At 38.4% G+C, this 72,089-nt stretch overlaps 5 protein-coding genes across 6 annotated transcripts in view; 1 reads left to right on the top strand and 4 right to left on the bottom strand.

Annotated features, from left to right (window-relative positions):
• Positions 1-1,470, bottom strand: part of LOC108703967 (serine protease 27) — a 10,237-nt gene extending 8,767 nt beyond the window's left edge. For both annotated transcript variants that reach the window (XM_041577123.1, XM_018240279.2), the window contains exon 1: positions 1,399-1,470. In XM_041577123.1, the coding sequence (XP_041433057.1) occupies positions 1,399-1,444 (46 nt within the window). In that variant the 5' untranslated portion in view covers positions 1,445-1,470. The remainder of the gene's footprint in view (positions 1-1,398) is intronic.
• A 23,284-nt stretch (positions 1,471-24,754) lies between these two features.
• Positions 24,755-30,053, top strand: LOC108703882 (serine protease 27). Its single transcript, XM_041576335.1, has 6 exons — positions 24,755-24,776; positions 26,230-26,395; positions 27,416-27,772; positions 27,880-27,885; positions 28,671-28,899; positions 29,756-30,053. The coding sequence occupies exons 1-6, from the start codon at positions 24,755-24,757 to the stop codon at positions 29,972-29,974; spliced, it is 999 nt and encodes a 332-aa protein (XP_041432269.1). The 3' UTR covers positions 29,975-30,053.
• An 840-nt stretch (positions 30,054-30,893) lies between these two features.
• On the bottom strand, positions 30,894-41,337 carry tmprss15.L (transmembrane serine protease 15 L homeolog). The gene is made up of 7 exons (NM_001096428.1): positions 41,142-41,337; positions 39,907-39,942; positions 38,649-38,820; positions 37,004-37,272; positions 35,421-35,578; positions 33,071-33,321; positions 30,894-31,094 (listed from the first exon to the last, which is right to left on the bottom strand). Exons 1-7 carry the CDS (start codon positions 41,185-41,187, stop codon positions 31,031-31,033), a joined length of 996 nt encoding a protein of 331 aa, NP_001089897.1. The 5' UTR covers positions 41,188-41,337; the 3' UTR covers positions 30,894-31,030.
• A 6,116-nt stretch (positions 41,338-47,453) lies between these two features.
• LOC108703883 (serine protease 33) lies at positions 47,454-57,389 on the bottom strand. Its single transcript, XM_018240187.2, has 7 exons — positions 57,309-57,389; positions 55,963-55,998; positions 52,517-52,682; positions 51,811-52,079; positions 49,948-50,117; positions 48,784-49,019; positions 47,454-47,873 (listed from the first exon to the last, which is right to left on the bottom strand). The coding sequence occupies exons 1-7, from the start codon at positions 57,352-57,354 to the stop codon at positions 47,810-47,812; spliced, it is 987 nt and encodes a 328-aa protein (XP_018095676.1). The 5' UTR covers positions 57,355-57,389; the 3' UTR covers positions 47,454-47,809.
• Positions 57,390-68,182: 10,793 nt separating this feature from the next.
• The window catches only part of LOC108703884 (chymotrypsin-like protease CTRL-1), a 13,828-nt gene continuing 9,921 nt past the window's right edge, over positions 68,183-72,089 (bottom strand). The window contains exons 6-7 of the mRNA XM_041577086.1: positions 70,954-71,189; positions 68,183-68,437 (exon numbers count right to left, since the gene is read on the bottom strand). Coding sequence (XP_041433020.1) covers positions 68,374-68,437; positions 70,954-71,189 — 300 coding nt within the window. The 3' untranslated portion in view covers positions 68,183-68,373. The remainder of the gene's footprint in view (positions 68,438-70,953; positions 71,190-72,089) is intronic.

Below are 72,089 nucleotides of genomic sequence, written 5' to 3'. Positions count from 1 at the left end.
AACCAGAATGCTCAGGACCTGGGGTTTACTAAAATGTATCTCATCTTTTTATTAAACCAAACTCCCATCAATGATTTTAACTTATTTATCAATACAATTTCGAGCAAAAACTCGAATTGTACATTTTTTTTTAATTTGACGCTCAAATTGCTAAATTTTTCAGGTTATCATCTGAAAACCCCAATATTTTTTGATTATCGGACCAAACCCAGTTCAGATCACAATATCTTCAAATTGTAAAAGTGACATCTACCATTGACTTCTACATGACCTTGACAGGTTTTCAGATGGTTGGATTTTCAGGTTCGGAATTTTAGCAGCAGTGGGGTATAATAAATCTTGAAACATTCGAGTGTTTGTTTCCACAAAAAAAATCGAGTTTTCCACCAAAAAACCTCAACCAGAAAATAACCCCCTAAATAAACCCAATTGGCTGGTTAGTTGGGATCAAGTACCAGTCACTTTTTTATCATTACAGAGAAAAAGGAAATTGTTGTTAAAAATTTGGATTGTTTCATTATAATACACAAAAGCCATGAATATATTGTAAATTATATCCTTATAAACGGTGAGTTCTGATGTCATCAGTTATAAATGGTGAGTTCTGACGTCATTTCAGTCACATGACTCACTGAAATTTGTGTATTATAATAAATAAAGTTCCCCCAGTTGCAAAATATGAGGATATTAGAAGTTACCTCGGAGTTCCATGACCTGTATAAAAACAATCGGCCTTCAGCCTTGTGGTTTTATATGGTCATGAAACTCCTCGGTAACTTATAATATCCTTATATTTTACAAGAGGGGGTACTTTATTCACTATATAATACACAAAAGCCATGAATATCTTGTAAATTATATCCTTATAAACGGTGAGTTCTGATGTCATTTCTGTCACGACTCCCTGAAACTTGTGTATTATAATAAAGTACCCCCAGTTGCAAAATATGAGGATGATAGAAGTTATCTCGGAGTTCCATGACCTGTATAAAAACTCTCGGCCTTCGGCCTTGTGTTTTTATATGGTCATGAAACTCCTCGGTAACTTATAATATCCTCATATTTTACAAGAGGGGGTACTTTATTCACTATATAATGGAGTCTATCGGAGATGGTCTTTCTGTAATTCAGAGCTTTCTGAATAACTGGTTTCCAGATAACAGATCCCATAACTGTAATATAGTATGTTTTAGTATAATAGATTTAATGACATAATTTATCTTTAGGACTTCTCCATGCCCTATTAATAAGATCTTTCTTTTGTACCCCTGTTTATGCAATGTACACATTCTTAAAATGAGAACTTAAGGGAAAGAAATCAAATTTTTTAAGCAAAGAGATACCTAAACCTCGTGCTTGTGTCCAGACCTAGGATTTATGGATTATAATAACACTTACCCAAGTTCAGAAGGAGCAGAGCTGTGAACAAATGGAACCAGTTCATGATTATTGTCTGTTCTATGGCCACTGAGTACAGAGACTGGCTATATATTTACTTTATATTGTGGGAGGGTCACCAGACCAGTTTCTTAATTTATACATGAAATCTTCATTAACTACATATAAAACACTCCCAGTCTCTCCTGGTATCAACAGCCCATTATTAAATTCCCCTCTTTTTATAGATGACATTTCTAATTACCAATCTGCCTCTATATTTTCTCTATTAATAACATTGGCATAATTTACCATCTTTATCGGTCTGACTGGTTACATACCGGTACCCATATCTATACTAACTATAGAGTTTAGTATCACAATAGCCTTTGATATTATGTCTGTCCAAAAAAATCATCCAAGCCATTCTTAAAGGCATTTTAACCTGTAGTACAAGTATGGGATCCGTTATCCAGACACCCATTATCCAGAATGCTCCTAATTACGAAAAGGCTGTCTCCATAGACTCCAATACCACATTTTTTTTAAAAATGATTACTTTTTCTCTGTAGTAATAAAACAGTAGCTTGTACTTGATCCCAACTAAAAAATAAGTCATCCTTATTGGAAGCAAAACCAGCCTATTGGGTTTATTAAATATTTACATGATTTTCTAGTAGACTAAGGGGGTTATTTATCAAGGTCCGAATTTATCTCACTATGGGCTGCTACAAACTCCGATCTAAGTCGCTCGGGTTTTTAATGCTTCATTATTATTACATTTTCCCGAAAATTTGCTTTGCGGTAAAAATTCTGATTTTCAAGAATTTTTGGAGGTTTCATACGTTTTTCACGTTTTTTTCTGAATTTTCACCCGAAACCTCAGATTTTTGCCCGAAATCTCCGAAAACTTTGGGGTTTGGCACGAGACCCAGCACAAATCAATAAAATCATTGGGAATTCTCCCATTGACTTATATGCAACCTTGACAGGTCTGAGTGCCGGGATTTCGGATTCGGAATTTTCCAGCCTCTGGGTTTTATAAATTCAGAAAAATACGTGATTTTTTAAAAGCCAGATTTTATAAAAATAATCAGGAATTTTTCATGATTTTTGCATTCAGGGCTTAGTAAAGTATTAAAATCCAAATAACGAAAAATCCTTTATCCGGAAACCCCCAGCTCTCGAGCATTCTGGATAACAGTTCCCATACATGTATATAACAATGTGAGGCTGGATAAAGCTGGGGATTGGTAGGGAGGTTCTGGAGGCTGCAACTCATAATAAAAGGGCAATCTAGGTTGAAAACCTGGGAACAGATGGGATGTATTTTGTTTTTGAATCAAAGAAGTTGATTGGGTAGAGATCAGTTTGTTTACAGATACCAAGAGCATGATATTATTGTGTAATGATGCATTTTAATCCATTGCTGTTATAATTACGGTAATGCTGCATGTTTCACCGGTAATTTTTAATAACATTAATTACCCTTCTCTCTTTTCTCTGTTTTTCTTGATTTTTCTTCAATCACCCAGAGCCGCCTCCTGCTTAATCTTGACTAAAGTTCCTATTCAGTTTTGAGGGAGTTTTCTCCATTGAGGGAGGTGTTGCATGAAGGCACCAGGTATACAGTCAGGAGATTTTAGTTATGGGATTTACAGGAAAAAAAATATCAGATGATTGTGCAGGGCATGTATCTTTCATCAGTCCAGAGATTTAGAAGGGTCTTTGTACAGGTTTTAGGTTCCTCTGTTTCAATCCATGTCTATGTTGCCTGATTTTTGGATTTTGTATGGTTCTGAAACAAAGGCTTACCCAGTTAATATCTACATAGTAACATAGTAAGTTAGGTTGAAAAAAGACACACGTCCATCAAGTTCAACCTTTTATCCTGCCTAACTGCCGGTTGATCCAGAGGAAGGCAAAAAAAACCAGATCGGAAGCCTCTCCAATTTGCCTCAGAGGGGGAAAAAATTCCTTCCTGACTCCAAAATGGCAATGGGACCAGTCCCTGGATCAACTTGTACTATGAGCTATCTCCCATATCCCTGTATTCCATCACTTGCTAAACACCATCCAACCCCTTCTTATACCTATCTAATGTATCAGCCTGTACAACTGATTCAGGGAGACAATTCCACATCTTCACAGCTCTCACTGTAACAAACCCCTTCCCAATATTTAGCTGGAACCTCTTTTCTTCTAATCGGAATGGGTGACCTTGTGTCAGCTGGAAAGACCTACTGGTAAATAAATCATTAGAGAGATTATTATATGATCCCCTTATATATTTATACATAGTTATCATATCTCCCCTTAAGCGCCTCTTCTCCAGCGTGAACATCCCCAATTTGGCCAATCTTTAAGGCTCACTCATTGGAAGAAAAAGATCCCATTGAGTGAGTGAGGACCTTGTGATCTTAATGTGAGCCTGGCAACTAAACAATTAGATCAGATTGAATTGACCTACCAATAATCAGGCAAGGTGACAAAACAAAGAATAATAGTTTGTGCTCTTAGTAGCCATAAGTATATGCGGATAACATGAAAGAAATACCAACCCAATGACCATAATTCAGTTCAGCAAACCCGAAAACTGCAACCTGACCCCAAGTACAATGTGTAATGTGCAACATGCATGTTGCAAAGTTTTTTTACTTAGTTCTTAGCCATAATTCAAGCACAATTGTAGTAACGGAGGGCAATGCACTTGCCTCCAACCTCTCTTGGGTATTCATTATTTTTCATTGCATTCCATTGCTGTTCAATCACCTTTATTTAGAGCTGCCATTAAAAGTTTACTATAATTATCCTTTAGCTTCCTTGTATATTTGCATATATTCTTTTTCTTCTAATGCAAAAATGATCAGTCTATAAGTAATTGTGCATATGCAGAACATTAAATATGTTTGATAATCCAGGTTGAAACACTTTGTTTTCTAATTTTGGATTATATATTGCTGCTTAATATTTATAAGCCCACAAATATGTGTGAAACCTCCAAATTGTAGCTTTAAAAATTATCTCCTCTTTATTCAGCCGCACAGGATGCTCCTTAATGCTTCAATATCTTTTCTTAAGGAATGAACTAGGAAAATCAAACTTATTGTGGGGTTTTATAGGAAAACCTGATGTCCCAGTTGCACTGTACTGATATTAGGGTGTTAAAGTTCTGCACAATTGCTATACATTTTGAGTTGTTATAGATACAGCATCATTTCTGGTTGGGTTGTCGACAATCTGTGCTAAGAAACAGTTATGAAGCAAATTTTAAACTGTTAATGTCATTTTACTGTCCTGGCATTGTTGTTCTTCCAGTCAACATGACAATTAAAGGGATACTGTAATGGGAAATTAAAAAAAAAACAAACAAAAAACACAGTTAATAGTGCTGCTCCAGCAGAATTCTGCACTGAAATCTGTTTCTTAAAAATATAAAAAACAGATGTTTTTAAATTTAATTTTGAAATCTGACATGGGGCTAGACATATTGTCAGTTTCCCAGCTGCCCCCAGTTATGTGACTTGTGCTCTGATAAACATCTGTCACTCTTTAGGGTCAGATTCGGGGAGATCAGTTGCCAAGCGACAAATCTCCTCTTCTTCTTCGCAGCGACTAATCTCCCTGATCTGCCTTCCGTCTGCTAAAATAAAAATGGCCTGGGGGCAGGCACTTGGAGTGCTTCGTTTTCCAATGTCGCCAGTAATGGCCTCACGAGGAAACTTCGGGCGACTTTGGAAAACAAAGCGCTCCGAGTGCCTGCCCCCAGGTGATTTTCATTTTGCTAGGACTGTTGAAACTGTAAACTAGAGAGCTGCTGAATAAAAAGCTAAATAACTCAAAACCCACAAATAATAAAATAATTGCCTTTACATACTTTTACATACCTTTAACAATTGCAAATTGTCTCAAAATATCCCTCTCTACATCATACTAAAAGTTAAAGGTGGCCGTACATAGAGATATCCGGTCATTTGGCAACATCCCCAAACGAGTGTATCTGTCTAATAGGCCCACCTGGAGGTGGACAATATCGGGCTGATCTGATCGTGGGCACTAGGGCCCAAGGATCTGATCATAATGAAAGGAATACTGGCAGTGGGATCGCGGGACAACATCAACAAACAGATGTGGTTTGTGATCCAACAGGATTTTTAGCCATGCCTGATCGACATCTGGCTCGACTTTTAGCCAGTTATTGATTAGGGAAGTCAGTTGGAGGGCCCCATACACGAGCCAATAAGCTGTCGACTCAGTCTATCAGAAGCTTTTATCAGCCTGTGTACTGTATGGCCAACTTTAAGGTGAACCACCCCTTTAAAGGAGAAGGAAATCTATCGAAGCAGTTTATTGCCAATAGATTAGCCACAATAGTACAAGCAATAACACTATTTATTCTGTAGAATGCTTTACCATACCTGAGAAAACAGCACTAGAACTTCTGCTTGTTTAGGATAGCAGCTGCCATATTAGCTTGATGTGACATCACTTCCTCTCTGAGTCTTTCCCTGCTCACTCATAGCTCTGGGCTCAGATTACAGCAGGGAGAGGAGGAAGGAGGGGGAAAAGTGAGGAGAGGAGCAAACTGAGCATGCTCAAGCCCTAGCCCTGGAGGTTCAAGCTGAAAACAGAAGCCCATGAGTACACAATAGAAGGAAAGAAATGTGCTGTTTCTTTTGACAGAGGACTCAGAGCAGCATTACTTTGAGGGGTTACTGGTGTATTTATATAGACCTTTCTGATAAAGCTTACTTAGTTTTAGCCTTTCCTTCTCCTTTAAGTTCATTGCGAGCAGGTGTAACCCTTGTTTGTTAAACAATTGTATGACCTCTGTTTGTCGACTATTAATGTAAAGAGTTGTGTAAGTTGCTATATAAATTGCTAATGATCAATAATGATCTTAAAGGAAAAGTTCACATTTCGATGACCTTTTAGACTGACCAAACTTTTGTGGTTTATTTTTTTTTTTTTTTTGCAATAACACTTTCTTTGTGCCACAATCATTTGCATAGATTTTTCTCTCACCAGTCCCTGTCCCAGTGACACTTATACTTTTAGGTCCCTTTCACATTTACACACAAACTAAAGTAAATTTTATTGGTAGGATATTAGCAACTTGCATTTTTTTAAAAACTGCATACTTGCATTTGTGGGGCACTAACACAATGTTGTTGTAAGTTGTGTAGTCACAGATCGTAAGTCGACCTCTCGGCAGTCTACAAAGTGTACCAAAAATGTAAAAGCTTTTAGAACAAGCAATGACAGATATTCTTGACACGGCTCATAATTGCATTGGTCCCACTAAGTCACAGATTTGTAGCACAGAATGGGAGTCTAGTATTTCACCAACTATTACAGACAGACTCTGGCTTTACAGTGATCAGCTCTAGAAAGTGACCAGCGTGGGGGTCATCATGCAATTCCACCCTAAAACCAATATATCATAGCTAAGGATTTGGCGGTGTCCTTCTAAGTATGGATATGGCTCAGCAGAGTGTGCACAATGGAAGCCAAACAGCTTAAGGTTTCATTAGTGACTTGCCAAGCTGTATTAATGCAAATGAGATATTAAATGCCATAAATAAATGCCAGCTGGCAGATCCACACCACTTCCTTGTTATATAACGTTCATGTATTATTATTATTAACATGTATTTATATAGCGCCAACATATTGCGTAGCACTGTAAAGTAAATGTGATTATACAACTAATTCTATACATAGAACATATGGAGTTACATACATCACAATCAATACCGGTACAAAAGGTGAGGAAGGCCCTATGCAAAAGAGCATACACTATAAAGGGAAGAGAGTAATACAAAAGGTGTGGGAGTGGGCAAGATTGAATTAAGTGGGTGAGAAATGTGCTGCTGTATGTGGTGTTGCATTTGGTAGTTAAGCAGAGTGAGGGTAGGCTTCTCGAAAGAATTGCTTTTTAAGAGATTTCTTGAAAGGAGAAAAGTCGGGAGAAAGTCGGACAGACCGTGGGAGAGAGTTCCAGAGGAGGGGTGCAGCCCTTGCAAGTCTTGAATGCGAGCATGTGAGGAGGTAATGAGAGAAGAGTTGAGTAGCAGGTCAGTAGAGGAGCGTAGTAAGCGGTTGGGTGAGTAATAGAGATGATTGGTGATGTAAGAAGAGAACCAGGACAGGGCTGTGTCACGAAGGCCAAGCGAATGGAGGGACTGGAGGAGGAGAGGGTGATCTACAGTGTCAAATGCGGCTGAGAGATCAAGCAGTATTAGTAATGAGAAATAATTGTTGGCTTTAGTGGTTAAAAGGTCATTAGTTAGTCGAGTCAGGGCAGTTTCCGTGGAGTGTTGTGGCTTAAAACCAGATTGCAGGGGGTCCTGCAGGTTATTGTCAGAGAGGAATGAGGTTAGTCGGTTGTAGACTAGGCGCTCAAGTAGTTTAGAGATGAAAGGTAGCAGAGAGATAGGTCGGAGGTTGTCAAGATTGGAGGGATCAAGAGAGGGTTTTTTGGGGTGACAAGAGCATGTTTTAGTTGAGAGGGAAACAATCCAGTTGAGAGCGAAAGATTAAATAGGTGAGTTAAGGCTTTGATTAGACAAGGATTGGTATTGTGGAGAAGTTTTGAGGGAATTGGATCAAGCGGCAGGTGGTAAGGTGAGAAGAGGCCAGAAGCTTTGAGACTTCCTCATCAGTGACAGAGGTGAAGGAGCAGAGGAGAGATTGGGGAGTGTGGAGGGAGGGTGGTGGAAGTCTAGGGGGGTTGAGTAGTGTAATGTCCCTTCTGATAGTGTCAAATTTGTTTTTGAAGTGCTCAGCAATATCTTGAGCAGAGACAGATGTGCATGGAGGGGGTGGAGAAGGGGAAAGGAGAGAGTTAAAGGTGGAGAAAAGTTGTGCTGGTTTTTTAGAAAGAGAGTTAATGAGTGAAGTAAAGTATGTTTGTTTGGCTTGGAAGAGGCTGGTGTTAAAGGACGCTCAAATGCACGTGAATGTCTTTGGAGCACTTTTGTATGAGCAGTATGCCAAGGTTGAAGTGGTTTGGGTCTAGCACGTTTCGTTTTTGTAGGAGCAGCTCATTAAGGGCAGTGGTGAGAGTACTATAGTAGACAGAGGTATGTCAATTGTTTCATCAAATACAAAAATGTAACTGTAGAACCCCAGAAGACTCTAAATATAGCTCCTGTAACTTCCTTGTGTGTTTATTGAGGGAATAAGAACATTCAGTATTTATTCTTGGATCAAAATTGCTGACAGCAGTAGCACAGGTTTCTAATTTACACGGAAATCCTCAAAACTAGCTTAAGACAAGCCTAATATAAACAGTTATTTTCTTAAAAGAATATCTACCTTCTTCACTATTGGGGTAACAGTCACCCTGCAATGGTTCCAGGGGTACCCAGGGCACAAATAATCACTCACCCCAAATCTCCTCCTAACTGACCTTCAGGCTGGGCCCCCTTAGCTCATAACAAGGTTACAGATATATAGAAACATTGGGGTAACAGTCACCCTGCTATAGTTCCAGGGGTACCCAGGGCACAAATAAGCCCTCACCCCAAATCTCCCCCTAACTGACCTTCAGGCTGGGCCCCCTTAGCTCATAACATGGCTACAGATATATAGAAATATTGGGGTAACAGTCACCCTGCTATAGTTCCAGGGGTACCCAGGGCACAAATAAACACTCACCCCAAATCTCCCCCTAACTGACCTTCAGACTGGGCCCCCATAGCTCATAACAAGGTTACAGATATATAGAAACATTGGGGTAACCTGCTATTACTGAATCAGATGTCTTCTAAAAACCTACCATATAAATCCCAGGAAACTAACTCAGAGGATATCACTCCAGTAGTAGTTGACAATATGCAAAGAACAATTACAGAGATATATATATTCTATGCAGAATATTGCTGGAGTTGTCTTTATGGTATAACCATTCTGGCTGAAATATTTCAGGTAATAGGTTACCAGTCTAGACACAGAAGCAGACTAATTGGATTAGTATCTGAGCTACAGGCACTGCCCAGGAATATAAAAGGAGATTGGGGAGACGCTTGTTGGGTTCAGCAAGGACTTTTATTCCACATTATTGGAGAACCAAAAAAACTCCTCAAATAACAGAATAGATAATTGAAATAAATAAGATAATGAGTTGGCAGAACTAATATCTCATTCTCATAATGACTGAGATACATTTGTATAAAACGTGGGACCTCTTGTGTATTATATAAAGGAGGGATGCACTGAATCCAGGATTTGGTTCGGGATTTAGAGTTTTTCAGCGGGATTCGGACAAATTCTTCTGCCCGGCTGAACCGAATCTGAATTAGCATATGCAAATTAGGGGCGGGAGGGAAATCGCGTGACTTTTTGTAAGTAGAAAATGTTTTCTCCTTCCCATCCCTTATTTGCTTATTCAAATTAGGATTCCGTTCGGTATTTGGCTGAATCTTTCACAAAGGGGCAAATTTACTAATCTCCGATAATTCACCCGCGACGGCTTCGCTCACATCGCAACACTTCGCCAGGTATAGATTCGCCAGGACAACGCTAATTCACTAAAATACAAAGTTGCGTCCAGGGCACTGAACATTGGCGAAGTTGCACTAGCGTTACTGCGCCAAGCAAAGCAAACCTGCGCTATTGTAGGCTAATTTGCATATGGCGGGAAGTTAAAGTACAATGGACGTATATGTTGCAGCAAATACATTACATTACACAAGTCCAGGGAAGCTTAATAAAATAAAATAAAGTTGTTATATTGCCCTACACATGAGCCCAGTGTATAGTTTATGTGCCATATGTTAGGAAATGTAGGAGGGAAGCAGGGTACCCTAAAAAAAGTTTAACAATCTTTTTCAGCCTATCACCCTGAAAAATGAAAAGTCGCCAGTGTTTTTTGGGACTTAGAAAAATGTTCAACTATCTTTTTAGGAACTTCTGTCTATTCTATTGCACTCCAGCTGGTCTGAGGTGTTGAAGGCAAGTCTGGCGCAAGAGGTAAAGTTCAGTAAAATCCGCATCTTAGTGAATTTGCCTAGTTACGTCCATAGGGAGCAAAGTACCTCTTGAGTCTATCTCCTTCACTAGCAAAGTAAATTGGTGAAATTCTGAAATGACGTCAATTTTCGCCCGCTTTAGTCACTTCGCTCTTTATTACATTTGTCCTTTATAATTGGAGTGTTTTAGAGACACAGTAAAAGTGTATAACTGCCCCTGGAGTTGAAATGAGGGAAATAAAAAGCTAAAATATTACTGAGGGATGCTGTGATTAATGTGTATCCCAATTAGAAAGCAAAACTCAAGCAACATAAATAACAGGGATCTCCCAAAGCAACTGAATGAGGTTCCCTTTATAATGTGCGACTCCATCTTGCCTTTACCCCCCACACCCATTATAAAGTGCAGGAGAAAGTTGAAGAATAAAAACCCAAATTTATTTTATTACTGCCCACCTTTAAAAAAAATAAATATAAATAATTGACAAAAACATTGATGTTTAAAAACCCAAAATCATTACTGCCCAACTTAAATGGGGTTGTTCACCTTTAAATGAACTGTTAGTCTGATGTAGAGAGGGATATTCTGATACAATTTGCAATTGGTTTTCATTTTTTATTTGTGGTTTTTGACTTATTTAGCTTTTTATTCACCAGCTCTTTAGTTTGCAATTTCAGCCATCTGGTTGCTATGGGCCAAATTACCCTAGCAACCATGCACTGATTTGAATAAGAGACTGGAATATGAATAGGAGAGGCCTGAATATAAAGACGAGGAATAACAAGTAGCAATAACAATATATTTGTAGCCTTACAGAGCATGTGTTTTTAGATGGGGTAGTGACCCCCATTTCAAAGCAGGAAAGAATGAGTAGGCAAAGAATTCCAAAACTATAAAAAAAAAAAAAAAAAAAAAATGAAGGTCAATTGAAAAGGTGCCTAGAATTAGCCATTCTATAACATACTAAGGGCAGATTTATTAAAGGTCGAAGTGAAAATTCAAGCTAATTTTGAGTACTTCAAATAGTCCAAATTTGATTCGAAATTTGAAAAAAAAAAAGTAAAATTAGAAGATTGAAATTTATCATGTACTGTCTCTTTAAAAATTTGACTTCAACCATTCACCATCTAAAACCTGCCAAATTGCTGATTTAGCCTATGGGGGATGTCCTATAACCTATTTGGAGAAATTTGGTTGAAAAAAAATCAAAGGTTTTTTTTTTTTAACTACTTTTTAAATTCGATCTATTCAATTTACGCTATTACTTTGATTCGTAAGATTGAAATTCGATCAAAAGCGGACTATTCACCCGAAGAAAAAATTGTTGAATTTTTTTTAATAAATTTCAGTTGGTCTTTTTTTATTCTAATTTCGAAGTCACGGGAGTCCATGACTTCGAAGTCCGACCCTTGATAAATCTGCCCCTAAAAGTCGATTTAAAGGGGTGGTTCACCTTTAAGGTCACTTTTATTATGTTATAGAACAGCCAATTCTAATCAACTTTTCAATTTGCCTTTTTCTTCTGACTCTGCAGCTGACCCCATCTGAAACAAATGCTCTGTAAGGCTACAAATATATTGTTATTGCTACTTTTTATTACTCGTCTGTCTATTCAGGCCTCTATTTATAGTTCAGTCTCTTATTTAAATGAATGGATGGTTGCTAGGGGGATTTGGTCCATAGCAACCAGACGGCTGAAATTACAAACTGGAGAGCTGCTGAATAAAAAAGCTTGAGCTTGAAAAAAATTGATGTATCCATTGTATTGTATTGCCATCTATTTGAGTATACATGCACATCTGTCTCTGCTCAAGATATTGCTGAGCACTTCAAAAACAAAACTTACACTATGAGAAGGGACATTACACTACTCAACCCCCCTAGACTTCCACCACCCTCCCTGCACACTGCCCAGTCTCTCCTGTGCTCCTTCACCCCTGTCACTGATGAGGAAGTCTCGAAGCTTCTGGCCTCTTCTCACCTTACCACCTGCCCGCTTGATCCAATTCCCTCGAAACTTCTCCGCAATACCAATCCTTGTCTAATCAAAGCCTTAACTCACCTATTTAATCTTTCGCTCTCAACTGGACTGTTTCCTTCTCAACTAAAACATGCTCTTGTCACCCCCATTCTGAAAAAACCCTCTCTTGATCCCTCCAATCTTGACAACCTCCGACCTATCTCTCTGCTACCTTTCATCTCTAAACTACTTGAGCGCCTAGTCTACAACCGACTTACCTCATTCCTCTCTGACAATAACCTGCTGGACCCCCTACAATCTGGTTTTAAGCCACAACACTCCACGGAAACTGCTCTGACTCGACTAACTAATGACCTTTTAACCGCTAAAGCCAACAATCATTTCTCACTACTAATACTGCTTGACCTCTCAGCCGCATTTGACACTGTAGATCACCCTCTCCTCCTCCAGTCCCTCCAGTCGCTTGGCCTTCGTGACACAGCCCTGTCCTGGTTCTCTTCTTACATCACCAATCGTTCCTTCAGTGTCTCCTACAATGGAGTATCATCTTCTCCCCTACCTCTTTCTGTTGGAGTTCCTCAAGGCTCTGTCCTGGGACCATTACTATTCTCCCTCTATACTTCCTCCCTTGGCAAATTAATAAATTCGTATGGTTTCCACTACCACCTCTATGCTGACGATACTCAAATCTATCTCTCATCTCCTGATCTCAACCCAGAACTCCTAACTCACGTCTCCTCCTGCCTGTCCGCTATCTCTACCTGGATGTCGCAACGCTACCTTAAATTAAACCTCTCTAAAACTGAAATGGTTCTCTTTCCTCCAAGAAACACCAGTAGCATCCCCGAAGTATCCATCATAGTTAACAATTCCACTATCACCCCCTCTCCCCAGGCCCGGTGCCTTGGGGTTATCCTAGATTCTGCCCTGTCATTCACTCCTCATATCCAGTCACTTATTAAATCATGTCACTTCCACCTAAGGAACATATCCAAAATACGATCATTTATCACCCAAGACGCTGCCAAAATTCTTATTCACTCTCTCATCATATCGCGTCTAGACTACTGTAACTCTCTTTTAATTGGCCTCCCCCTCCAGAGACTGTCACCTCTCCAGTCCATAATGAACACTGCTGCGAGGCTCATACACCTCAGCAACCGCTCATCCTCTGCCTCGCCATTCTGTCAATCCCTGCACTGGCTTCCGTTACCTTTCAGAATCAAATTCAAATTAATGACACTGACTTTCAAAGCACTTCACAACTCTGCTCCACCCTACATCTCTGAACTCATCTCTATATACTCACCCACTCGCTTACTTCGCTCCTCTACTGACCTGCTACTCAACTCTTCTCTCATTACCTCCTCACATGCTCGCATTCAAGACTTTGCAAGGGCTGCACCCCTCCTCTGGAACGCTCTCCCACCCTACCCTCACTCTGCTTAACTACCAAACGCAACACCACATACAACACCACATTTCTCACCCACTTACTTCGATCTTGTCCACTCCCACACCTTGTGTATTACTCCCTTCCCTTTAGACTGTATGCCTATGCATAGGGCCTTCCTCACCTCTTTGTACCTGTATTGATTGTGATGTTTGTCACTCCATATATTCTATGTATGTAATTCATGTGATGTAGTTGTATAATCACAGTTACTTTACAGTGCTACGCAATATGTTGGCGCTATATAAATACATGTTAATAATAAAATAATAATACATTGCAATACTGTATATTGAGTCGAGTGCAGAGGAACGCTTGTCTTTGTCTGTATGAATTTGGGGGTCACTGCCTCATTGCACCCCCACGTAATGTTTTTAAAAATGAGCACAACTTTCCCTTGTTTGTTCTCATTCTTCCCTCGCCGAATGTTCTCCGCCTCAGCGTTAACCTTTAAATCTTCTATCACTCTCTGCTAAACACGTAGGAAATTCAGTCCTTTTTTTTCTTTCAGTCCCCACAGCACTGGGTTCCCCATTCACTCCACATGGACCCAGAGATCATTAAGTTAATAAAGGTCAATAATAATAATAGGCAGGTGGGAACCCTAAGCAGAGCAGATAGTGGGCTCAGAATTCAGCTCAAATGAATAGAACAGTTTCTCACTCATTTGGGGGTCACTGCTCCCCACACAAATCTTTTGTGAAGGCCTAGAGCCCGCCTAAAGTTTGTAAGTAACATAAGGAGTCTGGGGGAGCTCATTGCTTCATTCAGAGCACGGCAGACGGACATAGGCCGGACTCTTACAGCTACTAGTAACTAACTACTGCTGCCTCCTGCCCGCTCAAGAATAACATGAGCACTTCCGGTAAAGGAAAGGGCGGTACATTCAGAAGGGCGCCAGCAGGCAGGAGCGGACTGTGACGTGACGCGCTACGTACGCACGTAGGGGGAGGGGTTATGTTCTCAAATAAATAGAACGGGCGCAGAAACGTGTTGCGCACTTTGCTGGGAACGTCTGATTAGTATCAGTGCTGTGGGGAGAGCGGCAGGGATTTCATTTAGACACAGTTCTGCCTGACGCTGCAGTAAACTCTCATTAGCCGCTTCAGCCTCACTCCTGATATAATTCTACTTGTCTCACAGGGACCAACCCGGAGCAATTGGGCTTTTCCCTCGCAAACATGGCGTCTTCATCATGAACACAATGACTTTTAGCAGATTATTAGTGTGGCCTGTGGATCAGTTTGGGTTTTTATACATCAACTCTTTGTCTATCTTTAAAGGGAGTTGTTCACTGAACTGTCAGTATGACATAGAGAGGGATATTCTCAGACTTATTTAGCTTTTTATTCAGCAGCTCTCCAGTTTGTAATTTCAGCCATCTGGTTGCTATGGACCAAATTCGCCTAGCAACCATGCATACATTTAAAGTCTATCCGCCTTACAAGTTTTATTGCTGAGCCATACTCTGGGGGGCAGATCATCATCATCATCATTTATTTATATAGCGCTGTCAAGATACGCAGTGCTTTACTGCAGTTATAGCAAACGGAATAAATGGTGGATAAGAGTACAATAGGGTTAGAAGGACCTAGAGATTAGAGTTTACAAACTAAAAGGTTAGGGTACAATTGAGACATTAGGATTATATAAACACTTTGTCATTTTTGATACAGCAATGATTAATCGGGTCAAATTGAAAATCCAAATTTTCCATTTTTCTTTTTATGGCCAAGACTGTCAAATCAGCTAAAGAATTGTTAAAAAAATATGAGTTTTTTTTTTTAAAAAAAAAATGTAATTTGAGATTTATCATACTCGGGCTCTTTAAATGAATCAGTTAATAGTACTACTCCAGCTGAATTCTGCACTGAAATCCATTTCTCAAAAGTGTAAACAGATTTTTTTTATATTCAATTTTGAAATCTGACATGGGGCTAGACATATTGTCAATTTCCCAGCTGCCCCAAGTCATGTGACTTGTGCTCTGATAAACTTCAGTCACTCTTTACTGCTGTACTGCAAGTTGGAGTGAAATCACTATAGTTTATATAAACAAGCTGCTGTATAACTATGGGGGCAGCCATTCAAAGCACAGGATACACAGCAGATACCACATGCACTCTGTAGAATCCCATTGTTTTATAATACCGAGCTTCTCTGTTATCTGCTAAGTAGCCTTTGCCTATACTCCTTTTACGTCTTAAATGGCTGCACAAAAGCCTATTTAAATAAACTACAATTAATTGGCTTTCTAAAGTAAACATTTAACTTGTTCCATTGCATGGCAACAGTACATTAGAATTACTTTAAAAGGTTTTTTTTTTTTGGTTACTGTTCCTTTAAAAAGTTTTGCATGAGGGAGTTCTTTTGTAATGGCAGGTGCGGTATCCATTGGTCAGGCTCGGGTTATGACATAAAGTAAAGGAAATGACAGTATGTGAGATTTATTTCCCCTTTTCATATTAGTCTAATTTCCAGACTGCCATTATTATTAAAGACATTCTCCTCCCTTATTTGCATGCATGGTATTGGAACTTTAAATGGATTTATAAACTCCTCCATTAATTAATCTCTCATTTGCCGACTATAAATTAAATGAAAGTATGACTAAGCAATCATAAACCGTTAAACTCTCATATCTGACCTATTTCTTCTTCTTGAGTCCCATATCTATACAATTATATAGGCTGCATCAGAAACAGCAAAACCTTTTTCTGCAAATAGAAAGCCCACCTGGTACCTGACCAAATGGGATACAAAGTGGGTCAGGGTTGTTAAGCCGCCCCCCAGGGTCGTTTGGATGTAACCCTTGGCAGTAGTGATGGGTGAATCTGTGCAGTTTCGCTTCGCCAAAAAAATTGCGAATTTACAGCGAAATGGTGAAAATTTTGCAAAATGCATTGAAGTCAATCAGTGTAGAAATAATTTTTTTAAATTATTGCCGCAGTTTCTCAAATTAATTCAATTGTGGAGAAATGCGAAAATTCTCTGTGAATTTATGCCTGCCAAATTTATTCAGAACTCATTTATCAGAACCCATTTTTTATTAATTAATGAATTAAATGAATTTGAGTTCTTAAAGGACCAGTGTATGATAAATCTTGAAAATCAAATCCGAATTTTTTAAAATACCCAAGTCTTATTTTAACAATTCCCTAGTCAAATTTGACAGTTTTGGCCATTAAAAAAACTAATTCGAAAATTTTAAATGCTGATTTTAGCCAACAACAAGTGGAAGTAAGGCTTAAATAATACTGGATGTTGGTATATTACTATGTCATTCACTCCCTGCACCATAGCACCATGGTCTCATTGGATGATGGTTTAGATACAATAATGTCCAAGCAGCCACCATAAATGGCATCATGACCAGTTACCCAGCACACACACATTAGATTGCAGCAGTTTTGCCCCATACTAGAATGTCCATGTGTAGTTCACTGAAGGGACTCCTTTTCTTCATCACCATACCAGAGTTCACAACAGAGCCAACCATACACTACTACTTGCTTGTTCCCCAAGGAGCAGCTTATATACCCTGTCTCCACCTCACCCTCCCTAATATAATATGGCGTTGGGTAATTGCAGACATAACAGAGGTACAGGGGATCAGAAGAATTCTGATGAATACCATCTTTGCTTTCATTGAATGATCATGGACAGACTATACTCAGAATCTGTTCAAATCCGACTACCCAAAAGCTGCTCTACTGCAGTGCCACACTCCATTGTCCCTAGTTTATATTCTTTATCTATTCCTCACTCTTTGGTTAGTCCTTCTTTGAATTATTTCATTATCATAGTGTCCATGTCTTCTACTAAACATAAGCGTATACATGGTACATCGGCAGTGTCAACCATCTTGGTGATAGGTCCAAAATACTCTTTGTCCATGCAGGTTGCAATGATGTAAGACAATGAGGCAATATAATAACCTCATCTCCAGTATAAAACAAGATTTGTCACATTTGCTCCATTTGGAGCAAAATGTTTTGGTTTTTTATGTTAGTTAATATATTATTGCAAACACCTACTGAGGAGGTGCTCAGGACAGGAGTCAAGTGAAAGTCACAAGAAGCTGAATATTTCTACAGATGAAGCCACTTGGATTTGTGAGTTAAATGAGTGATGACTCAGAGTTAATTGAAGAAACTGTGTTATCTAAAGTTATCTTAACTCATTTAATGCATTTAACCTTTTCATTAGCATACCAAAGCACCATTGTTCACAATGGTGAATGCTTTAATTAGATGGGATGTTGTGACACAGTTTTCTGTGTTAAATGAGATAAATGGGATATCTGTGTTTAGTTATTCTGTGTCAAACAGACAAACCAAAGTGGCTGCATCTGTATGTCAGCCATTATATGGTGCATTGAGAACATTATGACTAGTGATGGGCGAATTTCTCCCGTTTCCCAGCAAAAATTTGCGAAACTCAAAAATTGATGTCCAAGTTTGGACGTGTGTCCAAAAACGTCACTCACATCAATTATGACGCTGGTGTTAAAGTACATTTTCGCAGAGATTCGAGAATTTATTTGCCAGCGGCAAGATGCAGAAATTCACCGCAAATTCGTGACAGCTGAATTTATTCGCCCATCACTAATTATGACATCAGGCTTGAAGGGAACAATTCAGTGATGCTACAGAAAGGATAGGCTGGGAATATAAAAATGGCATAGAACAGGCTTTCCAATGAATGACCCACCAGCACACCCTGGCCTCTTTTTTATGAGATGGTCCGGTGCACGGTAGAAGGGAACGGCACCCTAAAATATACTACAAAGCAAAATTACCGGCACACAGGACACAATGCAATCGGGGAGATCCCTGAGTGTTTATTAAAGTGTAATGTTTTGGGGGCACACACCTTCATCAGAACAGGCTTTGGCAGTATAAAGTGTAAAGATTTTGGGGGCACACACCTTCATCAGAACAGGCTTTGGCAGTATAAAGTGTAATGATTTTGGGGGCACACACCTTCATCAGAACAGACTTTGGCAGTATAAAGTGTAATGATTTTGGGGGCACACACCTTCATCAGAACAGACTTTGGCAGTATAAAGTGTAATGATTTTGGGGGCACACACCTTCATCAGAACAGACTTTGGCAGTATAAAGTGTAATGATTTTGGGGGCACACACCTTCATCAGAACAGACTTTGGCAGTATAAAGTGTAATGATTTTGGGGGCACACACATTCATCAGAACAGGCTTTGACAGTACACAGGGCATAACTCCAGCCAAGAAGCTAGACTGCTTATCACTGATTCAAGTATTTTGGTAAAGAACAAGACATTATCCATTTATATACACATTTCACTCATTGTGTGTTATTTTGGGCCCTATCCTTTGGTTAACCCCAGGTTAAGCTCCCTGTTTTGGAACATTTCAGGAGTTCTTAAGGGTCAACAAACTTCTGATATCGGTGACATCGTTATATGGCATACGTGCTTGTAAACACATTCTCTGTAGCATTTAACATATTCCAAATACCTTTGGAATATATATTATTATATACTTTAATAATTATGATGATGATGAAGAGTAGTCATTAAACCTTCCTGCAGTACATGGGAGTTATTAGGCCTCCTTACGTCCTCTCCAACAACATGACCCCCATATCCAGGGGAAATCCCTGCTTGGGTTGTATCTAGACACATTTGTGAGCAGGTCATAGATTATCTGGAATCCTAGTATAAATATATATATATATATTGTGGGGAATCACTCTTTAGGTAGTAGCAGCAGCAACTCATTTCACACAGATAGTAGACAGTACACAGGTTTCCAGCTGATCTTTGTATGTGATTTTTTATTCCACACACCAGTTTACACACCAACATAAAAGTTCATAATCTTTTAGGAGGCAGAAAACAAAATAGTCCCAGCTGTGCTGGTAAAGAAAAATGTCCTTTTCCCAAAGGATCCACAGCCCCACTTGGGCAATATAAGTCCAGCAAACAAAATGAACTGTTAACTCACAGTCCTTTGGAGATTCCCTGTGCTTTTCTCCTGGAAGCTGCTCACTCCCAAGCACTTTAGGGCAGTAGCTGGTAGCCAGTCCTTGCTACCAGAGAACTTGTCTCCTTGTCAAAACTTGTGTCAAGCAATACAGTCCTTATGCTCAACAACACAGGTCACATACAGTTACACTGAAAAACTTGTAACACCGCCCCAGTAGCTCTCCTTTCTCTTTTAGCCAGGGCAGAGAACAGCCTTAATTGAGCCCCCACTTTTTTACTCCAGGTGAGGCTAATCATCTCCCAGCTACTCAGAGCCTCATTTTCACATCCCTCTGCACTGCTTCATAGAGAATTCTGGGAGGGATATACTTTCCATCTATGATTTTCCCAACCATGCTACTATATATATATATATATATATATATATATATATATATATATATATATATATATATATATATATATATATATATATATATTAATGTCCAGTTAGTGCCCGCACTATTCCTCCAATTTCAATCGTGGGTGATATGGTCAAGGTAATTATGTAACCTGAAAAATTGACAACATCTGCAATAATTATTATTTTTAATCCTCCTGGACACCTATAAGATATGCTATTCAGGGATACATTGAAGGTTTTATTGTCCTAAAAATAAATCATGTAAAGGATATTCATGGCTCTTGTGTATTATACATGCATATAGAAAGCCTTTTGGTCAAACACTGATTAGGTGTAATGAAAAGACCTTGAATAACCATGGTTGTAAGTTGGAAATAGGGAATGAAAAAGATTGTCCAGTTGCTATCAGCCAGCATTAAATGGGTGGTTCACCTTTAAAGAAAACGATACCCCCCCAAACAATGTAAGTCGGTATAAAAAGATATTGCATAAAACAGCTCATATGTAAAACCCTGCTTCATGTAAATAAACCATTTTCATAATAATATACTTTTTTAGTAGTATGTGCCATTGGGTAATTATGACATCAGGCTTGAAGGGAACAATTCAGTGATGCTACAGAAAGGATAGGCTGGGAATTTAAAAATGGCATAGAACAGGCTTTCCAATGAATGACCCACCAGCACACCCTGGCCTCTTTTTTATGAGATGGTCTGGTGCACGGTAGAAGGGAATGGCACCCTAAAATATACTACAAAGCAAAATTACCGGCACACAGGACACAATGCAATCGGGGAGATCCCTGAGTGTTTATTAAAGTGTAATGTTTTGGGGGCACACACCTTCATCAGAACAGGCTTTGGGAGTATAAAGTGTAATGTTTTGGGGGCACACACCTTCATCAGAACAGGCTTTGGCAGTATAAAGTGTAATGTTTTGGGGGCACACACCTTCATCAGAACAGGCTTTGGCAGTACAAAGGGCATAACTCCAGCCAAGAAGCTAGACTGCAAACTGAGTCTTCTCATCACTGATTCAAGTATTTTGGTACAAGAGACAAAACAAGACATCCATTTATATACACATTTCACTCGTCTGTTATTTTGGGCCCTATCCTTTGGTTAACCCCAGGTTTAGCGCCCTGTTTTGGAACATTTCAGGAGTTCTTAAAGGAGAAGGAAAGGTTAAAACTAAGTAAGCCTTATCAGAAAGGTCCATCTAAATATACCAGTAAACCCCCAAAGTAATGTTGCTCTGAGTCCCCTGTCAAAAGAAACATTGCATTTCTTTCCTTCTATTGTGTACACATGGGCTTCTGTATCAGACTTCCTGTTTTCAGCTTAAACCTCATTGCCCTGGGCAAGAGCATGCTCAGTTTGCTCCTCTCCCCCCACCCCTCCCTTCTCTACTGTAATCTGAGCCCAGAGCAGGGAGAGACTCAGGCAGGAAGTGATGTCACACCACATTAATACTGCAGCTCCTATTCTAAACAAACAGAGAGTTTCTAGAGCTTTTTACTCAGGTATGTTAAAACATTCTACAGAATAAATATAGCATTCTAGCTTGCACTATTGCAGCTAATCTATTGGCAATAAAATGCCTCCATAGCTTTCCTTCTCCTTTAAGGGTCAACAAACTTCTGATATCTGTGACATCATTATATGGCATATGTGCTTGTAAACACATTCTCTGTAGCATTTAACATATTCCAAATACCTTTTGGTTTATGTAGAGTCTTTTATATACTTTAATAATTATGATGATGAAGAGTAGTCATTAAACCTTCCTGCAGTATATTGGAGTTATTAGGCCTCCTCACGTCCTTTCCAACAACATGACCCCCATATCCAGGGGAAATCCCTGCTTGAACTGTATCTAGACACATTTGTGAGCAGGTTATAGATTATCTGGAATCCTAGTATATACATATATATTATGTCCAGATAGTACCCGCACTCTTCCTCCAATTTCAATCGTGGGTGATATGGTCAAAGTAATTATGTAGCCTTCAAAATGGACCAGCACTCCAATTTTTCATGTGTTCAAACTTAACTAATTCTTGTGTATCCAATGTTTCGGCCCACTTTGGGACCTTTATCAAGGATCCTTAATTTTGAAGGCTATATATATAGATATATATATATATTTTTTTTATTTTTTTTTTCTTCATTTTATTTATATGTATTTATATGTATGTGTATATATATATCTATAGATATATAGATATATATATATATATATATATATATAAAATTTTATATGTATTGCACAATTAAAAGACACATGGCCATAAATAATAATACAAAACTGGGATGTTCACATAGACTTGCGCCCTAGAATAGTTGATAGAAATGTTAGTATAAGCTTTCAGGAACACCCCCTTGGTCAGGTGAAATTTCTTAGCCATGAACCTTTCTCACACCGGTAGCTGATTTAATAAGTAAAGCTCCCTGGAAAAGAAAATATAATTGGCGGCCTTTTAGGACTCTGCTGAAGAGACCCGAATAGGCAAGTGAGAGAAGGAATGTATAAATAAGCTCATACAGGCCCAGGTTTATTATGATAAGAACAATTACTTATTTATTGGTTTACATAGTTAAGTTCGTTGAATAAAGGCCATCAAGTTCAACATACACACACATACTCACACTGACCCCTCCATACACTCAAATTTTCGAGTTTTTTTTTCTCTAGCCAACACTATCAAATTCGACTAGGGAAAAATTTGATTCAAGTTTTTTAAAAAAAATTTAATTCAATTTTCGATATTTATCATGCACTGGCCCTTTAAGAACTTGAATTTGACTATTCACCACCTTATACCTGCCGAATTGCTGTTTTAGCCTAGGGAAGATGTCCAGGGATCAATTTGGAGTTGTTTGCAGCCTTCCTGACACTTTTTTTACAGAGAAAAAACTTGAATCGAGTTTGATCTAATTCGAATCGAATTTGAGTACAGTTTTTGGGTCAATCCTATTCACCAGATTTTTATAATACATTTCAATTGGTCAAATTTTGAATTCATGGGAGTTTTAAATAACGCCTATGAACTTGAAATTCGACCCTTGATAAATCTGCCTCGAACTGTAGATTTTAGTATCACATATCACACATGGATATTATGTCTGTCCAAGAAATCATCCAAGTCCCTCTTATAGTCATTAACTGAATCAGCATCACAACATCACCCGGCAGTGCATTCCCCAACCTCACTGTCCTGACTGTGAAGAACCCCCTACGTTGCTTCAAATGAAAGTTCTTTTCTTCTAGTCTGAAGAGAAGGTGATGCATTAGTCAACAGTATATTTCATGGTAGTCTAAAGAAACTAATAATGAACAATAAATCAGTGAACAAAGGGTAGATTGAGAATAAGGAAACAGAAAGAACAAGAGTACAAGAACTTGGGATTGATTGGGTGAGGTATATACAGTAGCTGATTCATGAAGATTGTTTGAAATAATTAAAGGACTTGCTTGTCAGCATTCCCAGAATATGCACTGGTTATGTATAATACATGGCCTGGCCATTCTGTGGTCAGGGGACACTACTGTGCACAGGAGAGAACCACAAAGATGTCTTTTTCAATAGGATTTCTGCTCCTACTGACCTTGGGTAAGTGTCTATAGATCAGTGATCCCCAACCAGTAGCTCATGAGCAACATGTTGCTCTCCAACCCTTTGGATGTTACTCCCAGTGGCTTCAAAGCAGGCGATTATTTTTGAATTTCAAGCTTGGAGGCAAGTTTTAGTTGCATAAAAACCAGGTGTACTGCCAAACAGCCTCAATGTAGGTTGACAGTCCTCATAGGGACTACTAAATGGCCAATCACAGCCCTTATTTGGGACCCCAGGAACATTTTTTCATGCTTGTGTTGCTCCCCAACTCCTTTTACTACTCAATGTTGCTCACACGGGTTCTAAAGGTTGGGGATCCCTGCTATAGATCCTAAGGGATTTCAGGGAGATCAGAGATATGGATGGAACGTGTTGAGATTATTTATCTCTATCATCTATCTATCATCTATTTATCTATCACCTATCTATCTGTCTACCTATCATCTATATATCTATAATCTATATATCTATCTATTAATCTGTAATTTATCATTATATCTATCTATCTATCTATTATGTGTCAATGAAGAGTTCTGGAGTGTTACTTTTCCTGTTCTCTAATATTATATGGCCTTCTTTCCCTCTCTTTAGTAAACTATGGAGTTACTGAATACAATAACTGTAAGTATACATATTTTGTTTAAAAAAAAAATACAATTTGCAAGCAAACATGGATAATAAACACATTGTAAATATTTACTTGCAGTAGACCTGTAATATGTAAAGTATGCTTCCGGATATATTGCTTCTTTATACATACTGTACATATACACATATTGTCCTCTCAATAGGAGCTGCCCTGTTGACTTTGACTGGCTGGGAATAGAGTTGATACACTCTGTCACTTGCCACCTGATGGCACTTAGATACGGTGGGTTCTGTACTGAATGAATACTGGGTGGTCTACTGCAAGTTTAAGAGGGATATAAATGAGCTAGAGAGAGTGCAGAGACTTGCAACTAAATTGGTTATAGGGATGGAAGACTTATATTATGAGGGTAAACTCTCTTGGTTGGGGTTGTTTTCTCTGGAAAAAAGGCGCTTGTGAGAAGACATGATTAGACTTTACAAGTACATTAGAGGACATTATAGACAAATAGCAGGGGACCTTTTTACCCATAAAGTGGATCACCGTACCAGAGGCCTCCCCTTTAGACTAGAAGAAAAGAAGTTTCATTTAAAGGAACAGAGTAGGGGGTTCTTCACAGTCAGGACAGTGAGGTTGGGGAATGCACTGCCTGGTGATGTTGTGGTGCTGATTCAGTTAATGACTATAAGAGGGACTTGGATGATTTCTTGGACAGACATAATATCAAAGGCTATTGTGATACTAAAATATATAGTGTGAACAGGTAACTGTAACACAGTGTGAAGGGAGATATATTTCCCCTAGGTTCATGTCTTACTCCCATATGTACAGCAGTTCTGAGTTAATTCTGGGTTAATTCCCCTAGAACAGTAATCCCCAACCAGTAGCTCGTGAGCAACATGTTGCTCCCCAACCCCTTGGATGTTGCTCACAGTGGCCTCAAAGCAGGAGCTTATTTTTGGATTCCTGGCTTGCAGGCAAGTTTTGGTTGTATAAAAACCTGATATACTGCCAACGAGAGCCTCTTGTAGGCTACCAGTCCTCATAGGGGCTACCAATAGTCAATCACAGCCCTCATTTGGCACCCCAGGAAAATTTTTCATGCTTGTGTTGCTCCCCAACTCTTTTTACATCTAAATGTTGCTCACGGGTGAAAAGGGTTGGGGACCCCCTGCCCTAGAAAGTCTCACCTGGGGAATAATTAGGAGGCTAGATCAGCTGCTGCTAGAGAGGTTTGGGGCTCAGAGTGAAAGATTGAGACACACACTGAGGAGAGCTGGGAGCTGAGTGTGGCCATTGGAAGCGGCTGTTTATGTTTCCCCAAAGGGAAAGGACTTTTACAAAGGTACTGTGACTAGGGAGTTGTACTGTTTGTGTTTGACCGGAAATCCCAGCAGGGGACCGGCAGTAGAGAGGGAAACTACTCTCTTTATTAGTTAGAGCCCAAGTGTGGCAAGGATTTTGTTTTGTTTTATTTTGTTTTATGCTGCTTTGCTCACAGAATCTTTATATGTGAACAATAAATGGACTTTACCCTGTTCAAGACCTGTCTGTTCGTATGATCCTGCTCAGAATAGTAAGTGTATGATATATATAGTTTATGTGAGGGAATAGAGGGGTCAGTGTGTGTATGTATGGATGCTGAGTTTCATTTGGAAAGGTCAAACTTGATGGACTTTGGTATTTTCAACCTGATTTAACTATGTAACTGTGTAAGACAAATAGACTATTGCCTATTCAGGTACAGTGCAGTGCAGAACCTTTGTAATATTAGTTGTTCAATAGCTGAGTAAATAGTATTACAAAATTTGAATATGTTTGAAATAGCTTCTAACAAGCTTCCATCCTGCTCCTTCCTACAGACTGTGGAAAACCTTGGATAAAAACACGAATCGTGGGTGGTGTAAATGCAGTTCATGGTGAGTGGCCCTGGCAAGTGAATCTTCGTCGACCTGGAGGTGATTTTATCTGTGGAGGAGTCCTCATCAGCAGCAAATGGGTTGTGACTGCCGCTCACTGTGTCAGTGTGTAAGTGTACAGCATATAAGTAAATTATAGAACCCCCTTGCCCATATTTATACGTAGCATTGTCACCATGCCGGTCTTCTCTTCCTGATGCGCTGGTTATCTAAGGGCGCGCGTGGCTCTGCTATTTTTATAGGCGCAGGCACGCTGACGTGTGACGTCAGCGCGCAATAGCGCAAAGCCTTATGGGTATTTAAAGGGCCATTGCACTGGTCTTTGTGGCCCGTGATAGGATCTTGTTTCCTGGTTTCTGATCCGGTTTTGAATCCCTGTTGTGACTCTGCCTGGCTATTTGACAATCCTGACTTCTGAATCCTAACCCTTGCCTGTTATCCGACTCTGATCCTGCTTAACCCTTCGATTGACTACCTGGTTTGACCCTTGCCTGTTATCTGACTCTGATCCTGCTTAACCCTTTGATTGACTACCTGGTTTGACCCTTGCCTGCCTGACTAAGTTTGATCTCTGCCTGCCCCGACCTGGCCTGATCTGACTACTCTATTGCCTAACGCCTTGTACTACGACCTTCTGCCCAAAGACTCTTGCTAACAGTTGTGCCCCTCTGCCTATCCAGAACATCTAGCCTTGCACCTCTCGTTTAAGTCCTGGTGGCATCCAAGTAGCTGAGGGCTCCTCCCGAGGCCAAAGGTGGTCACACTACAGATGAAGCACGAGCCGAGACCAGGGTGCTTGGCATTTGTTCTGGTGTTGGGTGCCGACCGTGACAGATAGAATTCTTCTGCTTTAGAAAGCGAAAAATGAAACTTTACACTTCAATATTAGAAAAAACAGTCACACATAGACAATAAAAAGTCATTGGAAAAGTCTTTATTTCTGGTGAATTGTCTGAAACCAACTGAACTAAAAAAAAAATTTTTGGAAGGAGGTGAACAACCCATTTAAATACACCCAATTGGCTGGTGTTGCCTCCAAGAAGAATTCATTATATCTTAGTCGGGATCAAGTAAAAGTACAAGCTGCTGTTTTATTATTAAAGTTCCCCATCCTTTTTTTCATTTGTAGTAGAATCTATGATTTTTTAATCGTTACTCTTGGGGACCATGATCTGGATGTGGCAGATTCTGAGGAAACGTCGATAGCCGTTAAACGTATCATCAGTTACCCCAGTTTTGACAGTACACAAAAGGCCCATGACATCAGTCTTTTGGAGCTTGAAAAGGAGGTGCCCGCAAGCAGATTCATCATCCCGGTTTGCCTGCCCACAGCTAGTGTGATGTTCCCAGAAGACCTGTGTTGTTGGGTGACCGGCTGGGGTCAGATCGGTGAAGGCAGTGAGTATTTATATGCACTTACACTCTCCAATGGCCCATTAGATTCCTCCACCTTTCCACGATGCTCATTATTTATCATATATATATAGTTACTAGACCCAAGGTATCTGATTGGAAACCAACACCCGACGTGATTAGGTTGTTGGTAAATTCATTTGTGATTTTTGAAAAGACAACTTATTTGTTTGGTTACAGCATACAGTATTTGGATTTTCAGGGACATTTAATTATTTTGCTATTTTGTAGAATGAGTGTCTTACACAACATTGAAACCCAATTAACTTTGATATAAATATGGCTGCAGTGTAAGTAAACATCCCAGGGTGATTCTCTGGTTCCTTAGCAGACGTCTAATTTTGCCTATTGATAGTGGAGACAGTAAAGGCTGCCCTGGATATATATTACTCTAAGGATCCTCAGATTTCTTTGCACACTAATTTAAATAAGCTATTTAAACTTTAATAAAAAAAATGTGTTATGAGTTTCTACGTGGTATTTAATTTATGTCCCTTGCTGCTTTCTCCATTGAGAAAGATTAACAATCAGCACTGCACAATATGTTGGCGCTCTAAAAATACAAGTTAATAAAATACACATTAATAATCTTTAGTGGAGATGCTTGCTCACTGAACAGGACCCTAAAAACTGGGAGACCCTCTAGAAACTGGGAGACCCGCTAGAAAATTGTGCTTATTAAGGACTTACTGTACTTACTATCAAATAAAATAGGAAGATGCAAATTATAGGGGTTGTTCACCTTTAAATGAATGTTTAGTATGATGTAGAGAGTGCTATTCTGAGACAATTTGCAATTGCTTTTTATGGGATTTTTATGGGATCTGTTATCCAGAAAGTTCCGAATTATGGAGAGGCTGTCTCCTATAAACTCCATTTTATCCAAATAAATTAGATTTTAGAAATACTTTTCTTTTTATCTGTAATAATAAAACAGTAGCTTGTACTTGATCCCAACTAAGATCTATGAGATATAAATGCAAATGTTCTAAATGTCAAAATGTATTAACCATCCACCTTCCACTCACAGTTAACCTGCCAAGACCTAAGATTCTGAGAAAAGTGCATGTCAAATTGATAAGTAATGAGAAGTGCAACGGTTTTAGGCAAATCCCTGATTTTCATGGCTTTATATTGGAAACAGTTGAGGATGACATGATATGCGCGGGATATGCTGAAGGGGGAAAAGATGCCTGCAATGTAAGTAATGTTTCCTGTAGGAGGTATAACCTTTATTGATATACAGGTATTGGACCTGTTATCCAGAATGTTCAGGACCTGGGTTTTTCTGGATAACGGATCTTTCTGTAATTTGAATCTTCACACCTTAAGTCTACTAGAAAATCATGTAAATATTAAATAAACCCAATAGACTGGTTTTGCCTCCAATAATGATTAATTATATCTTAATTGGGATCAAGTACAAGCGACTGTTTTATTATTACAGAGAAAAAGGAAATCATTTTTAAAAATCTGAATTATTTTATTATAATGGAGTCTACGGAAGACGGACTTTCCGTAATTTGTAACTTTCTGGAAAATAGGTTTCCGGATAACTGATCCCATGCCTGAAACTTTATTTGAAATACCTTCATATTCAACTATGTTTCAGCTCAGCAGCAAGGAGGGGCTACTATGAACCAACCACCAGGGCCTCTGGTCCCTTTAAGGGTTTAGTAGGCCAAGCTTAGAAACGGCAATAATTTTTGAAGCACACACAGGGTAAAAATCGCAAGGTCCATGGCATGGCTAAAAGCTTTAGGGATGGTCAGGGCAGGAAACATACAAGCAGGTACAAAAAGGCCAATGATCCATAGCAGGATCAGTAGAAGAGGTACAGCAGTAAATATGGTGCCCTACCACAAGTAGGCTGGATCAATAACATAAATAAAAACTACAAGGAAGCACCTGATATATAAAATATCTTATCATCATCAATATATTTTTAAACACAATCGGGAAACTGGGAGCAGTTCCACATGCTTATGACTTCTTTCATGTTGAGGGTTTTGCAGTTTGGGTATAACTGACAAAAGTATATTACACTTTTTTTCAGGGTGATTCTGGGGGGCCCTTGGTTTGTAAAAAGGACGACCGCTGGCTCTTGGCTGGAGTGGTGAGCAAGGGATCTGGGTGTGGAAAGAAAAACCGGAACAAAGTCTACACCCGTCTCACTTCCTATGTGAACTGGATTCTGGAAAATGCTCCAGAAGCTGCTAAGAACGTGCTTGGTGTGGAATTCCAATCTCCACCTATGGGGCAATGCGTTAGTTAGAGACCAATAGCCTGACTTATTTAAAGGGATACTGTCATGGGAAATTTAGTTATAGTGCTGCTCCAGCAGAATCCTGCACTGAAATCCATTTCTCAAAAGAGAAAACAGATTTTTTAATAATTAATTTTGAAATCTGACATGAGGCTAGACATAATGTTAGTTTCCCAGTTGCCCCCAGTCATGTGACTTGTGCTCTGATAAACTTTAGTCACTCTTTACTGCTGCACTGCAAGTTGGAGTGATATCACCCCCCCATCAGCCTAACAATAGAACAATGGGAAGGTAACCAGATAGCAGCTCCCTAACACAAGATAATAGCTGCCTGGTAGAAGAACAACACTCAATATTAAAATCCAAGTCCCACTGCAACACATTCAGTTACATTGAGTAGGAGAAGCACCAGCCTGTCAGAAAGCAGTTCCATCCTAAAGTGCTGGCTCTTTCTGAAAGCACACGACCAGGCAAAATGACCTGAGATGCACCTACACACCAATATTACAACTAAATACACTTGCTGGTTTAGGAATGAGATTTTATATTGTAGAGGGAATTATTTGCAGTGTAAACAGTGTCATTTAGAAATAAAAACTACATCATAAAAACCATGACAAAATCCCTTTAAGATTCTCTTATTTATTCCTACAGTATCAGCAACGACAAAACCGAGGGGATATATAAGCGGAAAGCACTAAGAACTGGCAATTGTCTCTTAACTTTAACCCCCATGGTCATTGGGCCTGTTTGTTTAACCAATGTGTTAAAGCTATAATGAGTATGCTTTTGATAGATAAGCAGTATGTTCTTATATCTTATAACTTTAGACATTAATCAAAGCAACTAATTATATTTACATGATAAAATCACAGATAATATCAAAGAAATCCTATTCATGGGAAATGAGATCATTCAGAAAAACATGTATATTATTATTATTTAAATAATGTTGTAGTTACATTACATAAAAATAAAAAATTCCCAAGAATCGCTCTAGGGGTTGTTGTAGAAAATTCCCTCAACAATCTCGTTCAGTCTGGAAAGTATAATGTTCCCCGGGACTCAGGACCTCACCCAAGTAGCAACACTCAGAATCAAAGTAAACATGGGGTTTTGCAGGGTCACCCTGTTAAAAAAAAACAAAAACCATAAAGAATAAATATGCATTATATATCTATATTATAGAATATTTTTATTCTTTCCAATTGTTTCTGGATTCTTATAGATACATTTATAGCAGCCTCTTTCTTTGTCCTGACAACTTCCTTGACTACTTGGTGGTCAGACTGGTGAGAAACTGACCAGCAGGTGGCGCTGTTGTAACAAAATTCATTCATATTAACAGCACATGTTTTCCAAAATATCTTGGAATAAAAAAAATATAAATAATGAATGTAAAAAAAAAGTGCTTAGAATAGCCCCCTCATCAATTTTACATTCACTTATTTTAAAGGTTTACTTTAAGAAGTTCCTAAACTCTTGCATGGTTTCTATCTTTGCATACTTGACCAATGCTCGAACATTCTTAAATAGGGCCCTTACTGTCTTTTAATATATGTAATGGAGGTGCTTAATCTATAAGGTTTTACACCAACGCCTTCATGATGAGGATACATTTTTTGCTAGATTTATAAAAGGGCACTCATGACAATGTGTAAAGATTCTGGGAACAAGATGGATGCATAAACAAGAGTGGTTTACCATGTAAAATGATTGTGTGAAAGTGGTACCCCCCGGCTCATCATGTGATTTCTATCTTTACAGATTTCAGTTACTTCAAATATTCGTATTATTGCAGTAGGGGGTACATTATCCCTTATAATACATAAGTGATACTCAGAGTTCCCTGTATAACTCAGCCTGCAGCCTTGTGCCTTTATATGGTCACAGAACAACCCCTCAGTGACTTCTAATATCCTTATCATTTACAGTAGGGGGTACATTATCCCTTCTAATACATGAGTGATACTCAGAGTTCCCTGTATAACTCAGCCTGCAGCCTTGTGTCTTTATATGGTCACAGAACAACCCCTCAGTGACTTCTAATATCCTTATAATTTACAGTAGTGGGTACATTATCCCTTATAATACATGAGTGATACTCAGAGTTCCCTGTATAACTCAGCCTGCAGCCTTGTGCCTTTATATGGCCACAGAACAACCCCTCAGTGACTTCTAATATCCTTATCATTTACAGTAGGGGGTACATTATCCCTTATAATACATGAGTGATACTCAGAGTTCCCTGTATAACTCAGCCTGCAGCCTTGTGCCTTTATATGGTCACAGAACAACCCCTCAGTGACTTCTAATATCCTTATCATTTACAGTAGGGGGTACATTATCCCTTATAATACATGAGTGATACTCAGAGTTCCCTGTATAACTCAGCCTGTAGCCTTGTGCCTTTATATGGTCACAGAACAACCCCTCAGTGACTTCTAATATCCTTATCATTTACAGTAGTGGGTACATTATCCCTTATAATACATGAGGGATACTCAGAGTTCCCTGTATAACTCAGCCTGCAGCCTTGTGCCTTTATATGGTCACAGAACAACCCCTCAGTGACTTCTAATATCCTTATCATTTACAGTAGGGGGTACATTATCCCTTATAATAAATGAGTGATACTCAGAGTAACCTGTATAACTCAGCCTGCATCCTTGTACCTTTATATGGTCACAGAACAACCCCTCAGTGACTTCTAATATCCTTATCATTTACAGTAGGGGGTACATTATCCCTTATAATACATGAGTGATACTCAGAGTTCCCTGTATAACTCAGCCTGCAGCCTTGTGCCTTTATATGGCCACAGAACAACCCCTCAGTGACTTCTAATATCCTTATCATTTACAGTAGGGGGTACATTATCCCTTATAATACATGAGTGATACTCAGAGTTCCCTGTATAGCTCAGCCTGCATCCTTGTGCCTTTATATGGTCACAGAACCCTGCTGTCACTATCCATCAACATTTTGCCTTGGCCACAGAGATCTAACATCAATATAATTTAATATATTACTCCATCTATGTTACAGTACCCGACATGATAAAATATGCAAAAATGCTTGGATGTTGGAGACAACCAGACTCACCAGAAGAGAGAACAGAGAGAGAGGCTGAAGGACATCAGGCCATGGAACTCAAGTGCCACCACAGGGAACGATCCTAGTCCTTCTGATCCACTGGAGACAGCAGGGATAAATGATCGGATCCATTTCATATAGGCAGGGACAGAAGTATAAACTCCAGGAAAGCCAATTCCACAACCAAATCCTATGCTCACCACTCCAACCAAGTACCACTGCTCCCCATCATGACAAACTAGGGGTCCCCCAATATCATTCTATGAGGCAAACAAAATGTATTGATGAAAAAGTGTGATAGGGATGGGCAAATTTTTTCGCCTTGTATCGCCGCAGAAATGACGCCCTTAGACTTGTATGGCGTTGCGCGTCAAAAATAGCCAGAATTTTTGCCTGAAAAGTTGAAATTGTCGAATTTTCTGGCTAATTCTAGTACAGACCACAGAAACTTCCAAATAGAATAGGGAGCTCTCCCATTGACTTATATACAACCTTGGTAGGTCTGAGATGCCAGATTTTTGGATTCAGACTTTATCCCTCCGTGGGTATAATTAATCTCGAAAAAAAATGTTTTTTCCACTAAAAATTCAGATTTTATAGTTTTTTGAGTTTTTGGCATTTGGACTTTAATAAATAACCCCCTTCATCTACAATAAAAAGTGTCCCTGTGATGGTATCATGAATTGAGTTTAAAAACAAACATAAGATATTAATGATTGAGAAGCTTGGAGAGTAAATTAGTTGAAAGAAACAAGTGTTGTCCCAACATGAGACTTGTTTGGATTAGTCACGATGAAAGCTCTAGCACTTATATCTTCATACTATATTTACTGGATCTTGAGCCTGTAAGATACTGATCTGTAACAAGCTCAATGTTTAAGTTACTAATTATTTATGTTCCTACCAAAAATGTAATTAAAGTTGGACTGAAACAAAGAACATGGAGCTAGATTTACAGAAAGTAGGTGGAATTCTCATTGGAGGATTATTTTGCATATTAAACAGGCACTGGGTCAGGAAAGCTGTAAAAAAAAGATTTATTGAGGAATATTTATTTAAAAATAATATTAAAAATAAAATTAATTTAAAAAAAAAAAGTCCTCATTGCTGGAGACCAAGGGACCTATTTATGAAAACCGCATTTTTTTTATGGTCGAGTTTTTAAAGGTGAAAACTCGAGGGAATAAAACTAATATTTTTAGAGATTTATATTACAGGTATGGGATCGGTTATCCACAAACCCATTATCCAAAAAGGTTCGAAGGTTTGAAGATCCAAATTACACAAAAATCCATTATCTGGAAACCCCCAGGTCGAGTTGCGCGATTTGACCCTCAATTTTGTGGCAACTCCGATTTTTTTTTCTAGCTGATGTTTTGATAAATGAGTTAAATTCATGGATTGGAATCAGGTCAACTTTGTTTTAATTAAAAAAAATTGAAGAAATGCAAGTTTTAGTAAATACCCCCAAATGTTCTATCCAAATTCACTGCCCTTCTGTTACATTTGCATTTACTGTAGGTTTGGTGCAGTCCACAAGCAGCTCAGATTGGCTTAGTGGACAGACACAGACCAGCAGGAACTATAAATAAGAGTTTGCATCTGGGTAGACGCTGTGTAATATCCTTGTTAGACAATAAATAACTGGACAGTTTTAAAAAGGAGAAGCAAAGGTAAAAATTAAAGGGATACTGTCATGGGAAAAAATATTTATATCAAAATGAATCAGTTAATAGTGCTGGGAAATTGACAACATGTCTAGCCCCATGACAGATTTCAAAATTGAATATAAAAAAATCTGTTTGCTCTTTTGAGAAATGGATTTCAGTGCAGAATTCTGCTGGAGCAGCACTATTTACTGATTCATTTTGAAACAAAATTTTTCCCATGACAGTATCCCTTTAAGTAAGCTTTATCAGAAAGGTCTATATAAATATACCAGTAAACCCTCAAAGTAATGCTGCTCTGAGTCCGCTGTCAAAAGAAACACCACATTTCTTTCCTTCTATTGTGTACTCATGGGCTTCGGTATCAGACTTCCTGTTTTCATCTTCAACCTACAGGGCTGGTCCTCTCCCTGTTGTAATCTGAGCCCAGAGCTATGAGTGAGCAGGGAGACACCCAGGCAGGAAGTGATGTCACACCAAGCTAAAATGGCAGCAGCTATCCAAAACAAACAGAGCTTCTAGAGCTGTTTACTCAGGTATGGTAAAGCATTCTACTGAATGAATATAGTGTTATTGCTTGTACTATTGTGGCTAATCTTTTGACAATAAACAGCCTAGGAGCTTTCATTCTCCTTTAAATTATCTCTTACTTACAGATATTATATCTCTTACTTAAAGATATTATTACTTACATAGCAGATATCTTTTCCTCCATGGATGTCGCTTGCACATACCATAGATTCTGTAATAATAATATTGTTTGCCAATAGACTATAAAAGATCTTGCAATGCTCTACAGTTATCAAACGCATTTCTGCCTCTTGTAGAATAACAGGCCTCGGCTTGGTACCTGTGGGAGGAAAAAACAGTTCCCAGCGATGGTGTTGGTTTACATATAAACAATTAGTTTAGTCAATTCAATTTCACACAAGTGGTAACTGAAAAACAAGAGCCATATTGTAGTAGGCCATGGAAACAGTACAGCCCTCTGCTTGTAATTTACACATTTATTTAGAAAAATGATGCCAAAACCACAAAAAAACATTTAGGGTAAGAACACACTAAGATTCAGGGAGATTAAATTGCCCGGCGACAAATCACCACTTCTTGGGCAACTAACCCCCCGAAAAGCCTTCCCGCTGGCTAGAATCTAACTCGGAGCGCTTCGTTTTCCGAAGTTTCCTTGTGAAATCGCTGTCGGTTTTGATTCTAGCCAACGGGATAGCGTTTTGGGAGATTAGTTGCCCGAAGAAGAGGTGATTTGTCACCGGTCAACTAAATCTCCCTGAATCTTAGCGAGTGTCTCTGCCCTTAGAGGTAGAATATTATATATGAATATATATATATTTTCCCAGTGGGGCAGCAGAAACACTCTATAGAGTGTTTATGAGAGTTTTGGAGGAATGCCATCTCCTAAATAGTACACTTAGGGGCAGATTTTTCAAAGATCGAGGTGAATTTTCAAATGAAAAATATATTGAATTTCGAGCTATTTTTTTGTGTACTTCAACTAGGCAATTCGATGAAAATTTGAATATCGAAATTTATCATGTACTGTCTCTTTAAAAATTTGACTTTGACCATTCGCCATCTAAAATTTGCCGAATTGCTGTTTTAGCCTATGGGGGGCCTCCAAGAACCTATTTGGAGTCAATTGGTGGATTTTAAAAAATCAAAGGTTTTTTTGGGGGAAAAACCTTGAATTGAATTCGATTGAATGCGCTATTCCTTCAATTCGAATACGGACCTATTCGATCGAAAACTGACCTATTCTACAAAAAAAAACTTTGACTTTATTTTGGTTGGTCTTTTTGAATTCAAATTTTAAAGTATGCCCCTATAGTGTAACTAAGCTGCATGAATCCATATTGCTGCCAAAACAATCCTATTGGGTTTATTTAGTTTAGGTTTATTGGAAAAAAAACTTGAATTCTTCAATATTTTTAAGGCGTCAAATCTGAAAAATTTAAATTTAGATAATCCGCAAAAGTCTAATTTTTTTTTTTTTTTGCTGATACGATTTTTTCGTGTTTTTTTTTAATGATAACAAGAATAAATCATGGATTCTAGATTGGTCTGACTTTTTTTATTTAAAACATCAGAAAAATTTGGATTTTGATAAATAACCCCCTTAATGTTTAAATTAATTGTTTTAGCAGACTCAAGGTATGGTGATCCAACCATCAAAACCCCCTTATGCAGAAAACCTCAGAGCATCCCAGATAACAGAGCCCATACTTTTACAGTAAATGTAAAAAAAAAAAAGAATACTCACTCTTAACGTCAAGGGCTCCCCAGCCAGTTACTATACAACTGTGCCCGGGCAGAAATTCAGTGGAAGGTGTAGGCAGACAGGCTGGAAGGATGAAGTTTGTGAAGGACACCTTCCGAGAAAGTTCTAGAAGAGCAACGTCATTAGGATAATCAGATTCATTGTACTTAGGATGTATTATGATCCGTTTCACTAGAACAGGAACTTCCTCTTTGTGGTTTCCAGTTATTTTGTAGGCCCCAAGGATGACAATTACAGAGGAGGCGTTTACCCTAAAAAAAAAAAGAGAACTGTAAATGTTATGATTGTGGTGTTTTGATGGATCACATGACCATGTCTAAACCTCATGATTCAACAGCGTCATGGATCTGTTATTACAGTCAAACCCCAAATTTACTGTAGGTCCCTGGTTTTGACATTTTCATGCTGCCGCCACTTTCAACATATTCCTATAATTGCCCATTAATTTACATAGCTGTGCCCCTCGTTTTACACCACATTTTGTCCATTAAAGTGGACCTGTCACCCAGACACAAAAATCTGTATAATAAAAGTCCTTTTCAAATTAAACATGAAATCCAATTTCCATTTTTTATTAAAGCATTCATAGCTGTTGTAAACTCAATTAAAAAAATCAGCTGTCAATCAAATAGTCTGCCCCTCCTCTATGCCATGGGCATAGAGGCAGGGCAGACAATTACTTTCACTTTCCATTCAACACTTCCTAGATGTCACTGCTCTCCACACATTCCCCCATTCTCTTCACCATTTAATTGTGTAACCAGGACATGGGAATGGACATTGGGTCCCGCATTCTGGTGCACAAACAAGATTCTGAGATGATACAAGGCTTGCATTAATAACAGTGTGCACAAAATGGCTGCTGCCTGTTTGCTATAATTTTGAATTCTGGAAACTGAAGGAAACAAGATTCAAATAATTTATATATTGTAATTTAAGTTCATTTTGCTTGACTAATGTGATAAAATAGGAATTTTAATAATTTTTTTTGGGTGACGGGTTCCCTTTAAAATACCTGCACAAACGACCCTGCAACAACTGCCATATTAATGAACATCAAAATCTACTTCTTCTCTATTTATCAATCATGTATTTCTATAACAGCTGATGTGCCTGTCATCTTGAACCAGTACAGTATGTAAAATGATTGTAGGGATCCATAGGGTTAATTCCCCTATGTTCTTGAAATCCCACATTGTGGGAAATCCCCTGCCTGGCCAGCTACGGGTTGAACCTCGATTGAAGGAGGGGGAGTGAGCCTTTGTCCCTGTGCAGTGTGTTATGGCAGATACCGGAGGTTGCCAGAAGGTGTCGCTGCTGCGCAACTGCTTGATATAGCTAGAACCATGTGCTCACAGCCATAGTTAGTTTCATTTTTACTAAGGACAGGAGTGAACAGAAAAAGCTGCAAAAATGTAAGGGCAAAGCTGTGAGAAGCCACTTGAAGGGCTGGTGTACCGGAGCCCCTTTCAATACCTATAAGGGGGGGGGGGGTTAGTGGAAGGCTCCAGTGTGTGTGTAGACAAACTTTGCAAGACATGGGATACCAGGAATTGTCAGTGATAGTGAGTCCCAGTTTATATCACACTCCAGCTTTACAAATGGTACAGCTCACGTCCATACTGACCCCACCACACATTGGGCTGCAGTCACAACAAAGTTGCTGCTGATGAGGGTTCCACCACAATGGGCTGTACCAGGAAGCCACAAGATCACTTGCCAGGGGTTCTGCCCCTTCTTTGTATCCTGTCCTCCCACAATGCGGCTGTTGACCACCACAGGTTTCCCACAGGTCTCAGCTAGAGGAGAAGAAGACATTACAGTGTTCGACAGTAGAAGATACAGTAGCTGCTATTGAGTGATACATTTAAGGAGGAAAATGCATTGGATTGGCACATTTTATTGTAGACATACTGCCCTTAGAACTACCTTGGCGCCTGATACAACTGACCCAAGTGTGTGTGAATGTGATAGGGACCTTAGAGTGTAAGCTCTCCTGAGGCAGGGGCTGATGAAAATCATGTATCATCTTTGTAAAGCACCGTGAAATATGCCAGTACTTGATCGATAAAGGATAATAATACAGTGGCAGCTCTTGTTGGCTACCATGCTAGCAAAAAGAGCTGCTACCTTAGATCACCGCCTTGAAAAGACCTTATTTAAATATCTTATTTGCCCAGCAACAGTCCCACATGCTTCTTAGAACAAACCAAGAATGGAATCCAAACAGGGTGTGGATTTTAAACTTATAATAAAAAGGGTTTCACTAACTTTCTTTATTAAATTGTTTCGTAAAACTACAGTACACACAAGGGTAAAAATAATTCGTAGAGGGGAGAAGAGAGGAAAGAACCTTGCTTTGTGACTGCAAATTGCAATTTGCAGTCACAAAGCAAGGTTCTTTCCTCTCTTCTCCCCTCTGCGATTTTAAACTTATAGCTTGTTCCAGGGAAGAAGCAAAACTAAGAGGGGAAAGAGAAGGTAAAGGAAGGTTTCACACAGGTCATACACTGCTGTGCTGCAATTGTCGGGGCAAGATAATTTGAAAGATTTTAGCTGGCCATAAAGGTTCTGATTATTGGTGCCCGAGGCACTACAACTTGCCCAGCACCCTACCTGTTACCTATACACTGGCCTATTTTTTTCATTACTTTTTCAATAGTTGTCATTATGTATTTTAAATTTGTTGAATTATTAGCATTTTTAAGTTGCCCTTTTCTAATCTAAAAAAGAAATTGCTATCTGGTTCTTAGGGGTGCTGACTTAAGCAGCCAAAACCACACTGGGGCTCATTTATCAACAATGGGCACATGGCCAGTAAGTTATGGGAGCCAATCACATTTTTTTTTTCCCTTTCGTTTTTCTACATTTTATGAAGGACTTACATAGTTCTTCATCTGCCTCAGCAAATCCACAGATACCTAAAGAGGAAAAAAGCAACAAGAATAAATAGCAGTACAACTCATTCAGTCATTATATTGATATTATAATGGGATAATAATAACAATGAACATGTTTGCTGCTACTTAGAGCAATATATACTGCAATTCTGAGGGCTATTCTTATTGGTATAGTTCTAGTTCTTTAAACAGAAACCATGTAAACTGATAAAAAACCATGCTCTACAAACAGATACACAGAAAGGACAAAAATATGTGCACTACCAAATGTACCGTAATTAATACAAATCTCGGCACATATATAAGTAGAAGCATAAAATTATTTATTTCCCTAAGATATAGTTACACAGATTTATTGTCACAGTTTAACCCTTTAAGAACATTAAAGTATATGCACTCTTTTAAAAAGAGTTTGTCTATTACCACCCCTGCAAGGCACCAGTAGAAAATTAATTACCATAAAACATAGTTGGGCAGATGTATTTCCCACTTGCAGCAGTAGTAACATAACTAATAGTAAATGCTACAAAATAAATCAATTATACAATTTCTTCAGTGGCACAATCTAGATAAAATGCATTCATATGATTACTGCATGCACATTATTTGGCCAAAAGTATGTCGACGTTTGGAGAAGGCTCCTGGTCCTGTTTCAGCACAATAGCACCCAATGCACAAAGACATGTCTTTATAGAAGGGGTTTGCTGAGGTGGGAGAACCTGACTGCATAGAGTCCTGACCTCAACCCAACTGAACCCCTATGGGCTGAACTAACGCACCAGTGAGAGTCCAGTGCCTATTTTCTTATGTAGGAATTGCAACAAATGCCAATGTTCCAACAACTATTGGAAAGTCACATCTGAAAAGTGGAGGGTAAATACTGTTTAAGTAACAAGTAGCACCAAATTCACTGTTCAATTGCCTACAAACCGTATAATACCAATCACTTGAGTACAATTTCACTATAACTGGCTTTTACTCACATTATCACACTGCAAGATCATTTTTTTTTCATGAGGAATAGAATAGAATGAGGAATGATATTAACTAAAATATGAATAATCTTACAAAATATATCTTCATGATTCTTGCACAGCTTTTTGTTAAAAAAAAAATTCTGAAATTAAATTTTTAGAAAATAAACAACTCTTGTTTAAGACAAGACAATATTCAGATGTCTATAATTTACTGTATGTGCTACAGTATATGGAGACACTTACCCAAGTTCAGCAGAAGCAGAGCTCGGATTAAATAGAAACAGTTCATTATTTGTTCCTATGTCCACTGACTACAGAGACTGGTTGTATATCTATTTATCCTGTGGGTTAAAAGACCAATTTTATCATTTCTATAGTGTTTATAAGACACTCCCTGTCTCCACAGTGTGGGATTTCCCTCATGATTTCCTTCTTCTTGTTTCGTAATGTGTTTCTATTAGAGAATTAGAGAAAGAAAAAGGTAAGATGGTGTAAAATAAAATAAAGGGAAAGAAAATGAAGGAGATTGAAATGGGGAAGGTAATGAAAAGGTAAAGACGATGAAGATAAGATACATGGAAATAAGGAAAGAAATGGGAGATACAGTGTTAAAAACAGGAAAGGAAAAAAAGTGGGAGATGGGGGAAGAGAAGATAGGGGAAGAAACAGGAGGATATGAACATGGGGAATCAGGAAAAAGGAGGAGATGGGAGAAATAAAACAAAGGGAATTAGAGAATAACCAAGGACAAGATTTGGTTATAGAAATCAGGGCATTAAAGAAAGAAAAGGAAGCAGATAGGGTGAAAGAAAATGCAGGTAACACTGGAGAGTTAAAAGGAAGAGGAATGAGAGAAAGAAAAAGAGGCGATAAGGTAAGAGAAGACAAGATTAATAACAGAGAGAAAAAAGGAGATACTTGCCCATAATGGAGATCTGGCATTGCATTGGTACGGTGAGCTAAACAAGTAAATGTTGTTAAAAATAATTTTAAGAAGAGCATTGTTTGGGTTTCAGTAGAGCTAAGTGAAAAATTGGATTTCAGAATAGTTTGAATCTAAGAAAGAGATCTGTGTACACATAGATACATATCATATAATAGATATAGGGGGCTTATTTATCAAAAGTCGATTAAACTCAAATGTTTGCTTATTTATGAAAAAAACTGAATGTAAACAACTTGATTGAATGCAATCTGGGGGAAAACTTGAATACTATCTAATTGATCGAGTTATTGCCGAAAAAACCTTGAACACCTCGAATTTATTGAGTTTTCGAGCGCAAACCACTGAAAAAACCCCGAAAATCATGAAGACTAAAAATATCTTCAAATGGTTCAAGGGACCTCTGTCATTGATTTCTACATGACCTCAACAATTTTGAGCTGGAGTATTTTTGGATTCAGGCTTTTTGCATAATAAATCTCTTTATCCCGAAAAATTAAGGTTTTTACTGAAACTAACCTCAAAAAACTCTTTTCTTTGGGAAAACACAGCTTGACCTTTGATACCTTAGTGTGGGGAGATATGAGGAATGAAGAGAAACAGAATTAATTTAGATACTGAAGAGTAGAAATTATACATAATGAATATATAACTTGCAACTGACAAGATACACATTCCGCCTAAATATTGGGAAGGGGTTTGTTACAGTGAGAGCTGTGAAGATGTGGAATTGTCTCCCTGAATCAGTGGTACAGGCTGATACATTAGATAGGTATAAGAAGGGGTTGGATGGTGTTTAGCAAGTGAGGGAATACAGGGATATGAGAGGTAACTCATAGTACAAGTTGATCCAGGGACTGGTCTCATTGCATCTTGAAGTCAGGAAGGAATTTTTTCCCCTCTGAGGCAAATTGGAGAGGCTTCAGATGGGGGTTTTTTACCTTCCTCTGGATCAACTGGCAGTTAGGCAGGTTAAAATAGAGTTAAAAGTTTGAACTTGATGGACGTGTGTCTTTTTTCAACCTAACTTACTATGTTACATTCTACTGCAACACATGATCTGTGTGGAATAAAAAATGGTGTTTTTAATGTACTTTTATTAAACAACAACAAAAGTGCTGTATTTAATTGTACTAACGTATTACTGTGTGTGCCGTGTACATTTACAGGAAAATAATTTGCACTCGCCTAACAAAAACTCCCTTAAAAGAACCATTTTAGGTAAAATAGTAATGAGAGAGATAGGTCTTGTTTCATGTAAAATCACCCAGCAGGGAAACTTTCTTTTGAGAGTACATCACACCTACAAATGCCATTTACTACTATATCATTTTATTTTTACTCAACCCATCCTCCCCACCATTACCCTTGCTCTGAAATAGACCCAAGTCCAAGAAAAAACTTCCACCCTATTGAGGTTTCCAGGTGTAGCAACCCAAAGCAACCGGGAGTAGTCACTGATTTGTAATTTGTAAGTAAACATCTGATGTTCTTACAGGTTACTATGTCTGGGGCAAACTATGTGCCTCATATTTCACCCATTGTGTTTAGAATAATGGCAGCAAAGCTTGATAAAGTCACTGTATTATATATATAATTTGTCTCAAATATGTTATGTAAATGTTTATATGTTATGTGATTTATATTTATTTGGGCTGTTACCAAAAACTTATTATGGATCTTTTATGAAATTAGAAAAATATTGAAACAAAGAAATATGAATTATGTTAGATAAATCTAATAAAATTATTATTTTTTTTTTCTGCTGCAGATCCTGAAGTTTCAAGCCAGGAGTCCAGGCAAAAAATGTGGGATGAAGTTAAAATGAAAAAAAAAAAAATGAAAATTAATATTTTAATAAATATATTTCAAATTACATTAAAATGTTTTTTTTAGGGAATCATAGAAAATTGCTCAATCTCAATAATTTCTCCAAGACATGCTATTCAATAAAAAAATATATTTTATTCACATGAGTAGTTAAAAAACATGTATAGTATTCCCTCTAACGCCTAACGCGTTTCATGCTTACCCAGCACTTAGTCATAGGCAGAATCCTGGGATTCTGCCTATGACTAAGTGCTGGGTAAGCATGAAACGCGTTAGGTGTTAGAGGGAATACTATACATGTTTTTTAACTACTGATGTGAATAAAATATATTTTTTTATTGAATAGCATGTCTTGGAGAAATTATTGAGATTGTGGTTTTACCTGTTTGGTCACTAGAGGTCTCCGACATGCTCACTAACAGTATTTACTGATTCTGCTCCCAATTTGATTTAAATAATAGAAAATTGCTCAGTCTGAATATTTTTCCTTACATTGATTTAAAAACGAATGAATGCAAACTTGCATAGAGGGGTCCTTTGAGCATTTTTTTTCCAATTTAAATACATTTTCTATTCTTCGTGGTTTTTGGTATAGTAACACTTTTAGAGCTTTTGTCACGATTTGAGAAAATTTTTTAACTTAATTTGAGATTTAGCCATATTTAAAATCTTAAACATTTAAATGATAAAATTCAGTGGTAATAATTTAGAAAGCTTCTTTGGAATTCAATCTGAGGTGTATATTTTGTAAATTAATGTTAATGAGCAGTGACATATAGGGTGAGGACACAACATTTCGGGGAGTTTTCATGCCTTGTGTGGGCAGGGTTGGGACATCAGAGGTGGTTATTGACCAGATCAAACCTGAGCATGTAGTTGTGACCCTAATAGCCTAAGAAAAACCAAAACTATTTGGGTCAAAACCAAACAGATGGCAACCCTAGATTTTCCTTGAAAGCCAAATTGTAACGATCACAGCGGGAAACCTCTGCAACGGGAGTTAAATTCACACTTGGTAGTGCGTGTGGTGGAAGCTCAGGGAAAAAGCCACAAATACTTGAAGCGGACATGGTGAATAAACAAGATTTAATGGAACTTAAGCAAAACAGGAACAGGTCAAAAATAAAGTCTTTACCAGGCAGGAAATGAAAAGCTGGAACAAAAACACAGGAACAAGACTCTGGAACTTGTAACAAGGAATATCCAGGAACAGAGCAAAATATAAACAGGTTCAAACTCATACACATACAATGACTCAGCCTTGAGCAAAGCTCAGGGAGTGGTTTATAAAGGGCAAACGATTAGGGAATAGGAGACACATGAGAGTAAACGAGGTGGGTGGAAAACAGGGAGGAAACATACTGAGAACAGGAAGATAAATAGAAACCTTAAACACAAGAGTTCATGATAGCCCAAAAAGCCTCCAGTGGCTCACTCGGTAAATGCACCAACTGTGCACTGAAAGTCCAGCAACCCCATTCCCAAGTGTTCAAATCCTGGATGGTCCTTACACAAATACAGTCTTTAAAGGAAAACTATACCCCCAAAATGAATACTTAAGCAACAGATAGTTTATATCAAATTGAATGACATATTAAAGAATCTTACCAAACTGGAATATATATTTACATAAATATTGCCCTTTTACATCTCTTGCCTTGAACCACCATTTTGTGACTCTATCTGTGCTGCCTCAGAGATCACCTGACCAGAAATACTACAACACTAACTGTAACAGGAAGAAGTGAGGAAGCAAAAGGCAGAACTCTGTCTGTTAATTGGCTCATGTGACCTAACATGTGGTTTGTTGGTATGTATGTGTGCACAGTGAATCGTACGATCTCGGGGTGGCCCTTGTTTTTTAAAATGGCAATTTTCTATTTATGATTACCCAATGGCACATACTACTAGAAAAGTATATTATTATGATAATGGTTCATTTACATGAAGCAGGGTTTTACACATGAGCTGTTTTACTCAGTATCTTTTAATAGAGACCTACATTGTTTGGGGGGTATAGTTTTCCTTTAAGAGGCAGCATTTTTCATATGTATTTCTTTTTACAGAGAAATATAATGAGACATTGGCCAAATTGCCTTGCTTGTTACTCGTGTTGCCTTCACATATAAAACTTAATTTTTTAAAATATTTAATATGGTTCTGTATTGATAATAACATAATATTTTGGGACATGTACTTTATGTTCCTTGAGGATACAACTGAGGCATTGCCTGACAACCCAGCATTAGAACCTAAGTGCATTTGTGATGCTTAGAGATACGACTTAAATAAACCCTACCAAGACCAAATATTGTTCATTGACTTACTGTAATGCAAAATGTAGGTGTAAGCACTAAGTGAACTGTGCACTTTATTTTAAAGTTTTGTACTTATTAGTAGCACCTCATTGGTAAATAACTCCATACTCTTTTAGAGGAACAAAATATTAATAACGTAGGACACGTCACCCTTTGATTCTACTTTGTAATTGTCCTCTATATATATGGGCAGGGAAAGAGAGAAGCCTGTTGGTATATCCAGATAAAGCAATATCCAATAAATAGAACATAAAGTATTTTGTGTTAACATGGGTGGTCAGCAAATAATCATTCCAGATCTCACCTTAACTGGCCTTCAGGCTGGGCCCCCTTACCTCATAACAAGGTTACAGATATATAGAAACATTGGGGTAACATTCACCCTGCTATAGTTCCAGGGGTACCCAGGACACAAATAATCACTCACCCCAAATCTCCCCCTAACTGACCTTCAGACTGGGCCCCCTTAGCTCATAACAAGGTTACAGATATATAGAAACATTGGGGTGTCACCCTGATATAGTTCCAGGGGTACCCAGGGTACAAATAAACACTCACCCCAAATCTCCCCCTAACTGAGCTTCAGACTGGGCCCCCTTAGCTCATAACAAGGTTACAGATATATAGAAACATTGGGTTGTCACCCTGCTATAGTTCCAGGGGTACCCAGGGCACAAATAAACACTCACCCCAAATCTCCCCCTAACTGGCCTTCAGACTGGGCCCCCTTAGCTCATAACAAGGTTACAGATATATAGAAACATTGGGGTGTCACCCTGCTATAGTTCCAGGGGTACCCAGGGCACAAATAAGCACTCACCCCAAATCTCCCCCTAACTGACCTTCAGACTGGGGCCCCTTAGCTCATAACAAGGTTACAGATATATAGAAACATTGGGGTAACAGTCACCCTGCTATAGTTCCAGGAGTACCCAGGGCACAAATAAACACTCACCCCAAATCTCCCCCTAACTGGCCTTCAGACTGGGGCCCCTTAGCTCATAACTAGGTTACAGATATATAGAAACATTGGGGTAACAGTCACCCTGCTATGGTTCCAGGGGTACCCAGGGCACAAATAAACACACACCCCAAATCTCCCCTTAACTGACCTTCAGACTGGGCCCCCTTAGCTCATAACAAGGTTACAGATATATAGAAACATTGGGGTAACAGTCACCCTGCTATAGTTCCAGGGGTACCCAGGGTACAAATAAGCACTCACCCCAAATCTCCCCCCTAACTGACCTTCAGACTGGGCCCCCTTAGCTCATAACAAGGTTACAGATATATAGAAACATTGGGGTAACAGTCACCCTGCTATAGTTCCAGGTGTACCCAGGGTACAAATAAGCTCTCACCCCAAATCTCCCCCCTTACTAAAGAAAGACCTTTGTTCCAAGTTGCCCTTCAGAGAAGTTCTTTCTAAGTTGCCCAAAGAAATACTTACAGACTCATTTCATGTATTGTTAATTAGTTTACAGTTTATTATACTGTACCGTTATGATTATCGTAAATTCACATACAGAAGAAATTGAATAAAATGTGATACATTTCTTAGACAAGAGCATGTGCACACTGAATGGTTTATCTCACAGTACGGCAGTGATGATTTATGGCCTTATTAAGGAGGGTTTGCCTAAACTTTAATACTATTATGTAGACATTTAGGTATCGTAATGCTCACAGAACTTTACACAATGGTGCAGCATGGAAGGGTAAATCAATATATAGTATGACAAGTATCAGGTATTCCAAAACTTTGTAGCCCGAAGATTGTGCAACTTAGAGTGTTGCTGTCTCCCAGTCATCTCCAGAGATCAACATCCCAGCCAAATAGCAGCACTCACAATCAGAACCAACCATGACTCTCTAATAATCATCCTGTTATAAAAAATAAAATAATTATATGCATGTGCATCAATACTGTAAATACGATAATATTGACATGACTGACTTTTTAATTGCAATAAATACAATGTCATTCATAGGAATTAAGAAACATTTAGGAATGTACAGCAAGTGTTTGAATCCTGAACCTTTCATGTGTTCCATGATTTCAAAGGCAAAGTCGTGAAGTTTAGTAGGGGGTACATTACCCCTTATAATACATGAGTGATACTCAGAGTTCCCTGTATAACTCAGCCTGCAGCCTTGTGCCTTTATATGGTCACAGAACAACCCCTCAGTGACTTCTAATATCCTTATCATTTACAGTAGGGGGTACATTATCCCTTATAATACATGAGTGATACTCAGAGTTCCCTGTATAACTCAGCCTGCAGCCTTGTGCCTTTATATGGTCACAGAACAACCCCTCAGTGACTTCTAATATCCTTATCATTTACAGTAGGGGGTACATTATCCCTTATAATACATGAGTGATACTCAGAGTTCCTTGTATAACTCAGCCTGCAGCCTTGTGCCTTTATATGGTCACAGAACAACCCCTCAGTGACTTCTAATATCCTTATCATTTACAGTAGGGGGTACATTATCCCTTATAATACATGAGTGATACTCAGAGTTCCCTGTATAACTCAGCCTGCAGCCTTGTGTCTTTATATGGTCACAGAACAACCCCTCAGTGACTTCTAATATCCTTATCATTTACAGTAGGGGGTACATTATCCCTTATAATACATGAGTGATACTCAGAGTTCCCTGTATAACTCAGCCTGCAGCCTTGTGCCTTTTATATGGTCACAGAACCAAAACCTGCACCAGAAAAATAGTTAAAATATATGCATCAAAGCACATGGAGAATAAATGGAATGAGATAAGAGGAACTAACCAGCATAACGACTGGAGAAACGACATCAAACTTAGCTGATTTAGTTCCACTCCAGATATTGGTCCTATTCTTATTGCAGAACTAGTAACATGCGTTCGTATCCAGTCCATATAGTAAGGAACAGACGTGTAAACCCCAGGATGCCCTATTTCTCCACAGCGAAAGACAATACTGACTATTCCCATCACGTACCAACTGTCACCTGCAGAACATGCAAGGGGCCCACCTCCATCACCCTGTATTAATAAAAAAAAAAGGCTTTGGCACAAGCTTTAACAGATGTGTCAATACTTCTTCAGCTTTCTGGTATTCTGCTTTTTGAAAGAGTAAAGGCAGTCTGGGATATATACATGTAGCCTTTCCAAAACAAGTTGATTCGGAGTCTGAAGCTGATGGCAGTTTTTGAACCATGACAAAAACATACATATGTGTAAATCTGCTGTGATGAGCTATATTCTGTTCTCTTTATATTGCAGAGCTTTATTCTTTATAAAATGTGGAGCACAGCTGCAGTTATCCTATGGGTGAACTGATATATTGCAAATTCCACAAGTTTTTTTTTAAACTGATTTATCATCTCAATAGTAAAGAAGAAACCCTTTTCATTGAGCCTCTCCAGGTTCAAACTCACACCCGTGTCTGTTATAGGCCTTTCCCTTGACACTGTACAAGTTGGCCATAGACCAAGCTGCTCTCCAGGGGGTATATTTATCAAAGAGAGAAGTTAATAGTGAAGTTCCGCCACTAGAGTGAAATTCCGCCACTCTCCATTCCTTTCTATGGGATTTTGAAAGGCGTATTTATCAAAGGGTGAACTTTCACTTTTATCCATTGATAAATACGCCTTTCAAAATCCCATAGAAATGAATTGAGAGTGGCGGAATTTCACTCTAGTGGCGGAACTTCACTCTTTGATAAATATACCCCTAGGTGTCTATATAACTTTTATCTGCAGAAGTATCACCAGCAATTTATCTAAACATGCTCGTTCATGGACAATGCCCCTTTTGAGCTGTTCCACAAGGACTCGCATACCAAGATACATATGCTGAAAAATTACGATTTTGGTTGTTATAATTTATAATAAACAAAAATTAAAAATGATCAGGAATACTTAATTGTCACCTTAGAGTTTTTTTATTTCCTTTTTTTTTGGGAACTCACGTTGCAGATCCTGTGAACACCATGGATGTCCCTTGCACATATGGTATCATTGGTAATCAGATCTGCAGTTATGTTATAATCATTCTTCATCATATAATAATCCTTGCAAAGCTCTGACGTTATCAAGCGCACTTCTGCCCCACGCAAGACGTTCGAAATTGGATCACTGCCTGCGGGAGGGAAAAATCTCCATGAGAAAAATGTTAAATCAATAAGCTAGAAGCTAGATTCAACTCAAATATTTTTTTTTATATTTATGTAAAAGTCATTTATAAAGCTAAATATCAATTATATTACAGAGAAAAAGAAAATTATTTTTAAAAATTTGGATTATTTGGATAAAATGCAGTCTATGGGAGACGGCTTTTCCATAATCAGGAGCATTCTAGATAACAGGTTCCCAGATCCCATACCTGTACCCCCAAAACCCTCAACTTTTAATAAATGTGCCTCTATGCTTTTTAACTGTGTTTTTATAAAGTTTTTAAAACACTTGCTGTTTCTTCTACAATTGCTCCATCTGCTGCTCTATTCCAAACCAGCCTTCAGCCCTAGGGTGAAGTCACCAAATTCCTAATAAGTAATTTTCGGTTTCTATACTACAATCCTACGTATACCCCTACCGATTGCTGTTGACAAGCTCTGGTGTCAAGGAGAGAATTTTTTCCACATCTGCTGAAAAGTTTATCAAGATGGCGGCTGTATCATAGCTGAAACGATGGGAATTCAGGAGCTAAATTTAAACAAATCTGAATGCCTATGATTAAAACTTAGTGATTTAGTAGACTATATAAAGAACTTTCATTACTGCAAAGATGGTAAGGTAAGATTTTGTTTTCCTTTAAACAGAAAAAAAAAAATAATGGAAATAATTCTCTTGTTTGATATAGAATTTTCATATATATATTTATACAAGAGTTACTTGGGTTTGAGAATATAGGGTGTATGAAAATGTACAGAGCAAAACAATTAAGTATGTTTTGTGTAAAATATAAAGGGAAGAACACATTTATTGAATGTGTGCATTCTACTTGGATGTTTTTCATAAACTTTTAGGGCAATTTAAAGTACCAAAAATGGTTGCAGTCTGAAATTTTTTTTGCACTTTGCACCCTGTCTTCCACTCTAATTGAATTGCAGCACATTTCTGAGCTTCAATTCAACTTGACTGCCCAGCATTGGCCATGAACTGTATTCATGACATTTTCTAGATATTTTTTGGTAGGACAGTATAACAGGAGAAACATGTCTGAGACCTATTTATTGTATGGCTGTATATGAATTGTGCGAAAGTGGACTTATAATATCTCCAGTGCTCATCTCATGTGCAGTCAACTCAAAGCCTGTGAGTTGGGTGGGGGGCGACTACTGCACATAGTTTGTTGTCTCCTAGTGCCCCACTACTGCCGGACGCACTCCTTTTTATATACTGACTCCAGTGTGTTTTGCCCCTTCCATGATGTCATAGCAGGGCAGGCATATATATAGGAGCACACGGCGGGTTAGGGCCGGGTATGGGTTCTCTGTGGTCGGGTTAGGGTCAAGATTCTCTAGAGCCCCTCATCACTAAAATAAACCCTACATAAGCCTATCCCACTGCACCCCCTTAGTGCAGCTAAGCAGCAGGGTATAGATCATAGAAATCTATTAACTGAAAAGCAATTTATTGGAATAACCTCAACCCAACATCAAGAAGGACCACCTGAAAAACATAAGAACCTATATCTGAAGAAGTCTTGTATAATAGCAATACTGTCTGCAGATCTGTTTCTCTCTCTTTGTCATTTACAAACCAACAACGAACTTTTCTGAAGTTAAAAACCATGTCTTTGCAACTAAAGAATGGAATGAACAGATACTCACTGTTAAACCTCATTTTTCCCCAGCCAGTCACATAACAAAGCTGTCCTGGTGTAAATGATATTGTGGGTGGGGGAAGACACAGTGGGAGGATGTAGTTTGTGTACTGCACAGGTCTTTCAAGTTCTATCAGGGCAATATCACCACTGATGTTTGAGAGATAGTAATTAGGATGTATAATGAGTGTTTTCGCTGGGATGGCAGTTTCCTCTTTGTGGTTTCCAGATAGTTTATTGGCTCCAAGAATGACAACGGCAGAGGAGGCATTTTCTCTATAAAATAAAGAAATGTTCATCAGTCAGGATGGGAAAGAGGTCAGAAAGTCCACTTGGAGATGGTTTCAGAGTAATTGCACTTTTATAACCCATTATTTTGCATTCCATTATCTATTCATCTATTATTATTATTATCTATTTGCACCAGCCATGCAACTGAAAATGATAGCATCTATTGTGTCTCTAAAACTGCTATTTGTTTGCTGATTACCCCGTCCCATCATCACTCAGAATCAGTGATTTCCCTTATCCTGTGACTTTTTGAAATTCTGATTTATGCATGAAAATAGATATGTTCCTCTTTCAACTTACCATACTAGATATATACCCTCCAAATTTTCTTTTGGAGGGTATATAAAAACAGGAGGCATACTCTGGCTCTTGCAATATTAAATATATTTAGTCATATATATACTGTATGTATGTATACTGACCTATCTAAGCACTGAGCTGCAGACAGGACCCAGGAATCGCTGATGAGAGTCCCACCACAGAAGACTTTACCAGGAAGCCACACAGCTACTTGCCAAGGAAATTCCCCCTTCTTGGCTTCATGCCCACCCGCAATGCGACTGGTGCCCACAACAGATTTTCCACAGGCTGCAAATTGAAAGAATAGTAAAAGTGGAAGATGTGTGTGAGTGTGTATATAGACTGTAAATACACCATCCCCTAATTCTATGATTAATTATGGCAAAAGTGAACCAAATTATCACCATGGTATAAAAACTAAATATTAAAGGAAAACTATACCCCTAAAATTAATACTAAAGAAACAGATAGTTTATATTAAATACGTGGCATATTAAAGAATCTCACCAAACTGGAATATATATTTATGTAAATATTGCCCTTTAACATCTATTGCCTTGAACCACCATTTTGTGATGTGCTACCTCAGAGATCACCTGAGCAGAAATACTGCAGCTCTAACTGTAACAGGAAGAGATCACCTGAGCAGAAATACTGCAGCTCTAACTGTAACAGGAAGAGATCGCCTGGCCAGAAATACAGCAGCTCTCACTGTATCAGGAAGAGATCACCTGACCACAAATACTGCAGCTCTAACTGTAACAGGAAGAGATCGCCTGACCACAAATACTGCAGCTCTAACTGTAACAGGAAGAGATCGCCTGACCAGAAATACTGCAGCTCTAACTGTAACAGGAAGAGATCACCTGACCAGAAATACTGCAGCTCTAACTGTAACAGGAAGAGATCACCTGACCAGAAATACTGCAGCTCTAACTGTAACAGGAAGAGATCACCTGAGCAGAAATACTGCAGCTCTAATTGTAACAGGAAGAGATCACCTGACCAGAAATACTGCAGCTGTAACTGTAACAGGATGAGATCACCTGACCAGAAATACTGCATCTCTAATTGTAACAGGAAGAGATCACCTGACCAGAAATACTGCAGCTCTAACTGTAACAGGAAGAGATCGCCTGGCCAGAAATACAGCAGCTCTCACTGTATCAGGAAGAGATCACCTGACCACAAATACTGCAGCTCTAACTGTAACAGGAAGAGATCGCCTGACCACAAATACTGCAGCTCTAACTGTAACAGGAAGAGATCGCCTGACCAGAAATACTGCAGCTCTAACTGTAACAGGAAGAGATCACCTGACCAGAAATACTGCAGCTCTAACTGTAACAGGAAGAGATCACCTGACCAGAAATACTGCAGCTCTAACTGTAACAGGAAGAGATCACCTGAGCAGAAATACTGCAGCTCTAATTGTAACAGGAAGAGATCACCTGACCAGAAATACTGCAGCTGTAACTGTAACAGGATGAGATCACCTGACCAGAAATACTGCATCTCTAATTGTAACAGGAAGAGATCACCTGACCAGAAATACTGCAGCTCTAACTGTAACAGGAAGAGATCCCAGGGGGTGGCCCTTATTCTTTGAATGGCAATTTTTTATTTATGATTACCCAATGGCACATACTACTAAAGAAGTATATTATTATGAAAATGGTTTATTTTCATGAAGCAGGATTTTACATATGAGCTGTTTGATACAATATCTTTTTATACAGACTTACATTGTTCAGGGGGAAAAGTTTTCCTTTAACAAATATAAAAACCCATTAAAACACATGATACTGTAAATAAACATGTGGAGCACACATCCTTAAGACCATACCAACAACCTGAATAAAATATTATGCATAATAAATGACCACACAAGTACTGTAATAAAATACAACCTGTAACTCAGCAGTAGCACAACAATCATGACAAATGAGTTTGAGGGAAAAACACAAATACAGTAGTTACATATTGAGAAAAAGGCACAGTATTAGGAGAGGACAGGAGATTTGTTATCTAAGAAGCTTCAAATTATGGGAAGCCCATATGATTCTAACTTCAATTTTTTTTTAAATTTATTTGGTTTTTCTCTGTAATAATAAAACAGTAACTTTTACTTGATCCCAACTAAGATATAATCAATCCTTATTGAAGGCATTATGCTTATTAGACGTCAAATTCTTCTGGTCAAGTTTTAAGAGGGGAAAACTAGAATTTTTAGAGATCAAACCCCAAAGCTGCTAAAAATCTAAATTCAAAAATACTCCATCTCAAACCTGTCAAGGTCATGTAGAAATCAATGGCAGATGTCCCTGAAGATGTTTCCTGACATCGCTGGTTTTCGACCGATAATCCGATAAATTCGAGTTGTCGCAGCAACAATTCAATAAGGTCAAGTTTTTGGAGCGTCAGACAAAGTCACACTATTTGAATTGACAGTCGATTTTGTTGCTATGTTTTTTCACTCCAACTTTTTCAATAAGTACTATTGATAAATGAGTTAAATGTGTGGATGGGAGTTAGTTTGATTTTGTTTTAATTTAAAATTGAGATTTATTCGAGTTTTAATAAATAACCCCCATAAATGTTGTCCACTTCTTCCAAACTTTTGTTTGTTTTCTTCTGCTTTCAACATTGTCTTATTTTTTGTCTTTTGATTTTCCTGACCCATTTATTATGTGTGATCATGTATTTTGTTTAAAACAGTTCCAAAAACTGGTTTCGCACAATAAAGAAAACAGAACCCTAAATAACGAATATGCATTTGTTGATCATTTTCCATGGATTTTAAGTTTATACTGATTGCACATGTGCCTAAAGTGCCAGAAATTGACAAAGAGAACCCCAATTGCCGAAGAGGACCTGAAGAAAAATCCAGAAGATGTTGCCCACAAGCTCCGTTGCGCTTACGCTGCACTGTTAGGTGAGCAATATTTTAGGTCAAGTAACATCAATGAAAATCATCAACAGTGCATCAAACAAAGCCCACGCTTTACGCGTTTCGTGGCCTCAACGCCACTTCGTCAGGGCTTTGTTTGATGCACTGTTGGTGTATTTTCATTGATGTTATTTGATCTTCAATAAATTGAAAATTTTAAGCTCCGACCTGGTCTAGTGCTCCGTGGATTAAAGACTTTACAGATACAAATTGCTACGCTTTATACCGCGTTGCCAGCACAGCCTGCTCTGATCGGTTCCTGACTCGTTTGTTGGGTGAGTGCTCTCCTAAGCGTGTTTCTACCTGAGGAATATTTTAGGGAACTTTTCAGACCTATTGAAGTATGCAGAAGAGAAAGAAAGGGAGGGGAGCTATCTTGCTTAGTAGGTAGGGGCTTTTCTTAATCGGGGGGTTGAGTTCTCCTTTAAGCCCTTCTGTTTTTTTGTTTAAAATGGGATACAAATTAAAAGAATATGATGCAGTATAGAGAGAAAGAAGAAGACAGCTATAGATCCTACTAGACATGAGACATACTTACACTACCTATTACCAGCATACTTAATAGCCTATTGAAATTGATCTGTAAGAAATGATAGATTTATTTTACAATGCACTTACTTGGCTCATTGTCATCTTCAGCACACACATAGTAACCTAAACAAACATAGGAGAAAACATTAACTGCAATGCATTCCATTCCAGTGTGATAATATATATGTTACACTCACAAGCAGTTATGCCAAAGAAAATCCATTTGCTTGATACTGTACAACTGCAAGCATTATATATATATATATATATATATATATATATATGTGTGTGTGCATGAGGATAGAACAGTAGTGCAATATACAGCCTTCTGCCTGGTTTTTGTTGGAACTACTTTGCAGTGTTTTAAAATGAAGGTGTCAAATCCCTACTCTCAGCCCCTTAGCGTGGACATTATTAGAGCAGATATCAGAAAGCTCAGTGATCTATGTAGCAAAATTTGAATTTGTGCAATTTTATAATAATAAACTTCAAATCATTTACAAAAACTCATATATTTGCTTATTCATTAAAACATTTGCATATAAAATACTGGATTGAGTGAAATCAAATTTGTATTTTACTTATCATTTTCGTGAGTTTGCAAGCTCAAAAGGGCAGCTGCCATTGACTTCTACATGACCTTGAAGTACAAGAAGAGGGGTAAGGGGCACTCAAAAGAACTCCACAAGGGCCGCCAAAAATAAAGTTAAAAAATGTATTGTAGATTCATTAAAAAAAGGAACAGTATCTCGATTGGCCCTACGCGTTTCGTGCCCCCCAGGGCACTTAGTCATAGAATTCTACATGACCTTGCAAGCTTTCAGATGCTGAAGTCAATCAGTTTTGAGGCCATTTAGAAACATGGTTGGACCCTCTAGTGAGCACCTCTTCATATGGCACCAGGTCTAGACAAGACTACAAGACTATGTATTGTTATAGCTACTTTTTATTACTCATCTTTCTACTCATGCCTCTCCTATTTATATTCCAATTTCTTATTCAAATCAAGGCATAGTTGCTAGGATAATTTGGACCCAAGAAACCAGATGGCTGAAATTGCAAACTGGAGAGCTGCTGATTAAAAAGCTAAATAACTCAAAATCCTCAAATAATAAAAAATGAAAACCAAATGCAAAATGTCTCAAAATATCACTCACTGCATCATGCTAACAGTTAACTCATTGGTGAACAACCCCTTTTAATTAAACACACTTTATCTGCACAAAAAGATTGCCATGCACTTCCATTATCAAATCGTAAGTTCTTGTGCTGCCAACTCTTATTGCAACATTTTGAGGGGAACAAATGATCCCCCAATTAAAAGAAAAAAAAAACGAGTTGCAGTTATCAGTAAACTTGGGGTATATATATATATATATATATATATGAAGTAGATCCCAGACTAAGGCTTTATGAGCAGTAGAGACACTTACCCAAGTTCAGTAGGAGCAGAGCACTGACCAAATGCAACCAGTTCATGATTCTTTCCTTTTCTGTAGCAATTGAGTACAGAGACTGGCTGTATATCTACTTTATACTGTGGGAGGCTCACCAGACAAGTTTTTTTATTTAAATAAGCAAATCTTAATTAACTATATATAAAACACACCCAAACTCTACAGCCTGCAAGAACCCTATTCCCGGGAAGCTATTCATCAACATTGCTTTTATTTTATGTATGTATTTGCACTGGTGTGTAGGTATTGACTGGTGGAATCTGGTCAGAAGAGCTCTTTACTAACCTTAGAAAGAAGAATGCAAAACCTAGTGCAAAATTAAATATCAATTTTATTTTTACCTGCAAAGTAAGATCTTTAAACTTTTAGGTATAACAGACGGGGTGTCTGCTGAAGGCTCACAGGAGCAAATTCACTATGCGCCTAACCCTAGCGTCAATTCGCTAGCGTTGCCCATTTTCGTTACTTCGCAAATTCACTAATGGACGCTGGCATAACTTCGCACCCTTACGCCTGGCGAATTTGCGCAACGGACATAACTACACAAATTCACTAACGCGCGCATTGTTCTGAACGCTACCTTTTACGCTAGACTTCCTTCGCCACCTCAGACCAGGCGAAGAGCAATAGAGTAGATAGGGATTGCTTCAAAAAAAAGTTAACATTCGCTGGCGTGTTTTCTATATTATGGGTGATAGGCTGAAAAAGATTGAAAATTTTTTGGTGCTCCCCTCCTTCCCCCCTACATTTCCTAACTCATGGCAACTTACCTAGACAGTGGGCACATGTGTAGGGCAAAATAACAATTTTATTTGATGTTTTGAAGGTTTCCCAGGCATTTGTAGTGCTGCTACATATTCCTCCATTGAAATTTGAATTTGGCGCCGTATGCAAATTAATCATCGCTAGTGTAACTTCGCTTCGCTTAGTGAATCAACGCTAGCGCAACTTCGCAACCTTACGCTACCCCTGAGTGCAACTTTGGATTTTAGTGAATTTGCGAAGCGCTGGCGAAACTACGCCTGGCGAAGTGCGGCAAAGTTACGCCTGGCACAACTACGAATCTTAGTGAATTTGCCCCACAGTTTCTTGGGACAGGTATAAACAAGATAGTATTAATGTTTGTTTTCTTTATACTACAATGTATTAAATGTAATTATATGTAAATATAATAATGTACGTATTGATTTTAATTGTTGTAATATTGCATCTTTTCACATTTAGAGGCACCAGAGGTCCTTTAGTGTTACCTTGGGGAAAGTGCAAGGCGCCACGGAGTAAGGTTAATGTTAATGCAACCAGCATTCTTACCCGCTTGGACCCGCTACCCGACCCGCAAGTACCTTATCTGCGACCCGCTGACCATCAAGAATCAGGAAGTGCTGTCATTGTAAACCGGAAATGACATCATTGAAAGTAGGCGTGATCAGAAAAAAGGAGTAAAACAGAAAGTGCTGTCATTTTAAACCGGAAGTGACATCATCGGAAGTAGACATGATCAGAAAAAAGGAGTAAAAATCGATATTGAGAAGACCTGCTGCCCGACCCTCAAAGCTGCAGAACCGCTAAACCGCGTCTATTTACTCATGCGTTATTTTATTCTATTTTACCTAATCACACACACAAGGGCAGTTTTATAACAAACCGAGTTAGTGTTTTTTTTTCTACAATTCATTAAAAAGGTGGAGAAAAAAATGTGTCATGCAAAAAATATGCCCAAGTATTTTCTGAAAACATGAACAGTTGGGAAAAGTTGCCAAAATCAACAGAAGTCAGTGGTAATAATCTCTAACAAATGTATTTATTTACTTTTGCAGTTCATTAAAACTAGGGATGCACTGAATCCACTATTTTGGATCCGGCCGAACCCCCGAATCCTTTGCGAAAGATTCGGCCTAATACCGTACCAAATCCTAATTTGCTTATGCAAATTAGGTGTAGTAAGGGGAAACATTTTTTACTTCCTTGTTTGTGACAAAAAGTGACACGTTTTCCCTCCCCTCCCCTAATTCGCATATGCAAATTAGGTTTTGGATTTGGCTTATCCAGGCAGAAGGATTCGCCCGAATCAGAATCCTGCTGAAAAAAAACGAATCCTGGATTTGGTGCATGCCTAATTAAAACCTTTAAGTTTTTTTAGCCTCGTTAAAATGAGTGGAAAAATTTGATTCTTGTTGATCTGCAACTTTCTTTTTCAAAGAAAAAAAAAAACATACGCAGGAATATTTTGTGCCGTGATGTGTTTTTTTAAAACACAAAAGTGTTGCTCCAGCAGAATTCTGCACTGAAATCTTTTTTAAAGGAACAGATTTTTTTATATTTATATATTTTTTTTATATCTGTTAGCCAGAAACATGCTATACAGAAAGCTCCATCTGCCATGGAATCAATTTTATTGAAGTTATCCAAATTTTTAAAAATGATTTCCTTTTTCTGTGTATAATTATATAAGATAAGATATAATTAATCCTTATTTGAAGCGAAACCAGCCTATTGGCTTTATTTAATGTTTATATGATTTTCTGGTAGACTTAAGGTATGAAGATCCAAATTCAGGAAAGATCCATTATCTGGAAATCCTCAGGTCCTCAGCATTTTGGATAACAGGTCCCATACCTGTGTTGGCCTTAACGTTAAGACAGTTTCCACTGTCTTGATATCTGTCAAAATTATAACAGATTTTTTTATATTTCATTTTGAAATCTGACTTGGAGCTAGACATATTGTCAGTTTCCCAGCTGCCCCCAGTCATGTGACTTGTTCTCTGATAAACTTCAGTCACTCTTTACTGCTGTACTGCAAGTTGAAGTTATATCACCCCCCCTCCCCAGCAGTGCATCAGCAGCCTAACAACAGAACAATGGGCAGCTAACCATATAACAGCTACTGGATACCTCTGCTGAAGGATTTGTTTGCATTGCTAAAAGTGAGAATAGCACCAAAGCAGGAAAACCCAATGTAACAATAGTTGGGGCTAGGGATTTTTAGCAATGCAAACACGACCTAGGATCATGGTATAATACTATGGGAAGGGGAGAAACAATAACTGTCTCAAAGAAGTTTCATCCTGAAGTACTGGCTCCATCTCAAAGCTCAGAATCAGGCACAATGCACTGAGGCCGAATAGTATAGCTAAAAAAAATACATTTGCTGGTCCAAGAATAACATTTTAAATGTGAAGTGAGTGAGTGAATTATTTGCAGTGTAAATATTGTAATATAGAAATAAAAATAAGTAAGCTATTGTTGGTAAGTTTTTTTGCATTGTGTTTTTCTTTTCTCAATCTCAAAAATTTGTACATGGGCCTCCTTATAGTTGAACGAGGTCTAAAAATGAGGCCGTAGTGTTAATGGCCGGAATGGAGCTTGTTATTATAGGATATATCTGATAATTGTCGTGAAAAAAACAACTACAGATTAGATCTCGATGATACAAAGGAAATTTAGAAATCAACAGCTTTATGATAGGAATGTTCATGAAAGCCCTTGTGCTTGTACAGGTATGGGATCTGTTAGCCAGAAACATGCTATACAGAAAACTCCATCTGCCATAGAATCAATTGTATTGAAGTTATCCAAATTTTTAAAAATGATTTCCTTTTTCTGTGTAATAATAAAATAGTAACTTGTACTTGATCCCAACTAAAATATAATTAATCCTTATTTGAAGCGAAACCAGACTATTGGCTTTATTTAATGTTTATATGATTTTCTGGTAGACTTAAGGTATGAAGATCCAAATTCAGGAAAGATCCATTATCTGGAAATCCTCAGGTCCTCAGCATTTTGGATAACAGGTCCCATACCTGTGTGTTTCCACTGTCTTGATATCTGTCAAAATTATAACTCGTGATTTTTTTGTCCCTTTGTTCTTCCTGGATATTTAGAACAGGCCAAGTCAACCTTAACAGAATTACAGTAAGACAGTTAGCACTGTTATAAAGCAGCCTGTGCTCCAACCGCGGGAATAGAAGGGAGTAGCTCTCTACTAGACTCTGCTTGCCTAAATGAAGGGACAGCAGTACTGATGAGGGAATCGGGCATAGTCCTTTCTCTGATCCACGTCTACTGTAGGGAAACCAGACCACATGAAGCACCAAGACCCTAGAAGGTGAGCTTTTTAACTCCCCAAATTATTCCTACAGTGTTTCCACATTTGCTGTCTCTACTATCAGTGCTTGGGAGTATTCAACCCTGTGGCACTTTAAAATGAATGAAGCCTCTGTTGATTGTTTTGAAAGAACCCATTGCATCCTCTATTCTATTTTTATTACTTTTGGCAGTGGAGAGATGTAGCTCAGCCACATCCTTACTTCACCCCTTCCACATAGCACGGGCCAAACCTGCTGAAAAAAGGTCTTATGTAACCCATGCTCTACCCAATCTAGTTGGAAGTAGCCTGTTACAAACATATGCTTTAATTCAGTTTCCATAACCATGAGAAACGTTCTTTCCTTGACCTGAATCTGGTCCAATATTTGTTATACACATCGGAAAGATCAACTGGTGCCAATAGTCTCAGCCCATTTTTGCAGACTGTGCAGTATTCCGAATGAGGTTGCTACTTAAAAGTCATTACTTTGCTATTATCTTTATGGTAAATTAATCAGATTATATGGGTGTGATGACACTGGACAACCATATTCTCTAGCATAATGGTAAGTGGTGTTTTAAGCACCGCAAGTACATGTGCCAGTACAATTTATTAGGCAACTATTATGCAAATCAATGGGAGAGGTTTTGGTTTTGTGTTTTTAAGTAGCTTTGCATTGAGGTTGCTTGCCAAGCACTTGTGCCTGGTGCTCATGAGGTACAAAGAACTTGCAGCAGTGGGTATTAAACTCTAACAGTGTTGTTGTGTAATCAGGGTAGGGTTGCATTGTAATAAAACTTGTTCTTGTGGTGTGTGCTCTGTATCATAACAGGAACAGTAGGTTGATCCCTGTTCCAAAAAAGTCCCTGAAAGACCCACACGGATAAAGTAATAATAGGGGAAAATATAATTTGTTTATGGGGAAATAACAAGAAGTGCATGGGGACGATACCACACCCTGTTTGTATTAATCTCTCTCAAAAAAAAAAAAAAAAAAATATATATATATATATATATATATATATATATATATATACAGATGTTACAAAGTGTAAAACAGAGCCATTTTCAATCTAGAATAATACTGGAAGTCTCTCTAGCTATACAATACTTTCTAGTGCTCGCTGGTTACATTTGTTATAAAGTACTGGTGGTTATCATGTTCCTAAGCCTCGAGATCCAAAGTCCACTGTAGTATAGAAAGAGGCCCACAGACTCTTTGGTGGGACTAACAATACCATATTCTATTTACTTGCTGAGTGCAAGGAAAACCACACAAACTTTAAGGGAGGGCCTCTTTATCAGGTTTCCTTTCTCCGAACCTTGCCTCTCAAATAGGAAAAAAGACATGGTGCAGATTAAGGCAGATTTTATGAATTAATCCTCCTCACCATTAATCTTCCCCTAAAGAAGCCCTGCCCCATCATGTTCATCAACCTATTAAACTCCAAAGTCCTACACAACCATTTCCCCATTAGGTTTAATTTTCTGTCATGGTACAAAAATTGTAAAAAAATTGTAAAAAAAATTGGGGCATCACAGAAATGCAGGAACACAATGCATCTGTGTGATTTGTGATCATTCACTTATTTACACTTATTTTCCGGATAAGGGATATTTCTGTAATTTGGATATTCATGTGTTAAGTCAACTAGAAAATCATGTAAATATTAAATAAACCCAATGGGTGGGGTTTGTGTCCAATAAGGATTAATTATATCTTAGTTGGGATCAAGTACAAGCTACTGTTCTATTATTACACAGAAAAAGGAAATCAATTTTAAATCTGGATTATTTGCATAAAATGGGTTCTATGGGAGACAGCCATTCCATAATTCTGAGCTTTCTGGATAAGGGGTTTACCGGATAACAGATCCCTGTATATGTATGCAACACTGTACAATGTTATAATAGAGAAAGTATACATTTGTGCTCTAATACATATGGCTGGACCCTTTCTTATTCCCATCTACATCACATTCTGATTCTCACTCAAACTCACAAACAAAGTCTTTATCACTTGACATTTTCATAATGAGAATTTTATTAAATTTAGACTTGGTGAGCAAAATGTTCCAACATGGTTTCTTTCAGAGGCTAAATCTTCTATAGAGAGCATTAGGCATGTATACTCCAGTTGGCCCTCAAAACCTCTTGTTGGGAATCCTGGCACTTGCTCAATGCTGCAGGAAACAGAAACATCAACAGGAGCAACCCATTGGCTACAATGGGCATCTGGGAAGAGAGAAATACCTTGGAGGAACCTGATATTGGCACCCAGAAAGAATAAAAAACAACCAGAGCTTATGAAGTTTCTCCATCAACCTTTCTGTGGTGGAACTGTCCGGGGAGACAAGGAGGAATGTGCACATGATGAGCGACTTGGAGCTTCAATTCCACATAACAGATCCACTGACAGTTACAAGACACTCAGAAGGTTATTCATATTATGAGCTTTCCAGCACTGGGGTGTTGTTTGTTTCCGCCAATAGAATCACCCCTGAGAGTGCTATAGTGAGTAAAATGCCATTAGGAGTATATTGGTAAAACTATAAATATGTGATCTCAAAGTAGGAACCTTAGAAGGACAGGTCTGGTGTTTGTAGATGCTACATGGACCCAGTTGCCTTGTGTCAGGTTGGAACACAGGAGGGTAACTGGCAGGTTGGAGCCTAAATGCTGAGTAATGCGGGAAACACAGAAATGGGGCTAGAGAAGAATCAGAAGTCATGTTAATGAAGAAACTATTTATTAATGATAAACAGGAAGATGCCAATATTTAAGAAATACTCAAGTCCTAATACACGACCAGAGGTCAGGGGCAGGCAGCAACAATAACAAGTCCATATAACAGGCCGAGGTTGGGGGAAGGGTGAAGACAAAGGATAGTCCAATAAACAAGCCGAGGCTTCAATGATCAAGCAATGGGAAGTGGCTTGAAGGAGGCTTATGAAGGCCACTAATTGATTCAAACACATGATGTTAATGAGGTGGGTAGTGATGGGCGAATTTATTCGCCAGGCGCGAATTCGCGGCGAATTTGCGCGATTCGCCGCCAGCGAATAAATTCGTGAAACGCCTGCGAAAATTCGCGGAAAAAATTCGCCGGCGTCAAATTTTTTTTTTTTTTGAAGAACGGACGCCCGCCGTTTCGCGAATTTTTTTGCCGAAGCGAAAAGGCGCAAATTCGCCCATCACTAGAGGTGGGCAGTATTGATTGTACAGAAGGTAGAGGAAACTGGATGCCTTTCAGGATAAAAGCCTCTGGAATAATGTAAGAATGGTTAAACACACAGAGACCAGGTAGATATTGACAGCCTTGGTCCAACTGCAGGAAAGATATGTGCATGTTTAATTATGAGCCAAACACCACATTGCTTTCTAAACCTAGCTTTTTTTTCTGTTGTCAGTAATACAAAGCAAAGAGTGACTTGTGCTGAATGTAGCCAGTTGGGGAACATTTTTTAGTCAATCAAATTGTGTTGTTTGCAGCTGTAAAAAACATTTATTTTGAGGAACTCACAAATAAGTATATGAACTGTAATAAACACATAACAAAGACTATTTGTGGAACAGATTTATTAACCACCCAATACAGTTTAGTAAATTATCTTTTTTAGAATTGTCTCCATGACTTTTTAATTAATTAGTGGCTCAACAGGCAGTCTGCTACTGGTCTCCTACCTACCTAGAAGACTATTGGCATGAACTGTATTTATGATGATAAAAGAAGCAACCAAAATAAACTCTAATCTAGAAAAAACAATGTTCATTACCATAAATGAAAACTACAATCAAAAAAGGAAACTTACTTTAATCACATTGTGAACCAATGCAACATTATAAACACATGGTTTGTTTCTCTGAATTTGCAAATGAGAAAAGGATATAACCAATGATGATTTGAAACAAGTACAAACGTATCCAGTCTCATGTAAAAAAAAAAAAAAATTAGCATTAGCCAAAGCAAACTGACACAACCGGAAAAGTGGCATTTGGAAAAACAAAAAATTAGGCAGTGCCAATTTAAGTCTGGCTGAGAAGACGGTGAAAAACCAGGAATGTACCATAATTAGAATAATGCACATTAAGGGTTCAATTGCAAGTGCAATGTACAAAATGTAAAACCTGTGCAAATTTCATGTTATTTACCCCCAAACCATTTGTTTTTGCTTTTGCAGTATGTTTTTCTGGCTTCAGTGTAAGAATTGCATAATTTCTGGCACAATGATGCACCCAGAACTGGAAAAAACTTTTTGTGGGCAATTTGCTAGGTGCATGTGAACCTACTTGCCTATAAGGTATTTGCCTGAATCCACAGATTGTCAATCCAGGTCTAGAAGTAAGTTGAGAGTTACTCGATATGGCCAAAAGTATGGGGCCAGCTCCCTGTCCAAAATCTAATATGATGATAGTCCTCCCTTTGCTAATAAAACTGTGTTTAGCCCCTGCTATTCTAAGTAGATTCCATTCATCATTCATACATAAGAGGTTGGTCGCTGATGTTGGCTCACAGCTGGGGTTCCAAGTCATCCCCCAGATGGTCAGTTGGGTTGAGGTCATGGCTCTGTGCTGTCACCTTCTTCCACTCTGAAGTAATTTGCTATGGTTCTTATCTTCTGAGTGGGTGCATTATTGTGCTGAAGTATAAAAGCACCTTCCCCAAACTGTTTCTGCAAAGTAGCAAGCACAGAATTGTCACCTGATTATCATCATGTTATGGGTATGAATTAAATAACTAATGCCAATAACAAGAAGGGTTTTTCACATACATTTGGCCATGTAAGGTAATTCCATGTCTCCCTTGCGTCCCTGCACCCTATTTGCCCTATGCACCTTATGCAAAGCAGGTACAAACTCAAGGCTCAATTATAGAGGAGAGTGCATATCACTTTGTGGATACAGTTGTATGCACTTGTACTTGTGTTAGTAAATTATTCCTGTAATCTTTTAGTGCAAAAAAAATGTTCCTTATGTGGGAATACAAATAAACACACCAAAACAATGGCAAACTTCTTGCAGGTCACAAATAAGCCCCAAATCTCCCCCTACTGGGCCCCCTTAGCTCATAACAAGGTTACAGATTTATAAAAGCATTGGGGTCACCCTGCTATAGTTCCAGGGGTACCCAGGGTACAAATAAGAACTTACCCCAAATCTCCCCCTAACTGACCTTCAGGCAGGGCCCCCTTAGCTCATAACAAGGTTACAGATATATAGAAACATTGGGTAGTCACCCTGCTATAGTTCTAGGGGTACCCAGGGCACAAATAAGCACTCACCCCAAATCTCCCCCTAACTGGCCTTCAGGGTGAACCGCTTAGCTCATAACAAGGTTACAGATATATAGAAACATTGGGGTAACAGTCACCCTGCTATAGTTCCAGGGGTACCCAGGGTACAAATAAACACTCACCCCAAATCTCCCCCTAACTGACCTTCAGACTGGGCCCCCTTAGCTCATAACAAGGTTACAGATATATAGAAACACTGGGGTAACAGTCACCCTGCTATAGTTCCAGGGGTACCCAGGGTACAAATAAGCACTCACCCCAAATCTCCCCCTAACTGGCCTTCAGACTGGGCCCCCTTAGCTCATATCAAGGTTACAGATATATAGAAACATTGGGGTAACAGTCACCCTGCTATAGTTCCAGGGGTACCCACGGCACAAATAAGTGTTCACCCCAAATCTTCCCCAAACTGGCCTGGAATGGAAAGATGATTGCTTGAAGCTTGTTGTGACTTCACAAAGATTCAACATGTAGTTCAAATGATTCTGTTAAGATTATGCTGGTCTATGTTATGTTCTCTATCACCAAGTTGGAGAGGTGTTTATTGTCTCTGTTATACCTGCTATATTATTCATAAAGTGAATGAAGCAACAACTACAGTTACTCTGTGGGCATATGAATATGCTACAAGGCCAACTGATTGTAAATAAGTTATAATTATTGCCCTGATCCCATCTCACAACTATGGCTATTGTAGGTCTCTAACGTTCACCTGCACCAACCGGCCTTTTGCTGATGAGCTCTCCCTGTTCCTTCATCGTTTTTATCTGTAGAAGGATCTCTGTTAGCCTGTCTGAGCATGCTAGCGCTCCTCAACAGCAGCATCTGGGTAGCCCCAAACTTAAATAAAAACGTGACAGAACAGAAGGGCAGTGTGTCAGTGGATATAGGCGGCACCAAGGAGGAAGAGATGGGAAGACTAGTCCTTCAGGCAGGAGATGATGGGCATGTCGCCCCCAGCATTTTGCTGCCCTGGGCCTGCCTGCTCCTAATTCCAGCCCTGTCTAAAGTCCTCCTTGTTACCCCCCATCCTGACCTGGTTACCCTCCCTCATTGTCCCGTTCACCCAGCTTTACTTCTGTCAACATTCAGTCACAAATTCTTTCCAAGATGGTGACCCCCTGTGACAAGTTTGAAGTCCTGGATCATTGCTGCTATTGACAAGCTCAAACTTTAGCCTCGTGCAATAAGTTCACTATTTAAAATATGCCATTTTTGGCGATATTCATTTTTAAGGTTAAGTTCTCCTCAAATGCCGTTCAATATTATTTTATTCAAGTGCCTTGTTTGCAGTGTAGGACACATAATCTAAGGTAATGCTGTCAGTGTTGGTTTTCTGTTGCATGATATAAATATGCAAATGTGGTTATAATATAATGTCTGAGGGTATGTTCTTGTACACCGAGATTTATTGCAAAATTTCATATATAGTTATAGAATGTCGAATAAAATCAAGGCATGATGTTAATTTATAAGGGAAATACTGTATTAAATCATCAATATATAAATACTCCAATGATGAAATAACAGTTGCTTTGCATCATAATAATAAACATAACACAGACATTTAACACATTCAGCGAAACGCTAATAGATAACAGGGCTTCATGGTTTATTAAGAAGACGTAGAATCCTTCAGTATTTCTGCTCACACCTCACCATTGGAGCCAAGTAGCAGCGCTCAGCATTAGACTTAACAAAGGGTTCCGTAGGATCAACCTGTTTAGAAAGAAACACATAAAATCTGTAATAGCTTTATATTACAATGAGAACATTCTATTTAAATGTAAAGAGATTTTGACACCAGATTTTTTACATCTCTCATAACTAGGGATGCACCGAATCCACTTTTTTGGATTCGGCCGAATCCGAACCTTGTCTTTGCATGACATTTATAAATGTATAAATTATTTCCCTGATGATATTACATTATCTGCTCCCCATGATTCTTCATAAAGGGGCTGCCATATTTGTGCAGCAGGAGGCCGTTAGCATTAGAAACTCTATCGACAGGTTGAAAAGGGACAGTCAAGTTAAGAAACTTCATGTAACAATTACTCACAAAAGCAAAGCTAACATTGAAAAATTACCAACATGACCTATAGGTAACTTTCAATGTACATTATTATTTTTAGTTCAGTGTCAAAATCACTTTAAAGGGATGAGTAACATGTCCAGTCTGTAGTCCTTCACAGCTCATATAAATAATGTATCTGGAATTTATATTCCTAATTGCTTCCTTTTATCCTCATAATTTACAGTAGGGGGTACATTATCCCTTATAATACATGAGAGATACTCAGAGTTCCCTGTATAACTCAGCCTGCAGCCTTGTGCCTTTATATGGTCACAGAACAACCCCTCAGTGACTTCTAATATCCTTATCATTTACAGTAGGGGGTACATTATCCCTTATAATACATGAGTGATACTCAGAGTTCCCTGTATAACTCAACCTGCAGCCTTGTGCCTTTATATGGTCACAGAACAACCCCTCAGTGACTTCTAATATCCTTATCATTTACAGTAGGGGGTACATTATCCCTTATAATACATGAGAGATACTCAGAGTTCCCTGTATAACTCAGCCTGCAGCCTTGTGTCTTTATATAGTCACAGAACAACCCCTCAGTGACTTTTAATATCCTTATCATTTACAGTAGGGGGTACATTATCCCTTATAATACATGAGTGATACTCAGAGTTCCCTGTATAACATAGCCTGCAGTCTTGTGTCTTTATATGGTCACAGAACAACCCCTCAGTGACTTCTAATATCCTTATCATTTACAGTAGGGGGTACATTATCCCTTATAATACATGAGTGATACTCAGAGTCCCCTGTATAACTCAGCCTTCAGCCTTGTGCCTTTATATGGTCACAGAACAACCCCTCAGTGACTTCTAATATCCTTATCATTTACAGTAGGGGGTACATTATCCTTTATAATACAGGAGTGATACTCAGAGTTCCCTGTATAACTCGGCCTGCAGCCTTGTGTCTTTATATGGTCACAGAACAACCCCTCAGTGACTTCTAATATCCTTATCATTTACAGTAGGGGGTACATTATCCCTTATAATACATGAGTGATACTCAGAGTTCCCTGTATAACTCAGCCTGCAGCCTTGTGCCTTTATATGGTCACAGAACAACCCCTCAGTGACTTCTAATATCCTTATCATTTACAGTAGGGGGTACATTATCCCTTATAATACATGAGTGATACTCAGAGTTCCCTGTATAACTCAGCCTGCAGCCTTGTGCCTTTATATGGTCACAGAACAACCCCTCAGTGACTTCTAATATCCTTATCATTTACAGTAGGGGGTACATTATCCTTTATAATACAGGAGTGATACTCAGAGTTCCCTGTATAACTCAGCCTGCAGCCTTGTGTCTTTATATGGTCACAGTACAACCCCTCAGTGACTTCCAATATACTTATCATTTACAGTAGGGGGTACATTATCCCTTATAATACATGAGTGATACTCAGAGTTCCCTGTATAACTCAGCCTGCAGCCTTGTGCCTTTATATGGTCAGAGAACAACCCCTCAGTGACTTCTAATATCCTTATCATTTACAGTAGGGGGTACATTATCCCTTATAATACATGAGTGATGGAGTTCCCTGTATAGCTCATCCTGCAGCCTTGTGTCTTTTTATGAACATACTGAAGCCTATTTTAAGTTTACAAACTTGTTCTTGCTCATCATTTTGCACTTATATCGGAAAAGTGGGTTTACATAACTCATTCTTTATAGTTCACATAAGGGGTGTATTATCCCATGTGCATTACAATCCCTGACAGCAAGACATATTTTAAAAATTATAACTAAAGACCTATGATAAATGAAGTGTTTGTTAGGAGATACTTTGCAATGAAATGTCACAAAGATATGAACAACGTCTACATTTAAAGACTACTCTGCATGCGGGTGAGTGGGAGGAGATATGACCTTGCTGTGGTCCTTTTCTTCAATCCCCAGCCAATATTTGGAGTTCTCTCTATTCACCGGATGTAAGTGGAGCCCTCTACTCATGGCACAATGATGATCAGATCTAAGCTTAGGTGAGTATCACCTGTACGGGAAGTTGACAATGGCCAACATATTTTTTTTTCAAGTTCGACTATTGAGTAACTACTGTATATCAAATATGACTTGAGTTACCAAAATGGAAGAAAATTAAATAAATGGAAATGTAAAGTGAATCAAACACGGAACTCACCAACTCAGAGACTGAACAACTGGCAGCGTGTTCATGAAATCAAGTGTTACCCAAGGTGTTAATGCAATGCTTCCTGATGCACTAGAGGCAACATATTTCTCAATCCAGTTCTTGTAGGCAGGCACAAAAGTGTACACTGAGGGGTGTCCAAACCCACATCCAAATCCAAAAATCACAATTCCAACCAAGTACCACTGCTCACGTTCATAACAGACCAGTGGCCCCCCACCATCACCCTGTCAAGAACAGAAAAAATCGTAATCATTTTAGGAATAAATGGCAATAGAGATAAAAAGGTATAACATGAGCATTGCATTGTAACCAAAATTTGTCACTGTTGAAGTGAAGGGCGAATCTGTCAGGGGACGTTTTTGACTCTTGTTACAATACATTGAAGTCTATGGGTGTTTTTCGGCTGGGAAACGTGGTGAACATTTTCTCCAAATTCTATTTTAGCAAAGAGCAGGATATCAGTTAAAGAAGTAACAAAGGCAAATATATTATCTTACTCCAAATTTTACGCAAATTAGAAAATGCTCTAATGCGTTACCATTATATATTTCTTTTAGTTTAGTAATGACCTGTGTGTTAGATCCTTCTAAAGCTCAGTACCTAAGGGTGAAGTCCAAAAACAAAAGCTGTAGCATGACTACATAATGTTGTAATATTGGATGTAGTTTGTATTGTTAAAGAGGCATTTACAAAATTACATTATTGTGTAGTGATTGGTGAATTTTTCCATCTGCCCTGGATTAGCAGCAAAATTCCACATTTCACCATTTGCGATTTTTCATGTTTTTTTTGCAATACTGCATGAAAAAATTTGCAGCAGAAAAATTTGCTGCAACAAAAAAGTATCAGAGAAAAAAATGCCCCAATACAAAAAAAAGTCCATTGGCTTTAATGCATTTGGAGCGAGAAAAATTGTTGGACGCATGAAAAATTGTTGTTCGTAAAAAAAGTTTACGCCCGTTGACTGCAATGCGTTTTGCTAACTTTTCGCCATTTTGTGAATTTTTGCGCAGTTTCGCGTATTTTTCTGTGAAACGGGACAGATTCGCTCATCACTACTATTTTGTTGTATTAGGCTGCCATGTTTGTATTTGCAATTTCTTTAGAAATTTCCAGCAACTTCA

This window comes from Xenopus laevis, chromosome 9_10L, assembly GCF_017654675.1.
Source record: "Xenopus laevis strain J_2021 chromosome 9_10L, Xenopus_laevis_v10.1, whole genome shotgun sequence".
NCBI classification, from domain to species: Eukaryota; Metazoa; Chordata; class Amphibia; order Anura; family Pipidae; genus Xenopus; species Xenopus laevis.
The sequence above is the reverse complement of the archived record's forward strand: the minus strand, read 5'-3'. Positions and strand labels throughout refer to the sequence as shown.

Coding starts and splice junctions, on each gene's coding strand:
- LOC108703882 (XM_041576335.1), top strand. CDS start 24,755: ATGGAAGACTTATATTATGAGG. Junction 24,777..26,229: donor GGAAGACTTATATTATGAGG/GTAAACTCTCTT, acceptor TCCTTCCTACAG/ACTGTGGAAAACCTTGGATA. Junction 26,396..27,415: donor GCCGCTCACTGTGTCAGTGT/GTAAGTGTACAG, acceptor TTTCATTTGTAG/TAGAATCTATGATTTTTTAA.
- tmprss15.L (NM_001096428.1), bottom strand. CDS start 41,187: ATGAACTGTTTCTATTTAATCCGAGCTCTGCTTCTGCTGAACTTGG. Junction 33,322..35,420: donor GAGGAAAAGATATCTGCTAT/GTAAGTAATAAT, acceptor TTTGCCTCATAG/AATGATATTGGGGGACCCCT. Junction 31,095..33,070: donor TCTCTCTGTTCTCTCTTCTG/GTGAGTCTGGTT, acceptor TTTTTTTAACAG/GGTGACCCTGCAAAACCCCA.
- LOC108703883 (XM_018240187.2), bottom strand. CDS start 57,354: ATGAACTGGTTGCATTTGGTCAGTGCTCTGCTCCTACTGAACTTGG. Junction 52,683..55,962: donor TGAAGATGACAATGAGCCAA/GTAAGTGCATTG, acceptor TTCAATTTGCAG/CCTGTGGAAAATCTGTTGTG. Junction 47,874..48,783: donor TTTCTCCAGTCGTTATGCTG/GTTAGTTCCTCT, acceptor TTTTTATAACAG/GATGATTATTAGAGAGTCAT.